The sequence below is a fragment of the Nannobrachium achirus genome (genome assembly GCF_963921795.1).
Source record: "Nannobrachium achirus genome assembly, chromosome: 17".
In the NCBI taxonomy this organism is placed as follows: domain Eukaryota; kingdom Metazoa; phylum Chordata; class Actinopteri; order Myctophiformes; family Myctophidae; genus Nannobrachium; species Nannobrachium achirus.
In genome coordinates, this window is record NC_137824.1 from 56,792,727 (window position 1) to 56,864,815 (window position 72,089).

At 42.5% G+C, this 72,089-nt stretch overlaps 2 protein-coding genes across 4 annotated transcripts in view; both read left to right on the plus strand.

Moving 5' to 3' along the window:
* Positions 1–8,624: 8,624 nt before the first annotated feature.
* On the plus strand, positions 8,625–55,233 carry LOC308302050 (neuroblast differentiation-associated protein AHNAK-like). Of its 2 annotated transcripts, XM_080746220.1 has the most exons (7): positions 8,625–8,736; positions 20,063–20,127; positions 31,065–31,128; positions 33,230–33,386; positions 33,531–33,781; positions 34,344–49,539; positions 49,918–55,233. In XM_080746220.1, the coding sequence occupies exons 4-7, from the start codon at positions 33,230–33,232 to the stop codon at positions 54,240–54,242; spliced, it is 19,929 nt and encodes a 6,642-aa protein (XP_080602346.1). In that variant the 5' UTR covers positions 8,625–8,736; positions 20,063–20,127; positions 31,065–31,128; the 3' UTR covers positions 54,243–55,233. The 2 variants fall into 2 exon arrangements, with proteins under 2 accessions (XP_080602346.1, XP_080602345.1); XM_080746219.1 differs by having other exon boundaries at positions 34,344–55,233.
* Positions 55,234–70,100: 14,867 nt separating this feature from the next.
* klhl4 (kelch-like family member 4) overlaps positions 70,101–72,089 on the plus strand; it is a gene marked incomplete at its 5' end in the record, with an annotated part of 67,488 nt that continues 65,499 nt past the window's right edge. For both annotated transcript variants that reach the window (XM_080746482.1, XM_080746483.1), the window contains one exon: positions 70,101–70,603. In XM_080746482.1, the coding sequence (XP_080602608.1) occupies positions 70,101–70,603 (503 nt within the window). The remainder of the gene's footprint in view (positions 70,604–72,089) is intronic.

The window sequence follows — 72,089 nt, forward strand, 5'->3', positions numbered from 1 at the left end:
ATACATACATACTGTTTGTACATACAGCACGTAACCTTGTGAATATGATATCTCAGGGACCCCTAGAGGTCATTTCATGACATTTGGCACACATGTCCACTTGAACTCCATGAGCTGATTAGAAATCAAAAGTCATAATGTCACTTGGCCCGATTCATCAAGCACTTTACAGCCAAATTACACCCATATTTTGATCTTACCAGCATTTAGGACAATTCCCAAGTTAGGGGTCAGATTCAGCAATGTTTTTTTGTAAGGGATTTTGAAGGTAAGACAGAAATATAAGCCAGATTTAGTCACTTTATTTACACTATATTTACGACCAGATTGATGACATTGTGATGTCATGTCTGTCCCATTCTTGCGAACCACAGTATCTCAAGCAGGTCTTGAGGGAATTTCAAGACGCTTGGTACAAACGTCCATTTGGACTCGAGGATGATCTGGTTAGACATAGGAGGTCAAGAAGGTCAAGGCCAATGTGACCTCATGTCTCTCTCAACATTGTGAACGCAATATGTCAAGAATGACTTCGAGGAATGTCATGATATTTGGCACAAACATGCCCACTTGGACACAACGATGAACTGTTTGGAAGTAGCTGGTCAAAGGCCAAGGTCACTGTGACTTCACAAATCATTAAATTCCCTCAGTCTTCCTTCACTACATACTGTAGGCAAGGGTTCCCCAATAGGCGGCCCTACTGTCTGGCCCACACCAACACCCCAGTAATAATGGTGGTATAAGAGCAGCAACAACACTAGTATATCGTCGTTGTCGGGGGGAAACCTTGTATCTCCAAATTTGTACGTTCTTTCCCAAAGTAAAGCCCTGCTTCATCATACAAGGCCGTCGCACAAAAGTAGTAGTGAAAACAGCAAGTAGTAGTGAAAACAGCTGATCTACAAGCACACAAGTGTGCTTGTAGATCGGCTGTTTTCACTAGTTTAAATCATTTTTAAAATGATAAAATGCAAAACAAACGGTTTTGGACATACAAGATTTTCACCCGACAACGACGATATCTGAACTGTCGCTGGAGTAGCGGGAACGCCACCGTCGTCCCAAGCAATGTTGTGGCCCTTGGCTTGGTACCCTAGACATTATTCGGCCCTTGGGAAAACTAATTGGGGAACCCTGCTGTAGGCTATACTATATGGGTCTGGACAGACACGGACGTAAACGGCAACTATCTGTGGCGGAGGCATACTGTACAACGCGGCGTGGTATTTCTTTTACTTTTATCCTCGGCCATGAATGATGTGCCCACACATGCGTGTTTATTGTGCACGCACACGTGCGCATACACACATGTCCGTTTGGATATATACATCCACAGAGAGCGCCAGATAGATGTAGTCAGAGAGAGAGCAAGTGAGAGAAAGATAAACACTACAGTCTTTTGGGCTGCGTCCTGTTTTTTGGGAGGAAGCAAAAAATCGGAATGCTCTTGACTCATGGTAGCATAGCGTGTATGTGTGCGCACACATGCGTGTATTTGTGTGTGTGTGTGTGTGTGTCTGTGTGTGTGTGTGTGTGTGTGTGTTTGTGCGCGTGTGTGTGTGTGTGTGTGTGTGTGTCTGTGTTTGTGCGTGTGTGTGTGTGTGTGTGTGTGTGTGTGTGTGTGTGTGTGTGTGTGTGCGTGTACCACTCCCTGTTCCCTTCTGCCTACAAAGCTACCAGTGGCGTCAGTTCAGAAAAAGCTAAGGTATGGCAACATGACAGTCATGTTGCCATACCTTGGCAACAGGCACAATACATTTATTTTAAGAAGTACATTTTCGTTTTCCTTCCCGTTTCTACGGTTTCTTGGGCTGGATATGGCAGCCTGGAAGTGCAGCTAAACATGTTAGTAAACGTGCCACAATTAACAATAATGCATTGCACCTGTGCAGCTGACCTGCAGAACCTGGGAATATACCATTTTGTCAAGATGGGGAGAATACAAGTGTGGAGAATATAATTATAATACCTTGTTAAAGTGGCCATGTTGTTACATTTTGCATTTGTAGTTATTTTACTGTAATTTAACAACATAATAACCAGCACAGATAGACAAAGAGACATTCATGGATTTATATTTACAAGTAACTTTTATTTTCCCCCCTTGGACCCCAGGGTATGGCAGCTGCATACCCCTGCCATACCCAATTGACGCCCCTGGAAGCTACGCAGCAACTTCCTCTGTGTTTGCTCTCCCCTGTCTTCTGTTGTTTTACCTCGCCAAGTATGGGTGTGACATGTGGACAGGAAGAAAGGGGTGTTTCAAGGACAGGCCTTAAATCGAGCTTTGGTGTACCAGGCATGCAAGCACCAACTTATAAGTATACAACACGCATGAACACAAAGAAAAACCTAAAAAACAACATCCCGCATACAGATCCCCGCTCATACACAAACACACTCTGACGCACATACTGTATAGTATACAGTGGGTCTATACCAGTGGTACAGAGTGGGGTCCCGGGACTCCCAAGGGGTTCCAGGTGGTCCCCAGCTAAATCAGTTTAACCACTATAAACCCTGTATTATATTTGAGCTATGCAATAATCGCAGATCTACAAGATCACAACGTCATATCGTGACAAAATTGGGAAAGATCTTGAAAAGAAAGTGAAAGATTTGGAGTTCAAGTGGCCCACTGCTCTCTGTGTACACTGTATAGCATGTTTTGTTTTCTGGGGTAGTCTATTGGGCAACTTATAAAGGGAGGTGGGGGGGTATTAAGAATTCAATGTCTAAGACTTGAGTTGTCAATGTATGCACAATATTAAAAAACATTATTCTCAGATGGTGGTCTGTGGTCAAATACATATCCATTTTGGGGGTCCTTGACATGAAAAGGTTGTGTATACAATCTATTGCATGAACTTTCAAGCACAGTGTGAAACGTGCACAGTGCACACATACAAACACACTGTACTTGGGGCGCACGGGTGGTGCAATAAAGTCCCTGCCCATCACCACAGAGTTTGTGGGTTAGAATCTACCGTGCTGCAACAGGCTTTGTCACAATTGGCCCGTGTTCGGGGGAGGGAAGCCGGGTGGGAAGGGTGACATTGGTCATTGCATGTACTCCTACAGGCTGGGGGCGACACCTGTCTACGTACGGGGAGTGTTGTGCGTGAGGAGTGGAACGAAGGCTCAGCGTCCTCCCGGTGGGGGCTCCTCACTGTCAGGTGAGTCAGTAGGATACAACAGCAGAGACAAGGTTCAAGGTTCAAGGTTGTGTTTTTTTGTTACGTCATTTTTACAGGTACATAAGAGTAAAATTTGTTTTTGTTTGGCATCCTTCAGACAATGCAGTCGTATATCAAAAAACAATATAATAACAGCAAACCACATCTAAACACAGACAACACAGAAACATGTGCGTAAAACATAATTGGCTACTCTACATTTGTTTTTTGTTTTTTAAAGAAGAAAAGGGGAAAAAGTAAGATGGGAGTTATACTGGAAGATGAACACAGATTCTGTGTTCAAGAAAGCTCAGTCTCGACTTTTCCACTTGAGAAAGCTCAGATCTTTTGAGATCAGTAGGCCACTCCTTCATGTATTCTACCAAGGTATCCTTGCTAGTGTCCTCTTTTATGCTGTGCTCTGCTGGGGGGGCAGCATCACGGCCGATGATAAAAACCGAATCAATAAATTGATTAAAAAGGCTGGCTCAGTGATTGGCCTCCCTCAGGATACTTTGGATATCACTATAGCCAAGCGAATGAGGACCAAATTGAACACTATTCTTTCCTTCGAAGGCCATCCTCTCTATAAGGTATTTAATGACCTGCGTAGCAAGTTTAGCAACAGGTTTTTGATGCCTACAATATCTACTGAGCGAATGAAGAAATCCTTTGTTCCTGCTGCTGTTAGATTCCTTAACGTTAACGTACATCGCTAGCTTGGTTTTGGGAGGGTGTCATGTAATTTGTAAAGTCTGTTATTATTATTTGTTGTGTATTTGTATGTTTGTTATATGTTGTCTTTGATTTTGTGTATTTGTATTCGCTCTGGTGGCAAAACATGTTTCCCCTTGGGGACTAAGCAATAAACCCATACCCATACCCATACCATACTGTATTGACTGTGAGTGGTACATTATTGGCCTATATATTTAAATGCCAGACAATCAAATCAGCTCTATTTGGAATGCTCTGACTGGAACCCTTTACTTTTAAATGTATTGATGATATAGTAGCCTATCGTTGTATTGTTTATACAGAGTTTGGGTGAGTTTACCAGGGTGGACCTTCTTCCACCCTTGACATCACATGCAGCCGATCCCAGAGTATGGGAAATGTGGGGGCGATTTTCAAAATGTATATTGTTTATGAGAATGCCAAATTACAACAAAGCACAGCAGTTTATTCCACATTATTTGAATTTCCAGTTTCAAATGATCTGTTGTCCTTAAGTTAATTTAAGTAGTTAAATTTAAACTAAAGTTAAATTAAAAGTATAAAGACATTTGTTTACACTTTCTGAGTGTTCATTCACCTCTAAAAGTGTACTGGTCCATTTCAGAGTTGTACAAATATGTCTGTAAAGGGGCCATTTTTACACTTTCAACATTAAATGGACTCTCCGGATGTTACTGTGTAGAAATCATATTTAGTCAACTACTTTCTGTTCCCTCTCTACTAAAACTGTATGGTTTGGTTTCCTGATCCTCAGATTAAAGGTAATCTCAGGCTGAACCTGTCTGAGACACCGCCCTGCATGACTCAGTCTCTGTCGTTCGTCGCTTCTGTTTTTCCAACACAGCACATGGGCTACAATTGAAGTAGTAGCACATTGAGTTAAAATCCTGAAAATAAAAGAATCCATCTAGTGAACCTGTGAGTTTGTGTATTCTTTTTAAAAATGGGTTTACAAAGAGGGAATACAATGCCCTCTTATTAATACCAGGAAATGTGTTAGACAACGCCCCACGTGTCATGATTGCAGGTAAGCTTGACTCACCCTTGTCTCAGGTCTTGTGCAGACAATGATAACGTCTGGATGCAGACGTTATAGAATGAGCAGCAACAATATTGTTCACTTCCCAGTGGAACTGAAACACAGTAGGTATTTATGGGAGGATGAAATACATTATGTTGTAAGGATAACAGTACTTTACAGTACAGTGGCTTTTCTCTGTAACTGTATGAGTTCTGTCACTTTAACAATCATAGGCAGACACCTTATATGCCATATATATATATATATATATATATATATATATATATATATATATATATATATATATATGCCCCTATGCCTAGTACAGATGATGCAATACCACACATCACCGGCCTGGCATAGATACACTCGGCAGTGCACCACTTTCTTGTTATTCATGCACTTTGAAGATAATCTCTTGCAAAATGTCACCCTGACACAGGTTTTAGCCTGTGTGTGTGTGTGTGTGTGTGTGTGTGTGTGTGTGTGTGTGTGTGTGCATGCGTGCGCGCACGTGTGTGTGTGTGTGTGTGTGTGTGTGTGTGTGTGTGTGTGTGTGTGTGTGTCTTACCAAATCACTGGCCTGGTCAGAGTGAAACATTGTGTGCAGGCAGCCAGTTATGTAGGCCAAGGAATCTACACCAACCCAAATGGTATTTATCTAAAACAGACAGACAGAATACAATCAATCACATTGTGGTATCAACAACAGTATGCAGTGATGCCAATACAGTGTCTGTCAACAATCTTATCAGTACAGTAACCGCACAAAACAGTGTCATCGAGGAATAGAATACACTGAGGATTCATGTATTACTATGATAACTATAATACACTATAACAGATTATATTAGTGCTTATAACACAATAGAATCTATTATCATGTATTACAACTATATCCTGGTGGTCTAAATGAAAGGTCAGTGAGTGATCAGTCATTATGAAGAGTTTGGCCCTGTTTGGCCTAACTCAGACCTACTCTAGATCGGATACTTTTTATTACCATGTTTAGTACCGCTTTCACACCACGCTACCCAGGTCCTTGTAGTCGAAAACCTGGCACAAGTGGGCGGTGTGGAGTGGTGTGGTGTTGGGCCATGTCAATGGAAAAGTAGCCTTGGAAACCCAGGCTTCTTTTGGCGATCGGAAAGAAAAAGAAGCCTGGGCGATCGCGTTATGATCACTGTTGGAGGAAGTGTAGAATTTCCCTAACCAATCAGAGTGCAGAGAGCGTCGCACCAAATGTGTTGACGTCATGACGCAGCAGCGTTCTCTGCGCTGAGCAGAGGAGCAGAGGGGGGTGGGGGGAGGAGAACACATGCTATTGGCCAGAGACTTGCGGAGAGATTCGCCGCGCCCGCCCATCTGCCTACACAAACTGGTCCGCGTTAGGTTAGAGTGATGGAAAAGGGGCTTTAGTCTATTGCCCGAGCAGAGCGACTGTGTGCATAACCTCATGGCTAACGGCACATATGACAGACCATGTCTATCGCACCTCTCGCTCTGATATACAGATTTTTTGATTGCAAAAATGACACAATCTGATTTGGGGTCCGATTGACCCCAAATTTGAATCACATATTGAGGGGCCTGCCCTCTACACAAACCTAAAGCAACTTCAGCTAGAGAGCCACCAATGTGACAAAAGTCACAGTTTGTTTCAAAAACATTTGAACCAATCTTCAATAAATCAGGTAGGGCTACACATGATCATGGGAGTCATGTGACAATGTGTGTCAGACAGCTTTTTGATATTACAAACCAGGGCAGGAATTTCATGGAGGCCATGGCCATCGTTGCCCCTCAGTTTGGCCTTGTGCCCCTCAAACCAATGGCATGACCTGAGGCCACAGTGGCCTTAATGCCCCAGCTGACTGTACCACTTTCTCCTCTGTGTCTTTCTTGTCAATATGTAGATAGTAGACACCGGTGTCTCTTTCTTATCATGTAGACACCAGTGTCTTTTGTTGACATTCTGAAATCTTATCTCCCCCGAGTCCTCGTCTTTAAAACAATCCAGCGACTTTGGTTGGTGCAGGGCTGAGCATGGATCAGATTGTAAATACCATCATTTATCTATTTCACTTCAGATTAGGTTATCATCAACAGATTATTTCAATGGACTAAAAGCCTTCCTGCCCTGGCATTTGGCCTTTGTGCCCTCAAAGAAATGGACAACACTTGTCCCTAAAATGACAAAATTCCAGGCCTGTTCCAAACTTTTTGCCTATTTATTATTATTATTTTACATTACGCACCATGAGGTGAATTGTGTCTGTACTTGGAACTTATTTTTCCCTTTTGAAAAGAAACCCTTTGAAACATTCCAATTCCGTAAGCTTTGAGAGAGCCTTTGAGATCTTTGTGGTAGAATAATGCACCATGTAAATACAGACTTTGCCTTGCCTTTTTGATGAGTTCTCAGCTAAAACCGTCTGTAGTCAAGCAGCTACTGCTGAGTCGTCGTGTTAATCACAAGTGTGAGTTGGTTTGTGTGCTGTGATGCATGCACTGTAATAACATGTTTAACATGTCCATCACTTGGATGCTTATTTGTGGGTGGGCTGCTGATGTCAGCACGTCCTTGTGTTTATCATTTTACTATAGAGGCTATGCGAATGCATAAAGTGAATGGCAAATCGAGTGGCAAAGTGAGTGGCAAAGTGAGTTTTTTTAAGGTAGTTTAAATGTTGTTTAATGCTATCAGATAGGACCTTTCTGTTGGATGTATGGGCTGTCAAGGCCAGAAAGTAGTTTTCTGCCACTCAGTAGGCGTTCCTGCATACCTTTTGGGTATAATGATGATGATGGCACGCGCATACCCTATATGAACTGCTTTAAATAATCCACAATAAAGATGAGAGAATGACTTATGTTTAGGATTAAAGGAGTAGTTCACCCCCAAAATGACCTTTTTTCTATTGATTACTCATGCCATGGAGAGTAGAGTTCAATAATATCTTTTGGTTTTTGTCACATTCCTAAGACAAAAATTTGATTCGAGTAAATTTACCCCCATTGATTCCGGATGGGGACCCGTTTCGAAACGGGTCCCGGTCCCCATCCGGAACGAATGTGGGTACATTTATTGTTATCACATTTTTGTCTTATAGGAATGCGACAAAAAACTAAAAATATTATTGAACTCTAGTCTCCATGGCGTGACTAATCAATAGAAAAAATGTCATTTTGGGGGTGAACTACTCCTTTAACATAAAGATTTTTCTTTTTTAAATCATCAAAGCAAATTGTTCAAACAATGCACAGGATTTGTACCGTTTCATTATACAGGGCCTCCTAAGATGCATGTGTTCATCAGTGTATGCTATCTAGACAATAAAGGACTGCCCACTTGGTAAACTAAAAGTACAAAATGACTTCTGTTTTGTGTGCCATGCCATTGGAGCCCTTTATGACAAACAGTGGGTGGGCCTACCCAAGAGAAGTGAAGGACCACTCCCTTTAACACCGTTCCCCTCCCCTCTCCCTCTGCAACCAGGAGCCCTACCCAGTGCTCTGCCCAACCATTCTGCTCAGCCCAGAGCTAGCAGCCACGCACAAAAAAAGTGAAAAGCTCTCAGAGAAGAGGAGAGACTGAGAGAAGAAAAAAGTGGGAGGGAGGGAGGAAAAACGCCCTGGAAACTCTGTTGATAGAGAAATACTAAAGGAGTGAGAGAGTCTTTCGGGCTGCAAGTTGAGGCTGGGAAGAAGTGCTTTTTTCTTGGGCTGGGACAGGGGGACAACTGCTAAGGATGCTCAAGCTGGTGGTGTGAGACTTAGCGCTCTGACTGCGCGAAGGTAAATATAGGCTACTTTTTACAACTACTTTACTTTTACAACTTTTTCTTTTTGAATGTATGCTTTATATTGTGGCTTCTGCTGTTATGTTCCTGAGTTAAATGCTACTGTGCTGTGTCTAACAGTAGACCGCTTTGTTTGAAGCATGGTGATGGTATTTCAATAACTTTGCCAAAGTTTGCGCAGTAATAGGCCTACATTGAAGAAGTTGAGCAGTTTAAACGTTATAGTTATATAAATAGCACATCACTGTGGCAACAATTTGACTTCACAGTGATTCTTACATGGTTTATGAGTATCATTGATTCAAGTTATTGTTTCTTTTGACTTTGCGGTGAAAGTGGGTGTGTACCCACTCACATGAATGGACACACATGGCATTTATTTTAATGCGCACATACATAACGGCTTTCCCGAGGTGCAAGTGAGCAGTATCAAACTCTTTATTATGTTTCTATTATTCAGAACATTATCAATGGGATGTAATTACGTCGTTCTACACTCGGTGCTGTAATTTGACTTCACTGCAACGTGGATCAACTAGTCAGTGTGCTACACGTAGCTAGAGAAACCCAAAACTATGGGGGAAAAAACGCCACAAGATGAAATGGAGCGGTGGAAAAAAACTTTTTTTTTTGCGTGTTAATTACGATGCTATGTTCATTATTCATCACATCATATCATATGTGTTTTTAAACTTAAGACTTTAAAAAGTAAAGGTGCTTCCCTTAAATGTAAGCAAACCACAGGGCTTGGGTTGGGTGTGGATTCCACCCCTCCTCTCTTCTCCTCCTCCTCCTCTTCTCCTCTCCCTTTCCCCTCCCTTCTTTGCTTCTTCTGCGTATTCTCCCAGCGTCGCGATCAAGCGCACCCACGGGAGAAGAAAGTCCAGAAACAAACTGTGCTCACATTTTTATCAAGGCTTATGTCGTTCTTTTTAATGTGTTAAAGTACAGCTCAGGCGATAAATTGTCTTGTCTGTGGTTGTGTCAAAACATGGATAGACTTTGGGAGAGTTCTTCTCTTTTCCTCCCAAAAAAAAAAAGTTTACCTTGGTTTTTCTTAACCTGGGCTTCTGGCCAGGTTGTGTGTGGAGAGAGGAGGGGAAAATGAGCAAGAGAAGAGGGAGGGTATGAGAGCAGAGAAGGGAGAGAGAGAGAGAGAGGGGAGGGGGATGGGCTGGGGCAGAGGAGGGGGAGTAATGGAATGTAGTGGTTTGGAAAGACAAGCTAATTGAAACCAGGTTTGAGGCATAGAAGGGGGAAAGCACAACTTCTCAGCAGTGCACATTCAGAGAAAAGGAATAATTTTGATCTGCCTATAAAAAGTAGAAGGAGATTATTTTGGCATATCCGGCTACGTTATATATCTAAATTAGTAGTGTTACCAGGTGCAGCTATATAGGTATCATTGTGTAAGAAGCCACAGTCAGTTCAGTGTGTGTTTGTTAAAGTTACAGGAAAAGACGACACGAGGAAGAAGAGAGGGCAGAACAGACATAGGCTACAAATAGCTGGTCTGAAATAAAAAGTTCACTGTGCTTTGTTGCCTCCGTGCCCTCCACAACTCTGTCCTGCCACACCCTGAAGTAATTTCTGCCGAGTGGCGAGGAAGGAGGGAGGCTGCTTCTCTCAGAGTGCTCTCCTCCACAGGCTGTCAGAAAACACACAACAAGCGTACGTTGAGTGCCTCAAAGCTGTAAAGGTTTGGCATTTCTCAAATTGCGCTTGTCAAGGCGATTGATTGTGACACAAGCTGCTTGCTTGCAGAGCCATATGTGGGTCACTCTGTGGATGGGTTGCTGATGTTCATTGTCTGCAGAACGATGTTTGGTGCTGTAAAACTTTCACGTAACACCTACTGGTAATGTGTCGGGAAGACAGTTAACGTGTTGTAGTTATTTTGCCACAGGCATGGGCAGGAGCCGATATAACTGGCAAATGCATAAGTAGGACAGTAAACCTTCAGAACCGGTTCTATATACTATACCTAAAGCTGAAAGCTTGACTTGTCAGCTGATAGTTCATTGATTGGCTTCAGGCAAACAGCGATATATTAGGGCAGGACACTTATCAGTGATGTTAATGCAAAGTAAATATACATTATCTGTTCATAATAGAATTGCCTACTGACAATATCTATGAAGCTGGTAAAATTACCGTACATTGGATGAGAGTTTAGTGAACCAGTTTCCTGACAGTACATAAAATGGGTGCCATTGGCATTGGTCCAACATCTCATTGTTCCTACATCCCATTAGTCAGAATCTGGTGATGTTAACCTGGTGAAAAATACTATGCCTAAACCTAAACCTAACCCTAACCTCAGTAAAACTATGCCTAAACCTAACCCAAACCTCAGTAAAACTATGCCTAAACCTAACCCTAAAACCTAACCCTAACCAAATTAGGACTAATGAGATGTAGGACTAATGAGTTGTAGGACTTATGGGCAGTCCCCCCAAAAATGTCAGGCACAATGGGTTTGGCCCCACATGGCCTGTCCATATGGTAAACAACATCTCAACTGCTTCAAAGACTTGCACATGCCTCATGAGTGTTATAGCGTGTTAGCTGGTCCATGCTAAAGATATTTATCACATCACGCCCCTTGGAGCTGTCATATACGGTACGCTTTCCCTGCTGACTGGCAACAGAGAGGAGGAGGGCAGTGGTGTTACTCAGGCGCGCCAGTGTGAAACGGAAAGAACCCGGACTCGAGCACACTTCCTCTGCCATTTCCTCATGGGCTTGTTGAGGGGGTGGATGGAGGGAGGAAGGGAGTGAAGCGAAGGAGGGAGGGACATAGGGGAAGAAGAGAAGAGGGAGTTGGTTTTGAAGAGAATGAGCTGAAAGTGGGAACCAGCTGATTGCGATCAAATTAGCGTTTGTTTTCTTTTCTCACTTTATGTTTCATTTAGGGGCCATATTGGTCACCTCGGACATCCTGTAGATCAAGCAGACCCATTGAGGTTCCTCCCTGGAGATCTCTGTGCTCAGACAATACCTTGCAATATATATCGTCACTGTCGTGCAGAAACCTTGTATCTCCGATGCGAGGCGTTGTGTGCTTGTAGATAGTCTATTTTCACTAGTTTAGATCATTTTTAAAATGATAAATACAAAACGAACTGTTTTGGACATACAAGGTTTTCACTCGACAACGACGATATATGTTTTGATTGTAGTCTACTCCAGAATAAAATCCCCCATCTTGTTCTTCTCCATCGTGGAATAAAAAGGTTCTCAACGTAGTTTGTGATTATAAGTCTCTCTCTCGGGAATACACCCAAACAGCCACTCCCTACGCATACATCCACTTTGGAATGTGTCAGGCTGTCTTGACTATTCCCCATATGGGCCTATCATTAGCATCACTAGCTTAGTCAGTCAGAAATACAGATTTGAGACATGTGCTTCAGACAGGCAAGTGCAATTCATGGCCAACATCCCTGTTGGGTCTTAGCTGCTGCACATGTGCACGCAATCCAGTCTGTTTAAATTTTCCACCCCTCTCCAAGAGCCTTATGTCTTTCATATGTCCATGGTGCAACAGTCAGCAAGTCACGTATTAACATGGAAATGTGTGAAGCGCTGCACCCTGCGTGTGTGCATGTGTTATTGGGATTCAGTGATCGTATTTCTCTTATCAGACAAGACAACCACACCCAGACAACCACGTAACTCGTGATTATTTCTGTTTTGCCTGAAGGACTTTCTCCCACTAGGTGAATGGCATACTATACCATATTCATAAGTGTTACATAACTTAACTGTAGGTGTACTTCTTGGGCCACCCATCCCCCACTCAACCGTCAAACCAACACTCCCAGTTCCCCATTTTTGTGTTTCTCTGGGTAACGAATGACATGTGGCATCCATAAAAAACAGAACGAAAAATGTAAAGAATCTTGTTTGGAATGGGGTGCTGGGGCAAAAGGACTTGGAATGTAAATTTGGAAAGACATTTTGCGTTGTTTAGGTTCTCTTTATCTGACGGATAGTCAAGGAAGGCTCTTCTCACAAATGTCTGCTCTGCTCTCTTTCATTTGACTCTGCTGTACTATACGCTCGAGTCTAGACTATCATGTCATTCATCACAATACATGGCTGAACTTTTCTTCAAGGCGCACAGCTAACACGCTAGCGTTTTGTGCTATGCTATGGTTGCAAATCAATGCGACTGTCTTGACTTGTTTAAGATTGTGTGCTTCAAATGTGGCCATTGGTAGGGTTTAGCAAAAGCTCACAGACGTTTTAAAGTTTCTCTGTCTGATGATTTAAGGTCTGTCTGTGTGTGTGTGTGTGTGTGTGTGTGTGTGTGTGTGTGTGTGTGTGTGTGTGTGTGTGTGTGTGTGTGTGTGTGTGTGTGTGTGGAAAATCTGCATCCTCATCTCTGTTGTGTCCACCCCTTTGCAGCCAAAAAGCAGTCTCACCTCCCTCCCTCTATCCCGATTTACCCCATACTTAGTTACTCAATGTTCCTGGCTCTGAAATTGTCCCAAGGCACAGGCCTGCGTCATTTCATAATCCCAGCCATACCTAAAGTTCTTGTTCTCTTATGAAAATGTCTTATTTTTTTATGCATCCAATTACAATGACAGGATTTCGCGAGGCGTTGTGTGCTTATAGATCGGCTGTTTTCACTACTTTTGTGCGACAGCCTTGTATGATGAAGCAAGGCTTTACTTACAAACTTGAAACTTGGGAGATACAAGGTTTCTGCCCGACAGTGACGATATGCACTAGTGAACCTTGACGATGCTCAATGTTCCGCATGTTGAAAAGTGAGACATTGTACATTATACATTGTCGATAGCCATGCTCTTGTTTGTGATCTTGTCAAAACTGAGAGAAGAGGCCTTTAAATTACTTTTCTTCTTTTTTTCTCCCATTTTGTCCACACTGGCTCCTGCCAAAGTCACGATGGTTTAATCAGCAGCAGGCTGAGTTGGCGTCAGTGGGCAGGCTTTGGTCTTGAGCAGGACTTGTGGTTTGGTTAGCTAGGGCTCCGCGGACTACAGAGAGCATAGAACGGAACCATTTATTTTGACGCTCATTCCTTTCATATGTGTAACGCATGCGTGTCCTATCTACGTTTCCCAGGCAGGCGTGAGCCCTATGCCAGAGGCCCACTGATGTTGCCTCTTGGTATCCTGACTCTTGTGTGTATTGTATACACACACACACACACACACACACACACACACACACACACACACACACACACACACACACACACACACACACACACACACACACACACACGCGCACGCACACACACACACACACACACACACACACACACACACACACACACACACACACACACACACACACACACAACAACAATGGGGTAGAGGAACAGAGAGGCTATTCTGTTTTGATAACAAGTCTGATTTGGTCCAAACTCATTGCTTACTTTTGCCCTCTCTCACTTCCCCTCTCCTCGTCTCCCTGCACTGAACAAGCCTCTTTATTTGCTCATAATCAAATCTTATCGCTCACCACCAGTACCACTACAGCGCCCTTGTGTCACTAACGGGTTTGATTTAATCTCTCCATCACATTGCTCCGGTTTTTTCTTCACTCAGTTCAATAAAATTTGGACCAATCAACCAGATGAATTGATTGAGGTTTATTTAATCACAATTTCTGATTGACCTACACTCTCAAATCCATTTGGGGTTCAACTTTTATATTATTTATTTTAGTTTACTTTCATTTGACTTTAAGATCAAATATCTGATTTATGAACATGACCTGACCAAAAATGAAGATATTACTATGTACCAAACCTGTGATGATAATACACTGCACTGAATGCACTGCATGTGATTGATATGAGAGGTGGGATATGGACTGGAGAGGGAGTGAAATACGGACTTGCGTAGCAGACTTGGGTGGGGTGTACTCTATGCTGTACATGTATCACCCGATTCAAAGATGGAGCTATCCCCATGACTATGATGATGATGATGATTGCTAAAGCCTTGGGCATGAAAGGGGATCCTGTTTGGCTAGACCCTGTGTCGACATGCTCGGTGTGCGTGTCAGTGTGTATGTTATTATGAGTGTCTACCCGTCGCTGAATTCGTGCGTGCGTGTTTGTTTGAGCAGCAGAGTTCTGGGGTTGGGAGTGCAGAGTGGTCTGGTGACGGGCGGTGGGCAGAGGGGCAGAGCGTGGGGTGGTCGGTCGGTCGGGAACGGGCCGGAGCAGAAGTCCGCCTCAGAGAGCCAGAGAGAGAGAGGACATTTTTTTACAGTTAGTCACCGTGGGGAGAGGCCGGGCGCCCTTCCAGCTGGCCTGACGGCTCTATCAAGGAATGTGTGTGACTAGAGGCCTGGGTGGGGCTCGACGGAGAGCTGCTCCCTCAGCAAGCAGAGAGCGATTCGGTTTACCTTGTGGACTGTGGCGCAGTCGTTCCACCATTCAACATCGCATGTTATGTGCTTTGTGTGCGTCCCCCCCAAAACCTGCTGAGCACATTTTACTGTGAAAATGTGTGTCACTCTGTCTGCATGTGTTTTAGGTCCAATTATCACATATAGAACTGACAATCATGGGGAGGCATGTTGTTTACCTTTTGATCTTGCCCTTAATCTTCTATTCCCAGATATGGGCATTACATCGGCAACAGTCAAGTATTATGGGACAATTATTTGCCGTTGCAATGCTAATCCTCACGGTTTCAACAGATCCATGTTTGATTCTCGGTTACAAATATGATATGATATGAGTCATTATGTATACAAGACAGCAGTGTTAGTCAATAGGGAGGGGAGTGGCACTCCACAAATCATGCAGCGTATCCCTTCAGTCTGTCATGCCTCAACAACACATCTTGCAAAAACATGTCAGGAGCATCGCCCCGTGACATGCAAATGCACATCAGCCAATGATGCAACCCCACTTCTCACAAATTCTTCCAAAAGTCTGCATATCAATAACGCTATGCCTCCCCCCGCCTCTCCCCGTGACATACATAAACCAACCAAGAGTGTGTTGTCTAAAAAGTGTGCACAGCTGCCATCGTACGAGTCGGACGAGTACCCGTGCGCAAACACAGAGGCGGCCACACATTGGCTGGCATTTATCATCGCTGTGTCCCGTCTATTTCAGTAAGGGCCCTGTTCCAATGTGAAATTAGCCACACAATACAACGGTAAGATAGGGCCAGGGGGGAGGTTTGCAATGACAGGCTTGATGATATGGTGGTTTGAAATAACTGATCGCAGTGTGAAATGAGAGGATCCCGTCTCTGATACCCAGTTAATAAACCACCGGCTCAACACTTACAACATGTATGAGTGAAATGCTTGGTTTGTGCGCCACAGCCTCAGCAGGTAAGCACAAACTAATTAACGCAACAATGCATGGTTGGGCAAGCAGCTCACTTTCGCTTCAGCCATTTACATACTTTCACTCTAAACCTGTTTATGAGTTTACGGTTTAGAGAATTGGAAAGTTATTGCAGAGTGCCACAAACATAGTTATTTGGCTCAGTTTACTTTCAAGTAATGAGAAGCTTAAGTTATTAGACAACTGGGGCAGGGGGTAATGACTAGGTTTGAAAACCTGTCAGAGAGGAATTTATACAGTAGACATGTTCCCACTGGTGGATGCCTGTCGATACATACCTAAAGTCTGGTTTTGTTGCTCTTGGGACTTTGGGAGAGGAGTTTTTGTTTCATAATGTGCCCCTACAGGTATAGTGATAATCCCCCTAAGGTTTTTGGGTGCATAAGAAGTGAGACTATAGATTAACTTGGCATACAACCTAGATTCACAGTGGTTCCCAAACTTTTTAGGCTGTGACCCAAAAGAGAAATTTGACGTTTGCCCGGGGACCCAAACTAGCAAAAATAGCAGATCACATGCAGCGCGTTGCTTTGTGCTGCCGGCGCTGAGAGCTTGCATGTAGATTGGCTATTTTCACAACAAGTAAGTAGGTCGGGAGTGGCTTATTGTCGGTATCAGCCGGTAACACGCGGGAGTCTGTCCCCGTTACAATGCGCTAGACCCCTGGGAGATGGACTGCTGAGGTGGAGCACCACACCTACCATCAGCTCCCAGTACTTGCCGCACGACTTGCCAAGCCGTGCTACTCATACGCTGAGTTGGCGGTGCCCGGAATCGAACCCATGCAAACATCGGACCCTCCAAACATCTCGAGACTGTGCCACTGTGAATGTATTTAAATTAGAAATACCCCAAATCAGTTGTGATGTGTAGAGTATGACGTGTGGCTGATGCTATAACCATGCCTTAACACATTGGCCGCCATTTTAACATTGACTGTTTGGCTCCCCTGCCATTTTGTTTAATGAAAAAAATTATATATTTTTTTTATATTGACATTTTTCCTAAATTCTGTATTCTGTATTTTGTGTCATACAGTACCTGAAATGAAACAAGACCACCTCTAGTCTCACCAAAAAATAAAAAAATAAAATAAAAAGCTTTTTTTTCTATAGTTGCAGCCATCTCAAAATAGCCATTTTTGACCAAAATCCAGCTATAATTGAAAAAACTGGAGTTATTGACCTTTTTGTGAAAAATCTATTTTCAAGCGAATAACTCACTTGATATTTGTCTTTATGGCTTCAGGCATTATCAGATAAGTGTACTAATGTAATTATGTAATAGGATTTTTTTTTAGAATTTTCTGTTTAGAAAAATGCAGAGAAAAATATTTTTATTGGCTATGTCTGACCATAAAACTCAGCAATTTCACATACTGTTTTGCAGTATTTGTGTGAGTATTTGTGTGAGCCCCCACTTGGGGGCGCGTTCTCTCTGTCTCTGTATGTCTGCTTTGGTCTCAGCTGTTTTTGGGTCTGTACAGGTGCACACACACAAATAGACATCAAAGGGGGCATGAGTCTTTTTTCTAACATGTGCTAGAATGTGAAAATAGCAGATCTACAAGCTCTACAAGCTCAACACATCGCTCTGTGACACATTGAGAGCTTGTAGAGCTTGTAGATCTGCTATTTTCACATTCTGGGACATGTTAGAAAAATGTCTCCCCCTGCCCCAAAAAAATCCTCTGCACTGCCCTGCAAGAGCAGGGCAGACGCATTTTGCTAACGAGGCGAGGCTGTTGACGTTGATCGATCGCTTGTTGGCTGTAGTTGATCGCTTGTTTTGGTGGAGCGTGGGCCAGGGACCCCCAGTCCCCCACCTGGTTCCCTAAGTGTTGGCTGGAGACCAGGGACCCCTTTGTGAGACCCCATCGACAGGGACCACTTGTCCCTGCAACTGGATCATATGAACTTTATGTAACAAATGATCGGCTTATTGATTGATTTTACAATGTTATGTAACTCTGCACTGCTCTGCGGAGGTCGGCGAAGCGTTGGACCCGCGGACCCCTTATTGGTTGTTAGAAAGGCGACCAGGGACCCCCACCTTTGCAAAGGCGATCATGGCTTGTTTGTGGACAAAGTTTGTGGACTAAATACCATTATAAAACTAATATTATAGCCTGGATATATGGGTGTGGATTCAAATCAACCATCATCATTATCAGGTACGTTTTAGAAGCATTTATATGGCAAATTGGCGATAATTGTGTGTTTTGTGTCTTGAGAGAGAGAGAGAGAGAGGCAGAGGCAGATCTCACTATAGCACTGTTTTTTATGGGACTGAACACCATCAGGGGGTCCAACAGGGACCACTGAAACAGAGATACAGTGGAGGGAAGCACACACACACACACACACACACACACACACACACACACACACACACACACACACACACACACACACACACACACACACACACACACACACACACAGCTGTTCTCACACTTTTTTTTCTTCTCTTTTTTTTTCCGGCAGCCAGCCTTTTGAGCTCAAATGCGTCTTTTGCCAATTAACTGTGGTTGGGGAGATTTATACATTTGTATTGCAATTTATACATTATTACAGTCTTTTTTTCAAACACACTTACTTTGATGTGTGATATGTGTGAGACAGAAGGCTCAAATTGTGTCACGGGCTGGAGAAAAGTGTAATTAAACATTACATTATATAAAAGCAAATTCTCGGGACTATCGGGCCTGGCGGGGAACGACATTTAAAATTTCTCGGGACTATCGGGGGAGGCGGGGAATGAGTTAAATGGTTACATAATTTTGGACACGTTGGTTTCCAAGCATTTATCTCAATTCATTTGGTCTCCACTTGACATGTTGCACTTGCTGAGGTTAGCCTCACGATTAGCGGACCCATAAATCTGCATCACTCAGAGGGACGCTACTCTGTGTAATCACAGATATATTGTTCTGTAAAGCAAGGTGGAACCTTTGTTTCGGGCTCTAGCAGATCTTTGTGTATAGAAAAAGAACAATTATTTTAGCAACATTGCCCTGTGTTGTTGTTCTCTCCTGGAAGTCCCTAACCCATAATTTCAAATGAACAAGATCTGATATTTTCGAGTTTGCGGCCGCCTTGGTTTTGGCCACAGCAGAGGCAAGGAGGTGACCTGTGCCCTGCATCTTTGTTGTGTGGAATGGTCTGCGTGTGAGCAGTTCCAGTGGTATGATTGTAATGGCATGGTGGCTCCATATTCATCTAGCCTGTCGATCATCACTCACCCCGTAAATGAAACGAGGGCTGCATTTCTGTCTGCTGCCCTGTTTAGATGTCGCATTCCTGTCTAAACCACCAGAAAATGAAAATGGGTTGTATTTCTTTCAAAGAACCCATTCGGAGTTTCAACTGAGAATCTTGAGTTCCCTTGGACTACACTGCCTCCCCATCAAGTTTGTGTCAGCTAAGACATGTCTTATTCAGTGAGCTGAAAGCCACTCTGTTGGGGCATAAACTTCCACCACTAGCTTAATGTATTTACTTTTAGGGAGAGTTTTTGCATAATTATACCAGCCTGCACCATGCATACCTCATACTCATAGGGTAATCATTAAACCCTCTGGAGGAATTTGACTGATCAATGTATTCCCTTGAAGGTGAGGTTCCACCAACAGGCGTGTACACATAAAACTAAAGTGAAATTTGTATGGGTGTGATTTGCGGTGGTTCATCACAGTGCAAGCTTGGCTCTTATCAAAGGAATGTGTCTCGTTTATCTCTTTGACAAGTGACTGAGAGACAGTGGATGTGCCTTGCGTAAGCAGGAGCTGGATAAGAATGAAAGGAATTCGATTTAGTTTTTTATTAACAACAAGATAATAAGAACCAGATTTGAATTCTAGAAAAATATGATTTCAAGTCTCATGTTTATTTTCATTCAAATGAATTGTCAATCTCCGTAACTCATCCCAGTTTCTTTTTTTCCCCCCTCTCTTCATCAACAGAAATAAAGAAGACAAGAACCAAAGCCTTAGACTGAGAGCCCTTGGCCTCGCTTGAGCAATCTGCAGTAAGTATCCAATTGCAAACACATTCCCTCAGTGATAATGGCATCGCGACAAAAGGCGCTTCTCTTAAGGGAAGCAAAACATACAATTTTTTCCAGGCTATCTAGACAGGCTCACCTCAGAACAATTATCTCTTGTATGGCTTTCAAACAGAACCCAAGCTAACTCCCGATGCCAGACTTCCAAAACGCTTTTGGAATGTTTGTCGCGAAGCCTCTTTTGAACCTGGAAGGTCATGCCACCATTCAGCTGTGAAAGGGTTGCCTTGTGGAAACCTGACACTCTGGCTGCTTCGGCTCACCTCCACCCCCCCATCCCACTACGGCTCAGCCACCTGTTCCACTCGAACACCCCTCACCCCCCGTGTCAGAAGCCCGCCAAAAATCACACTGTTTAACTGTTTGTTGCTGGCAGCTGCAGAAGATTTATCCTTTTTTTTTAGAGGAGGGAATAGGGATGGGACGATAAGCGATATTATCGTTTACGTGATAAAAACACTTACGATAATCGCATCATGGAGATTTAATTTATCGTGACATCGTCCTCCGTCATGCACTGGGATCAATTCAGCTTTTATTTGCCGAGCTGCATATCCGGTACCACTTAAACCCTCTATAATTGGTAAAAGGTACTTAAAATATACGTACTTGATACAATCTTTTTTTCACTCTCTATAAAATGTATTTGCCAAAAATACAAGCTCACAGCGCGTCACATTGACGTGCTGTGAGCTTGTAGATCTGAGCTTGTAGATCTGCCTTGTAGTTCCCGCCCAAGGATAATGAATTTTGTGATAATATCGTAAAATCGCGATTTCTTTTGTCACAATAATCGTGATAATGAAATATTCATATCCCCATCCCTGGAGGGAATATCTACTACAGTAGTACAACAAACAGACGACCCAAACCAAACCGTATGCAGCCCTTGTAGGCCACTGACAGACCAAACGTTGGGAGGCGTAGCCAGAAATGATCTGTGGTTGCAGGCTAGTTAAGAGAATCTTTTGTCTGGGCTGGCCTGTCCTCATGCCCCCCACCCCACCACCACCACCACCACCAACACCACTACCCCTCTGCCCCCGGCAGTTTTTCTCTCTCTCTCTCACCACATACCAGCCCACAATATAAGATGACAGATAGAGGAGATCATCTCTCATTCCTTCCATCGTGCTCCCTTTCCTTCCTCGGGCTTCTGTGCCCAAATCTAGTTTTGCACGGCTCTACAACTCAGATTTTTGATGTGCACTGATCTGATTATGGGCCGTGTGTCCTGAGGAATGACTGACTCTCTCTCTCTCTCTACTATGGCCAAAATGAATGAAAAAGAGAAGAAGAGGGGATTGTTTTCGTGGATATGGCCTCTGTTTTGAGTCACAGGCTGCCTGTATGTCTTATGATCCTATGAACAAACTGCCTTATTTAGCAGCTGTTTATACACTGCTATCCATATCTGATCATATGACGATTTTGCTCCGGGGTGATACCGTTTTTTCAGCTCTTTCTTCCCTGATAGATACGTCGTGGTACAATGCATGTATGGCAAGCTTGGTAATTGCACTGTTGACAGGTTTCCCTTCAGGGCCCATTTGTCATTCTTCTCACGTCTTGCTCTTTCCGCCATTGATAGTTATACTGTAGCCGATACAGTTAATTAATACACCTTGGGGTGGGATTTAAACCACTTGTGAAGTTAAATTAAGTAAATCTTATGCTACTGTACACCCGGCAGGGTTCACTTTCTCATTGTTTTATAAGTTGTTGTAAGCCTCGAGAGGTTCTCTGGGCAGGGTGCTATATTTTGATTTCTCCTCTGATGTTTTCTTTCTCCGGTACCACTCGCAGTTCTACATTCTACGGGAACCATGTCCCGCTCCGTCTTCACTTTCCCACTTTATTTTTTTTCCTTCTTTTTTTTTTAAGCAGTGAAAGCCGCTTCCAAGGAGTGGCTTTGTCTGTCCCGTACAGTCTGTCCCATAGGCTTCCAAGGAGTCCCGTGTCCGTGTCATGTCCCGTGCATGCAGTATTGAGGATTGGTCAAGCTTTACATATTTTTATGAATTCATTAAGAATTCATAAAAATATAGAACTAAAGGCTAAAGCACATAGAAAGTATAGATCTAGAACACAGAATGTATAGATCTAGAACACAGATTTCATAGCTCTAGAACACTTGGAATGAAAATTCACCGCTTCACTTCGAACCGAGGTTTGATTTTTTAAATACCATTTCCATGTCCCCACCTCTCCTTCATCTCATACGCCCCCCACCTCTGCCTCTTTCCATCCCTTTGATTTCCTTCCTTCCCTCTCTCTCTCACCCGATGCTCTCCTGCCTCTGCCCCAACTCGCTGCCAGGAACAAGTCAAACATTATGAGAACAAGGACGGCCCAACAGTTCACTCTAGAATGTAAAGTGAACTGTTATGGGGCTGATTTCGGCTGAGTTATGATCTAGAGTAGACTAAGAGATCTAAATCGTGTGTGTGTGTGTGTGTGTGTGTGTGTGTGTGTGTGTGTGTGTGTGTGTGTGTGTGTGTGTCAGTGGTGGAAAAAGTACTCAATTTGTTTTTACTTGAGTAAAAGTATCAATAAAGTATTGGCATCAAAATGTACTTAAAGGAGTAGTTCATCCCCAAAATGACTTGTTTTCTATTGATTAGTCGGGCACGTACCTTTTAGGCGAAGCCCGAACTGGCGAAGTGGGGAAATGTCCGATACCGTAGCGATCTGGCGAACGTCTTCTGGACAGGGCGTTTATCGTGCGCTTGTAAGGCCTGGGCATAAATATAAGATTGCATTCACCACGGCTTCGTAACTCGCGCGGCCGGCCCTGCCCGCTCTTCGCGGCCACTCGCGCCTGCGGCGCTCGGGGGCGAAGAGCAGGACCAAGGTCCGCTGGCCTTCGCGCCGCTTGCAGTGTCGTGGACAATCGATTCGCCAGATCGCTACGGTAGGAGACAAATCCCCACTTCGCCAGTTCGGGCTTCGCCAGAACAGGACTTTCCCGATTAGTCACGCCATGGAGACTAGAGTTCAATAATATTTTTAGTTTTTTGTCGCCAAGAATGTGATAACAATAAATTTCGTTCCGGATGGGGACCCGTTTCGAAACGGGTCCCCATCCGGAATCAATGGGGGTAAATTTACTCGAATCAATTTTTTGTCTTAGGGATGTACTTAAGTAAGTGTACTTAGTTACTTTACACCACTGGTGTGTGTGTGTGTGTGTGTGTGTGTGTGTGTGTGTGTGTGTGTGTGTGTGTGTGTGTGTGTGTGTGTGTGTGTATAAATCATAATCTATAGAAAGTTGGTTGGTTTGAGAGACTTGGGACAAAGAGAAAGATGGATGGAAAGACTGATAGAGAGAGCGCTGGGCGTGGCCTAGCTCGGGTCATCCTCTTGGTGTTCAGGATGGAGAGTAGAATAACAAAGTGGTTTTTCCTCCCCTTGCTCGCAGGGAGTTGATGAGAACACACAACTGCTGGATTTGTCCTCCCTCTGTGAGCCTGGGCCTTTTGTAAATACCTGTTGGTGCCAACAATAACAACGCTCCTTGTTTGAGAGTTAACGGTTCGTTTTCACCATGGCCCTCATCATAGTGGTAGAGTTCTAGGGAGCAAGCGATACGCTACCGAAGCAGAGGGAATGGTGGAACGTCCCAAGCCACTCTACAGCTCAATTTGTCATAGACAACATGTTGACAATGTGACGTGCATGACACATCGTCACCTAAGCGTAGCCACATAAGCCATATTTTATACTTTGTATGACAGTGTGGCACAACAAGGCGAATATGTCAGAAATAGCCTTTCTACAAGCTCCAAAGTTTTGCATCGCGACACATTTGAGCTTGTAGATTGGCTATGTTAAAGGGATACTTCACTTTCAAAAAAGCTTTTGGTTATTTTATCATCTAATCAGGCTTTTATGAACACCCTGAATAGTTTTTAAGTTGCTTGATTCAATATTTGTATATTTGATTTAGATGTTATCAGGCCCTCCTCCTCCAGGGCCGCTCCCCATACACACCCATTGTAATTTCAAACTCCATTTGAACTATGATAGATTCATTAAAGGTATAATACTGTGTAAGTTGCTAAACTAGTGGTCAGTAGCGGTATTGCTTTTTTCGGCTGTTTTTCGCCCGTTTTTCGCTTGTAGATCTGCTATTTTTGAAAATTCATGAAAATGTGTGCAAATCTTTGAATATATGTATTTTTTAAGCGAACATTTGTAACTCAAATTTTGCTTCTGGGGGGTCCCTGGAGCTAAATACTTTGAGATGGGGGTCCGTGGCCAAATACATATCATCTTGGGGGTCCTTCACATGAAAAAGTTTGAGCACCACTGACATAGAAACAGGTTTCTTGCACACATTTTAACACATTTAAAAAAATAGCAGATCTACAAGCTCACAGCGCGGCTCACAGCGCGGCACTCGGTGCCGCGCTGTGAGCTTGTATATCTGCTATATTTCAATAGTTAACATTCATGGGGGGCACGCAGTGAATCCTTGTACCCAGGGCCCAGAATTTGGTGTGACGCCCCTGTCTTCACCGCTGCTGATTGGTTTGCTAATGCTAATTATCCTACAAGGAGTTATTTTGCACAATTCACGTTATATTAGAGAGAGTGACCGACAGACTCTCTGACAGAAAGAGAGATGTCTGTGTGTAGCTTCCACAAACAGCCATTTGACGGTGTCATCTTTGGCATGTGAACACCATCCATATCTTGTTGTTGTCTGCTGTCTCTGTGTGCGCCTATGCAATTTGTAGCCAATGGTCCCAGACCATTGGCTACCCATAGGCTATTTTTGAGACCAGCTTCATATTACCTCATGGCATTACATGCATTTTGCAATATTTCCAATCACGCATGACCATGGTCTATTTATTGACTTGTGTTAATTGGCTCTTGCCTTGTAATGTGCCCTTGGATATGGCTCAAACAGCTAGGGATACCAGATTGCTATTTACATGACATTCCAAAGTAGCTGCTTATTGATGTGTCTTTAGCAGCCATTTTACCCGTATAATGGATCCCATAAAAGTTTGTCAGTCATTATTGTCACCATGACCGTGATCTGCACATGTTATTGACACAGGGATTTGCTGCACTGAAATGAAATCTGTAATTTGTATTTTGTTTTCTCATTTAGACATCTACAGGGTCTTTCCTCTTTTTATGTTCTTCTTATATTATATTACAGTCTCTATCAGTGTGTCCTGGGTGTAAAAATCGAACAAAGAATGTACAACTCCTGAGCATCTCTATTATGAAAGCTTATAGTAAATCCGACAATTGCTACCGTAGAGGTCCCACTAAGGAAATGTTTGATAAACAACGTGAGAACGGATGTAAGGCGTGTTGACATAGCTTTTCGAAGATGGAAAACTCTCACAAGATTAAAAAACCACACTGCCTGTAGGCCAGGAGATAGGTTGTGAGATTGGTAAACATTCCAACGCCTGTTTCGGGTCTGAAATGTGTGCACACGTACAGTACAGTACACAAAGCCATCTCTCCTCTGGAATCAAAGATTTACGGTGTGTGGTTTCGTGTTTCCAGGGCTCCATTGATACATCACATGAGCTCGTGTCATCTTTTCTCCTCTTCCCTTGTTTGATTAAAATGATACAACGTGCAACGGGAGTGTGGCGCGAGTGTCGGGTGGCCTGGCGGGCGGCTGGTGGCTGGTGGCTCATAGCACAGATCCCTTCTAAGCAGCTGTTTCTTTATCGTTTTCCTCTGGTTCCCCCTTGCTCTCGGCGTGCCGTTATCTGGCCGTGGCAGCATGGCAGAGCGTGTTACCACAATAGCCAACACATGTCTTCTTGACTATCTGAATGGGGGCGGGGCTCACCTTCACCCCTCTCCTTGGTGGATTACTGGGGCAATTATGTTATTTATAGGAGTGCAAAAATGGGACATTCCAATGACGGAAAAAGGCGGCACGCTATTATTCAGACATTATCTCTGCCCTGAGCTGCATTCCACGCGAAGGATACGTCTGCAACACAGAGCAAATAGGGAAAAAAAAAAAAAAAGAAGGGGGGGGGGGGGGGATATGCCAGAAAGTGACATCTGACCACACTTCCTTCTTATGAACTGAGGGACCTTTTTCTTTTTTTTCCCCCTTTTTCTTTTTTTAAATAACTGCCAGTCAGATTGTACAGGCTGCATGGCATGCTCAGAGATAAGATCTTTGGTTGATGCCAGAGGCAAAGAGACAATATGTTACACCACCACAAAGCTCTTTTTTTAAATTGCTCTTCCGAAGTCATTATACACACATTAAATTAGTGTCTCTAATCAAATGGCTGCTCATCCTAACCACAAGATTCCAGTCTCAACTGGAAGGACAGACAGACAGGTCAGAGTCTGGTCAAAGCAGTTTGTCATGAGCTCATTCAAATTCATGTGACATAATCCTTAAGTGTAACATGTTAATAACATGTTAACCACTTGAATAACATGTTAACCACTGGAACCCCAACATTCATATTCTGGCTGGAAATTTGCCCCCCCAAAGAGATTTGGTGTAGTCCCAGGAGAGAGCCAACTCAGTTCCAGTTAAAGTCTTCTAGAAGAGTGGTTCTCAACCTTTTCAGGCCACGACCCCCAAAATAATCATAATTATTTTAACGGGGGACCCCCTACCTTGAAGAGCACTAAGAGTTGTGGCAACACGGTTCTATTGTGAAAATAGCAGATCAACGCGAGGCGTTGTGAGCATGTAGATCAGCTATTTACACAATGTCTGCCTTCAATATTTGACAATTTGGCCAATGTTTAATTTGTCAGAGGTATTAACAAGTCCTTAAATTGTCACTTTAGAAATGTGATATCCTCTAAACACTTAAACGTTATGTTGGTTTGTTTACTGTAGAGTGAGAAAACAATGTTGCACATTAAGTTAATCATGGGGACCCCCCAAAATAATTTGGGGACCCCCCTAGGGGTCCCGACCCACAGGTTGAGAACCACTGTTCTAGAAGAGGGTTTAACCCCATATTACAATGTAAATGTGTCTCCTCCACTCAAGTAGACCTTAGGTTACCTTATACCTTGCTTCACGTTGTGACTGGCCACTCAGAAATGTTCTCTTGCTACATTCTATTGATGCACAGAGCGATCAAACTCACAGAATTCCTGTAATGGAATGGAGCTCAGGGTTGAACCTTGGTTGCCATGGTAAGCACATGAAAACAGACAATCAGTCATTGCCGTGACTCACATCCTGTTTCTTTTGTTCTATCCTGTTGATAAACTCTTCCAATCTACTGTATATTGGTTTGATTAGAGTCGACTGAGACAATGCAGCGAAATCTGCTGAATGGTTGTACAGCGATGATCGGATAGACTCGCCCAGAATCCAAATGGTTCTGCTGTTGATCGCTAATCAGTTTAGGCGAAATGTTTAAATGCATACTGCACCCAGTACACACACACACACGCACACGCACACGCGCACACACACACACACACACACACACACACACACACACACACACACACACACACACACACACACACACACACGGGGGGGGCATGCGTACAAGTGGCTAAATAAGTATTTTTAGACACAATAAGCCAGCAGTTTCTTTATTGCTATTTACAGTAACACTTCTAGCCCCCAAAAGTCACATCCAACCATGAAAGGTTGCGTTGTATCTTGGGAATGGGCTCATTCTGTCTAAAATTACATATTTAGCCACTTGTACGCATGCCCCGAACCACTGAAATAAGAATCTCTAAAACAATAGAAAGAAGTAAATTAAATCATTTTAACACTCATCTTTTATATTCTTTAATTACAATCTAAAATATGAACCATTGTTGTAAAAAACTAAAGTTGTCCTTTAAACGTAAATGACAGTGTTACCTACAGTCCTACACATATCTGACATGTTATTTGAACTCCTTGGGAATCCAAAGGGACCAGAAGGTTGTTTTTTATTAAGCCTCTATCAGAGTCTAGGGTGAAGAGCTATATTCACTTCACCGCGGTGTAGTTTTCTAGCTATCACCTAAAATACATAACAAAGCCTAGGTGATGATAGCTAGGAAACGACAACGCGGTGAAGGTGAATAGCTCTTCACCCTGGACTCTGTTAGAGCCTTTAGAGTTCAGTTAACACGACAGACGTTGACAGTGTGTGGAGACTGAAACACCAGTTGCACCAAAGCATGAAATCATGCAAACTATCTGGCTAGGTACGGAGCAGTGGCTCAGACAGGCCCGTGTAATTGCAGGGGTGGGTTGTGTGTGGAGAGGTTGGTATTAATGAAACAATGGCTTGTCTGTTCCAAAGAGGAGAGTGGGTAGGACTACAGTAGTCAGCATGTTTGAAGAGGCAGGAGTCACTCGGGCACAGGGGAAAGATGTAAACAAACTGTGCCGTTGCTGTGTTGCTAGTAAATGTTTCCATCCATGTTTTGTGGATACAGTGCACATGGATACAGCAATTCTGAAAGTTCACGCAAGTCTGTGTTGTCTTGATGTAAGCTAACATATTGAAGTATTCCTTCTTGCTCATTTCGTTTTGTTAGTCAAACTAGAAGGATGAAGTTCTCGGAAACTGCAAGTGTGGTTGCCGTTTTTGCATTTGGGCGTGGATTGATCGTCGTTGTCGGGTGGAAACCTTGTATGTTCAAAAGCGTTCATTTTGTATTTATCGTTTAAAAAATGAACTAAACCGGTGAAAACAGCCGTTCTACAAGCACGAGCTTGTAGATCTGCTGTTTTCACTACTTTTGTGCGACGGCCTTGTATGATGAAGCAGGGCTTTACTTTGCGAAAAAATGTACAAATTTAAAACTTGGAGATACGAGGTTTCCACCCGACAACGATGATATATATATATATATATATATATGAATTCAAGTCTCCATGCGGCGATTTTGTGGGTGAACTATCCCTTTAAGGAATACCATTAATGTGTCCTAAATAAATGGTTCTTTAGCATAATATTATCTGTCATGAGCTCACACAAAGTTAGTTACCCTACTTCAAGTTAGCCTCGTAAACCAGCCTCCTCCTGAGTTTCTGTTTTGATTTCTAGAGAGCAAATGGAATGTAATGTTTCCGGATGAGGCTGGTTTACGAGGCTAACTTCATGTAGCCATGGTGGTTAAAATTGCAACCAGGAACATATCTCACCAATAGTAGTCATTATGCCTGCAGGCCTGATGTCTACACCACTATAGGCTTTCTGGTTGGTGCCTGCACATGTGTGGTTGCACGTTTGTGTCTGTGTATGACAGCGCTGATCTCTGACCATATTGTGTGTGTGTGTGTGTGCGTGTGCGTGTGCGTGTGCGTGTGCGTGTGTGTGTGTGTGTGTGTGCGTGCGTGCGTGTGCGTGTGCGTGCGCGTGTGCATGCGTGCATGTGTGCGTGCTCATGTGCGTGTATGTATGCTCATACACGTGTACGTGTACAGTATGTTATGTGTGTTTGTGTTTGTCTAGTACGCATGTCTGTGTGCGTGCGTGCACGTGTAAGGGTTTTTGCATTGATGCGTGTGTGTGGTGTTGCAGGCCATATGTGCACGTGTGCCTCCAGAAAGAAAGGCAGTTTCAACCATCATTGTTCTCTGTATTGACATTGGAGCAGAGGTGTAGGCAGCAGGATCAGCATGCCTTCCTCAGGGCAGGGTGTGGTCTCACTCTAAACCAAATTTCCACAACATGGAGTGCAGAGAGGAGGGAGGGAGGTAGCAATTTGGCAACTGGGAGCTAGAGAACATAGACCGACTCCTTCTGGGTTTTGCCTCCATCTAGTGTTCATTATTGAATCCTACAAGCAATAATTACCAGGTGCTTGCTTTTTACATCATACATGGGCAACTGGCGGCCGGCCCCACCTTCACTTAATGTGGCCTGCTGGTTAACATTGGAATGCTGATATAGTATTGATTTCCACTGTTACAATTCCATTTCCAACCAAGCAAACATGACTCGCTTTAATTACTTCAGTCTATATTAGACATAGCAGCACTCGTTTTTTTTTTAATGTCCAATATATAAGTTCACAAAGTTAACATAAGAACGTATAAGTACATTTGAAATTAAATACAATTTTTACTTTTCAGGATTCCAATTCAAAAAGATCTAAAATGTATTTCGTATTCCAATTCAAAAATAGCAAAAATAGAAGATCAAAATAGCAGATCAAAAAAGCTCAAAACGCGTCGCAGTGCGACGCGTTTGGAGCTTGTAGATCTACTATTTTTGCTATTTTTGACTGTATATGCATTGTGGCCCTCTGGAGTGAATGTGAAAATATAGTGGCCCTCTCCATCATCAAAGTTGCCCACCCCTGCATTACATAGATTATTAGGCTATTTCGCATGACCTCCCATGCAAATATGTCACATGTAGGGCTTTCACAATTATGACATTTTACTTGACGATCAATTATAAATAATTGCGGTTAACAATTTAATCGTGTGGCTAAAAGGCTTTGTAAACTAAAGTTTCTCAGGGCAGATTTGCCAAAAAACGTATAATACACAAAATAATGATTGACAATGACTGACACCAATAATAAAAATATAAAACGCATTATTTAGACTACAAAAAATTGTGGAAATGGCAGATCTACAGGCTCACAAAGTGTCGCATTGGGGATGCATTGTGAGCTTGTAGATCTGCTATTTCCACTATTTAAAACAAATGTTTCAAAATGTTGAAACCTTTCTCAACTTGGAAACGATTATGGCGATTATGCAAAGAAATTGTGTTCATCTCAAACAATTGCGACTAGGTGATTATGTATTAATTGTGACAGGCCTAGTCACATGTCTTAATGATTTAAAGGAAGCACATAATTGTACAATTTCAAGTAATTGTATGTTAAGTGTAATCATGTTGTTTTGTTGTCACACTTAATAATAGTCATGATCTTGTTCTTGTTCTCTATTTCTGCAGGAAAACCGAGGCAGTTTCTAACAATCACACCAGGACTCAAGGATAGCAAAGCAGAAAACACAAGGTAGGAAATCATTTCACATACAGTACAGTATGAATTTATTGACCAGGTGTTAATTACTTGCACCAGCCAGCTAAGCGAGGCACAAGTACTGTTTTCAGTTTTCATGTCACATCCACCAGGATATAGTTGTAATACATGATAATAGATTCTATTGTGTTATAATCACTGTTATAATCTATTATAGTGTATTATAATTGTCATAGCAATATATCAATACTTTATATTGTATCACAGTTCTAATCCATTATAGTGCATTATAATTAGGATAGTTGTAATACAAATTTATATTGTATTATAATCACAGTTAAAAGGGTCAATTATTTGTTTCTCACCGATAAAGGTACTTTTGTGTAATGGAAAATGTAGATATTCTTATGTGGTGCGGTGTAGTGTCGTGTAGTGTGGTGCTAAAGCTGCAGTTGAAATGGGGCTTATGTGTGTAAATAAATGATATGTTAAATATAAAAATCACACCCGTGTGAAGTGGAGCTGTGTGTGTGTGTGTGTGTGTGTGTGTGTACCGATTTGTGTGACATTTGAAGAAAATATGTAGGAAAAGGAGCAAAAAGTGTGTTTTGGAGAAAATTCAAGATGGCGGAAAATCTATCATGGCGCAAATGGGCGTGGCCTATATGGGGAGATGCGTCATGACCCAAGGAATCCAGGGAAAAAATATTTTTAATTTTCCGACCTACGGTTCAAGAGTTACAGGCCAAAACGTAAAGTGGGGTGTTATGGCGCCACCATGCGGCCAAATGACACAATTATTTTTTATTTAATCCTTGAAACCATTATGAACCTCCTCTCCAAGTCTTGAAACTCTAGCCCCTATGGTTTGCGAGAGACAAATAATTGAATGTGAGTTTTTGCGATTGCCATTATAAGTCAATGGGGAAAATTAATTCACTAATACATTAATATCAATTAAACTATTGAACCTTTCTCTTAGCAAGTTACTAGCCCACTATTCGATTTGACATATGGCGCGAGTGTGTGGTGGCAAAACTGTGGGACTAGTAGCGTGCCGAAGTCAGGCTACATACAGACACACACACAGACAGACACACAGACAGACAGACCCACAAAGCTACGTATAGGGAGCCTGTGTTTCACACAGCTCCAAAAACTTCTACCAATCGCGATGACAATACTTGCACGTTTTGCTGTCATACAAGTAGGCCATTAATGGCCACGAGTGCACAAGGTGCTGATTGGCACATCGATTGAGTACCAACTTGCCCACACACAGTGTTGCCAACCTAGAGGATTTGTCGCTAGATTTAGCTACTTTCCAGACCCCACTAGAGACTTAATTTGTGAAAAGCTTCTAGAGACAAATCTGGCTACTTTTTCTGCTGATTTGGAGACAGATATTGTTTACAGGAGCCATAGATAAAACCCTATTTTTCCTTCCTTTTCCCTCTCTCAGCCTGCTTGCCTTCTCCTCAGTGACACACAAACGTGCACGCCGCATCTCTTTCTCTCTCTACTGGTACTGCCGGCGTGCAAAAAAATACAAAAACTCGAATTATTACCCTAGAAACGTGCACGCGCATCTGTTCACGTGCACGCGCTTTTGTGCGCGCACGTGCACCCCACCCCTAGCGACTTCTAGCTACTTCTGGGAGAGCCACTAGCTATTTCCGTTACTGGGGAGTTGGCAACACTGCCCACACACATACATGCAAACGATACCCAACATGACTGATGGCAGAACTTGTGCTACATGCTGATGCACGCTTTCGAATTAGATGTGAGCGCGCTCACATCTAGTTAAAAAAAAAAAAAAAATTTGACCGGCGGACTATTTTATACAGAGGCAAAATATGAGGGTAATAACGAATACAACTGTATACAGAGGTTTGGAAACGACATCTTGCAAAGGTGACATGGGTGTTTGAAATTTTAAGCTATATTTAGTACATATGTAGTACATCTTGGCCAAGTGGTTTGGTATTTAAGTTAGCGATACATGACCCGGAAGTAGATCACTTACTCTTTTGTAATATAAAGATAGCAGTCCTTACATTTCTTTCCCTTTCTCCTTTTCCCACCATCGACTCCCTCCTTCCTTCTTTCTCTCTCTTCCTTAATTGTCCAGATGGCGGAAGAGGAAGAAACCAGGGAAGTGCTCTTCCCAGACTGGGAGGGTACAGAACAAACTGGCCTAACCATTGAGCGGTCAGGCGAGGGAGAAATGTTCGTCAAAGAGGTTAAAGGGGAGTCACCTGCAGCACGGTCTGGAAAAGTATATGAAGGTATCTCATCTTTGATCTTTATCACGTATTAATGCTGTCGCATGACTGCTTGATCAAGTCTCACTTACCTAGAATATACTTACCCATGGAACGTCAGCCTTCTCAACTTGCTGTGTTGCTTTCTGTCTCATCTGCCATTCACAGGTGACCAAATCGTGGGCGCCACCATCTACTTCGACAACATGAGCTCAGAAGAAACAGCTGACCTCCTGAAAACACTGAACCGCCACAAGGTCGGGCTGAAACTACAGAACAGAGGAGAAAAGTCCCCTGGCCGCTCACCCATGGGCACGCCATGTCGCTCGCCCCTGAGCACGCCGTGCCGCTCGCCTATGGGCACATTGACATGGGAAGGGAAGAGCCGGTTGGGAAGCAGCAGTCCAGACATCGTCCTTGTGAGTTTATTTTTCACCGTATCTTTTGAGGGAAATCTGCATGCATAAGCTACAGCAGCTTTTAGGGCACAATCACACCGCACCTTTGCCAATGCATTTCAATGGGAAAGGAGCGTTGTTGTTTTTTTAAGCGGTGAAAGCCGCAACCAAATTGTGGCTTTGTGTGTCCCGTACCTGTCCCGTGCATCTCTGCGCTGTGATTGGTTAGTTTTGTCTGTCCCGTACATGTGGGCCATCTGATTGGTCAATTTTGTCTGTCCCGTACATGTCCCGTGCATGCTTGAGGATTGGTCAAGCTTCACGGCCAAATTGGCATTCAGAATTCATAAAAATATAGAACTAAAGCACATAGAAAGTATAGATCTAGAACACAGAATGTATAGATCTAGAACACAGATTTCATAGCTCTAGAACACATAGAATAAAAATTCACCGCTTCACTTTGAACCAAGGTTTGTTTTTTTGCAGAAATCCGCAAATGTCAGCAAACCGCTCCATTCGCTTCTTCTGCATAACAAGAACATTTGCTCCAGATATGACCTTTTATCTTTTTCATCAACAGAGTGGTGACGATGAGGACTACATGAGAATTTACACAAAGAAGATTAAACCGCGACTTAAGTCTGAAGACCTCGCAGAGGGAGTCGACGTGCGTACAGAGCGGCATAGCAGCACGAGCACTGATGGCAGCACCGTCACCACCATCACCCGCCGCATCACTACCTACACTGTGGATATGCCAGGTGGCATAAGTGAGCAGCTTGAACTGTCAGGGGATGGCTCCCCCCATATCAGAATCTCACATGAAAGCTCCTCAGGTAAAGGGGGAGAGGAAGAGGTGTTTGACTTGGGTAATGTCTCTGGGCCACAACATAGCTCCAAGGAGACACACTGGAGCACTGGAGGGGTAAAGACCACCACACATAGCAGGGAGATAGAGAGTGAAGGTGGGGCAGGGCTCAGATTTAAGGGGCCAAACATCGGAATGTCAGGGCTTAAAGGCCAGGGAGGTTTTGGGGTCTCAAGGGGAAGCGGAGAGCATGGAGATGGAAGCATTCAGGTGTCAGGCACAAATGTGACAATAAAAGATAGCTTGACAACAGGTAGCAAACATGTTACAATAGGAGGGTTGGGATTGGGAAGTGTGGAAATGCCCACAAGTGATGCCAAAGGTGGAGCGATTAGTGTGTCTTTGCCAGGAAGAAGCACACATATATCATCTACATCAGTGGGTAAAGTAGAAGGGGGAAATATTGAAATGCCTTTGGGTGAGAGGGGAAAGATGGAAAGATCTGTAATAAGCATCAGTCACCAGCAGACAAAGGGGTCAGGAGTTATTGATATTCCTGGTGTCAAACTTGGAGGTGGTTCCACTGATATTGCATTTAAAGCTCCAGCAGTAGACATTGATACCTCAAATCTTTCCTCACAGAAAACAACAGAACTTCCAAATGTGAAAGGGAATGGTGTAAAGGTTGAGCTTCATAAAGCTGACATTGACATTAAGACATCTAAAGTTGACATGAAAGGACCTCACATCTCAATGCCAGATATAGACATTAGAAGCCCTGACATTGAAGGCAAAGAGGGCATAATTAAGATGCCGTCATTTGGCATCAAAGGCCCAAAAATGAAGGGACATGGAATTGGAGTCACCGCCCCCAAAGGGGAGATGGATATTAAGGTTCCAAAAGCTGACATTGATATAAAGGCATCCGACGTTGACATCAAGCACCCAGACATTGACATTAGAAGCCCTGACATTGAAGGCAAAGAGGGCATGATTAAGATGCCATCATTTGGCATCAAAGGGCCAAAAATGAAGGGACATGGAATTGAAGTCAGCATCCCCAAAGGGAAGATGGATATTAAGGTTCCAAAAGCTGACATTGCTATAAAGGCATCCGACGTTGACATCAAACACCCAGACATTGACATTAGAAGCCCTGACATTGAAGGCAAAGAGGGCATGATTAAGATGCCATCATTTGGCATCAAAGGGCCAAAAATGAAGGGACATGGAATTGAAGTCAACCTTCCCAAAGGGGAGATGGATATTAAGGTTCCAAAAGCTGAAATTGCTGTAAAGGCATCCGACATTGACATCAAACACCCAGACATTGACATTAGAAGCCCTGACATTGAAGGCAAAGAGGGCATAATTAAGATGCCAAAAGTCAAAATTACCTCCAAATCAGGAACCCAGATGTCCATGCCTGACATGGGCGTCGAACTGAAAGGTCCCAAACTCAAGGGAGATGTGAACATGTCGGTACCAAAGATAGAAGGAGAAATAAAGGCACCAAAAATGGATGTTGAAGTTCCAAATGTTGAAATTGAGGGACCTGAAGGAGGTTATAAAATGCCAAAGATGAAAATGCCAACATTTGGAATTAAGGGCCCAAAAGTGGAGGGCCCCGATGTTGACATAAACATTCACAAAGCTGATATTGATATCAAAGCTCCAGAAGTTAACATTAAAGGTCCTGGTGGTAAAATCAAAGAAGGACCCAAGATCTCAATGCCAGACATCGATTTGAATCTGAAAGGACCAAAGGTCAAAGGGGGTGTGGATGTGTCACCCAAAGTGAACATCGAAGGTCCAGAAGTTGACATAGAAGGTCCTGAGGGAGGATTCAAAATGCCAAAAATTAAGATGCCATCATTTGGCTTAAAAGGTCAGAAAATAGAGGGCCCTGGTGTTGATGTAAAGCTCCCCAAGGCTGACATTGATGTCAAGGCACCCAAAGTTGACATCAAGGGACCAGAAATTGATCTCGAAGGCCCAGATAGTACGATCAAAGGACCTAAATTCAAGATGCCATCAATATCAGGACCCAAGATCTCAATGCCAGAAATGGATTTGAACCTGAAAGGTCAAAAGGTCAAAGGGGGTGTGGATGTGTCAGTACCAAGTATTGAGGGAGACTTGAAAGCACCCAAATTGGACATTGAAGGTCCAGAAGTTGACATTGAAGGTTTTGAAGGAGGATTCAAAATACCAAAAATAAAGATGCCATCATTTGGCTTCAAAGGGCCGAAGATGGAGGGCCCTGATGTAGATGTAAATCTCCCCAAAGCAAACATTGACATTAAGGCACCTGATGTAGACCTCAAAGGACCTGAAATTGACATTGAAGGCCCTGATGGTAAAATCAAAGGACCTAAATTCAATATGCCATCCCTATCAGGACCCAAAATCTCTATGCCAGACATTGACTTTAACCTGAAAGGTCCAAAGCTCAAAGGGGATGTGGATGTTTCAGTTCCAAAGGTTGAGGGTGAAATAAAAGCACCTAAAGTGAACATTGAGGGTCCAGAAGTTGACATTGAAGGTCCTGAGGGAGGATTTAAAATGCCAAAAATCAAGATGCCGTCTTTTGGCTTGAAAGGTCCAAAGATAGAAGGCCCTAATGTTGATGTAAACCTCCCTAAAGCAGACATTGACATAAAGGCTACCAAAGTTGACATCAAAGGACCAGAAATTGATGTTGAAGGACCTGATGGTAAAATCAAAGGACCTAAATTCAAGATGCCATCCATATCTGGACCCAACATCTCTATGCCAGATCTTGATTTCAACTTGAAAGGTCCCAAGCTTGAGGGAGACATCAAAGCACCCAAAGTGGACATTGAAGGTCCAAAAGTTGACATTGAAGGTCCAGAAGTAGACATTGAAGGCCCTGAGGGAGGATTCAAGATGCCAAAAATGAAGATGCCATCATTTGGCTTCAAAGGTCCGAAGATGGAGGGCTCTGATGTAGATGTAAATCTCTCCAAAGCAAACATTGACATTAAGGCACCTGATGTAGACCTCAAAGGACCAAAGATTGACATTGAAGGCCCTGATGGTAAAATTAAAGGAGGTAAATTCAAGATGCCATCCTTATCAGGACCCAACATCTCTATGCCAGACATTGACTTCAACCTGAAAGGTCCAAAGCTCAAAGGGGATGTGGATGTTTCAGTTCCAAAGGTTGAGGGACAAATAAAAGCACCTAAAGTGGACATTGAGGGTCCAGAAGTTGACATTGAAGGTCCTGAGGGAGGATTCAAAATGCCAAAAATCAAGATGCCGTCATTTGGCTTGAAAGGTCCAAAGGTAGAAGGCCCTGACGTTGATGTAAACCTCCCTAAAGCAGACATTGACATAAAAGCACCTAAAGTTGACATCAAAGGACCAGAAATTGATGTTGAAGGACCTGATGGTAAAATCAAAGGACCTAAATTCAAGATGCCATCCATATCTGGACCCAACATCTCTATGCCAGATCTTGATTTCAACTTGAAAGGTCCCAAACTTGAGGGAGACATCAAAGCACCCAAAGTGGACATTGAAGGTCCAAAAGTTGACATTGAAGGTCCAGAAGTAGACATTGAAGGCCCTGAGGGAGGTTTCAAGATGCCAAAAATGAAGATGCCATCATTTGGCTTCAAAGGTCCGAAGATGGAGGGCCCTGATGTAGATGTAAATCTCTCCAAAGCAAACATTGACATTAAGGCACCTGATGTAGACCTCAAAGGACCAAAAATTGACATTGAAGGCCCTGATGGTAAAATTAAAGGAGGTAAATTCAAGATGCCATCCTTATCAGGACCCAACATCTCTATGCCAGACATTGACTTCAACCTGAAAGGTCCAAAGCTCAAAGGGGATGTGGATGTTTCAGTTCCAAAGCTTGAGGGAGAAATAAAAGCTCCTAAAGTGGACATTGAGGGTCCAGAAGTTGACATTGAAGGTCCTGAGGGAGGATTCAAAATGCCCAAAATCAAGATGCCGTCATTTGGCTTGAAAGGTCCAAAGATAGAAGGCCCTGACGTTGATGTAAACCTCCCTAAAGCAGACATTGGCATAAAGGCACACAAAGTTGACATCAAAGGACCAGAAATTGATGTTGAAGGACCTGGTGGTAAAATCAAAGGACCTAAATTCAAGATGCCATCCATATCTGGCCCCAACATCTCTATGCCAGATATTGATTTCAACTTGAAAGGTCCAAAGCTTGAGGGAGACATCAAAGCACCCAAAGTGGACATTGAAGGTCCAAAAGTTGACATTGAAGGTCCAGATGTAGACATTGAAGGCCCTGAGGGAGGATTCAAAATGCCAAAAATAAAGATGCCATCATTTGGCTTCAAAGGTCCGAAGATGGAGGGCCCTGATGTGGATGTAAATCTCCCCAAAGCAAACATTGACATTAAGGCACCTGACGTAAACCTCAAAGGACCAGAAGTTGACATTGAAGGCCCTGATGGTAAAATCAAAGGACCTAAATTCAAGATGCCATCCCTATCTGGACCAAACATCTCTATGCCAGACATTGACTTCAACCTGAAAGGTCCAAAGCTCAAAGGGGATGTGGATGTTTCAGTACCAAGTATTGAAGGAGACTTAAAAGCGCCAAAAGTGGACATTGAAGGTCCAGATGTTGACATTGAAGGACCTGAGGGAGGATTCAAAATGCCAAAAATGAAGATGCCGTCATTTGGCTTCAAAGGTCCAAAGCTAGAAGGCCCTGATGTGGACATAAACCTCCCCAAAGCAGATATTGACATAAAGGCCCCAAAAGTTGACATCAGAGGACCAGAAATTGATGTTGAAGGACCTGATGGTAAAATCAAAGGACCTAAATTCAAGATGCCATCTATATCTGGACCCAAGATCTCAATGCCAGATGTTGATTTCAACCTGAAAGGTCCGAAACTCAAAGGGGATGTGGATGTTTCAGTACCAAGTATTGAAGGAGACTTAAAAGCACCAAGACTGGACATTGAAGGTCCAGATGTTGACATTGAAGGACCTGAGGGCGGATTCAAAATGCCAAAAATGAAGATGCCGTCATTTGGCTTCAAAGGTCCAAAGCTAGAAGGCCCTGATGTGGACGTAAACCTCCCCAAAGCAGATATTGACATCAAGGCCCCGAAAGTTGACATCAAAGGACCAGAAATTGATGTTGAAGGACCTGATGGTAAAATCAAAGGACCTAAATTCAAGATGCCATCCATATCTGGACCCAAGTTCTCAATGCCTGATTTTGATTTAAACCTGAAAGGTCCAAAGCTCGAGGGAGACATAAAAGCACCTAAGTTGGACATTGAAGGTCCAGAAGTTGACATTGAAGGACCTGAGGGAGGATTCAAAATGCCAAAAATGAAGATGCCGTCATTTGGCTTCAAAGGTCCAAAGCTAGAAGGCCCTGATGTGGACTTAAACCTCCCCAAAGCAGATATTGACATCAAGGCCCCAAAAGTCAACATACAGGGACCAGAAATTGATGTTGAAGGACCTGAAGGTAAAATCAAAGGACCTAAATTCAAGATGCCATCCATATCGGGACCAAAGATGTCAATGCCAGACGTTGATTTGAACATGAAAGGTCCAAAGCTCAAAGGGGATGTGGATGTTTCACTTCCAAATATTAAGGGGGACATAAAAGCACCAAAAGTAGACATTGAAGGTCCAGATCTTGACATTGAAGGACCTGAAGGAGGATTCAAAATGCCAAAAATGAAGATGCCGTCATTTGGCTTTAAAGGTCCAAAGATAGAAAGCCCTGACATTGATGTAAACCTCCCCAAAGCAAACATTGATATCAAGGCCCCTAAAGTTGATGTCAAGGGACCAGAATTTGATGTAGAAGGACCTGATGGTAAAATCAAAGGACCTAAATTTAAGATGCCATCCGTATCTGGACCCAAGGTCTCAATGCCAGATTTTGATTTAAATCTGAAAGGCCCCAAGATTAAGGGAGACATAAAAGCACCTAAGATGGACATTGAAGGTCCAGAAGTTGACATTGAAGGACCTGAGGGAGGATTCAAAATGCCCAAAATAAAGATGCCATCATTTGGCTTCAAAGGTCCAAAGCTAGAAGGCCCTGATGTGGACGTAAACCTCCCCAAAGCAGATATTGACATCAAGGCCCCAAAAGTTGACATCAAAGGACCAGAAATTGATGTTGAAGGACCTGATGGTAAAATCAAAGGACCTAAATTCAAGATGCCATCCATATCTGGACCCAAGATCTCAATGCCAGATGTTGATTTCAACCTGAAAGGTCCGAAACTCAAAGGGGATGTGGATGTTTCAGTACCAAGTATTGAAGGAGACTTAAAAGCACCAAAACTGGACATTGAAGGTCCAGATGTTGACATTGAAGGAACTGAGGGAGGATTCAAAATGCCAAAAATGAAGATGCCGTCATTTGGCTTCAAAGGTCCAAAGCTAGAAGGCCCTGATGTGGACGTAAACCTCGCCAAAGCCGATATTGACATCAAGGCCCCGAAAGTTGTCCTCAAAGGACCAGAAATTGATGTTGAAGGACCTGATGGTAAAATTAAAGGACCTAAATTCAAGATGCCATCCATATCTGGACCCAAGGTATCAATGCCTGATTTTGATTTAAACCTGAAAGGTCCAAAGCTTGAGGGAGACATAAAAGCACCTAAGGTGGACATTGAAGGTCCAGAAGTTGACATTGAAGGTCCTGAGGGAGGATTCAAAATGCCCAAAATCAAGATGCCGTCATTTGGCTTCAAAGGTCCAAAGCTAGAAGGCCCTGATGTTGACATAGACCTCCCCAAAGCAGATATAGACATTAAGGCCCCAAAAGTTGACATAAAGGGACCAGAAATTGATGTTGAAGGACCTGATGGTAAAATCAAAGGACCAAAATTCAAGATGCCATCTATATCTGGACCCAAGATCTCAATGCCAGATGTTGATTTCAACCTGAAAGGCCCGAAGCTCAAAGGCGATGTGGATGTGTCAGTACCAAGTATTGAGGGAGACTTAAAAGCACCAAAAGTGGACATTGAAGGTCCAGATGTTAACATTGAAGGGCTTGAGGGAGGATTCAAAATGCCAAAAATGAAGATGCCTTCATTCGGCTTCAAAGGTTCTAAGATAGAAGGCCCTGATGTCGATGTAAATCTTCCCAAAGCAGACATTGATATCAAGGGACCAGAATTTGACGTTGAAGGACCAGGTGGTAAAATCAAAGGACCTAAATTCAAGATGCCATCTATATCTGGACCCAAGATCTCAATGCCAGATGTTGATTTCAACCTGAAAGGCCCGAAGCTCAAAGGCGATGTGGATGTGTCAGTACCAAGTATTGAGGGAGACTTAAAAGCACCAAAAGTGGACATTGAAGGTCCAGATGTTAACATTGAAGGGCCTGAGGGAGGATTCAAAATGCCAAAAATGAAGATGCCTTCATTCGGCTTCAAAGGTCCTAAGTTAGAAGGCCCTGACGTTGACATAGACCTCCCCAAAGCAGATATTGACATCAAGGCCCCAAAAGTCAACATACAGGGACCAGAAATTGATGTTGAAGGACCTGATGGTAAAATCAAAGGACCTAAATTCAAGATGCCATCTATATCTGGACCCAAGATCTCAATGCCAGATGTTGATTTCAACCTGAAAGGTCCGAAGCTCAAAGGCGATGTGGATATGTCAGTACCAAGTATTGAGGGAGACCTAAAAGCACCAAAAGTGGACATTGAAGTTCCAGATGTTAACATTGAAGGGCCTGAGGGAGGATTCAAAATGCCAAAAATGAAGATGCCATCGTTTGGCTTCAAAGGTCCAAAATTGGAAGGCCCTGACATTGACATGGACCTCCCCAAAGCAGATATTGACATCAAGGCCCCAAAACTTGACATAAAGGGACCAGCAATTGATGTTGAAGGACCTGATGGTAAAATCAAAGGACCTAAATTCAAGATGCCATCTATATCTGGACCCAAGATCTCAATGCCAGATGTTGATTTCAACCTGAAAGGTCCGAAGCTCAAAGGCGATGTTGATGTGTCAGTACCAAGTATTGAGGGAGACTTAAAAGCACCAAAAGTGGAAATTGAAGGTCCAGATGTTAACATTGAAGGGCCTGAGGGAGGATTCAAAATGCCAAAAATGAAGATGCCTTCATTCGGCTTCAAAGGTCCTAAGTTAGAAGGCCCTGATGTTGATGTAAATCTCCCCAAAGCCGACATTGATATCAAGGGACCAGAAATTGACATTGAAGGACCAGATGGTAAAATCAAAGGACCTAAATTTAAGATGCCGTCCTTATCTGGGCCCAAGATTTCAATGCCAGATGTTGATTTTAATCTGAAAGGTCCAAAGCTTGAGGGAGACCTAAAATCACCAAAAGTGGACATTGAAGGTCCAGATGTTGACATTGAAGGACCTGAGGGAGGATTCAAAATGCCAAAAATGAAGATGCCATCGTTTGGCTTCAAAGGTCCAAAATTGGGAGGCCCTGACATTGACATAGACCTCCCCAAAGCAGATATTGACATCAAGGCCCCAAAAGTTGACATAAAGGGACCAGAAATCGATGTTGAAGGACCTGATGGTAAAATCAAAGGACCTAAATTCAAGATGCCATCTATATCTGGACCCAAGATCTCAATGCCAGATGTTGATTTCAACCTGAAAGGCCCGAAGCTCAAAGGCGATGTGAATGTGTCAGTACCAAGTATTGAGGGAGACTTAAAAGCACCAAAAGTTGACATTGAAGGTCCAGATCTTAACATTGAAGGGCCTGAGGGAGGATTCAAAATGCCAAAAATGAAGATGCCTTCATTCGGCTTCAAAGGTCCTAAGTTTGAAGGCCCTGATGTTGATGTAAATCTCCCCAAAGCTGACATTGATATCAAGGGACCAGAAATTGACATTGAAGGACCAGATGGTAAAATCAAAGGACCTAAATTTAAGATGCCATCCTTATCTGGGCCCAAGATTTCAATGCCAGATGTTGATTTTAATCTGAAAGGTCCAAAGCTTGAGGGAGACCTAAAATCACCAAAAGTGGACATTGAAGTTCCAGATGTTGACATTGAAGGACCTGAGGGAGGATTCAAAATGCCAAAAATGAAGATGCCATCGTTTGGCTTCAAAGGTCCAAAATTGGAAGGCCCTGACATTGACATGGACCTCCCCAAAGCAGATATTGACATCAAGGCCCCAAAACTTGACATAAAGGGACCAGCAATTGATGTTGAAGGACCTGATGGTAAAATCAAAGGACCTAAATTCAAGATGCCATCTATATCTGGACCCAAGATCTCAATGCCAGATGTTGATTTCAACCTGAAAGGTCCGAAGCTCAAAGGCGAAGTTGATGTGTCAGTACCAAGTATTGAGGGAGACTTAAAAGCACCAAAAGTGGACATTGAAGGTCCAGATGTTAACATTGAAGGGCCTGAGGGAGGATTCAAAATGCCAAAAATGAAGATGCCTTCATTCGGCTTCAAAGGTCCTAAGTTAGAAGGCCCTGATATTGATGTAAATCTCCCCAAAGCCGATATTGATATCAAGGGACCGGAAATTGACATTGAAGGACCAGATGGTAAAATCAAAGGACCTAAATTTAAGATGCCGTCCTTATCTGGGCCCAAGATTTCAATGCCAGATGTTGATTTTAATCTGAAAGGTCCAAAGCTTGAGGGAGACCTAAAATCACCAAAAGTGGACATTGAAGGTCCAGAAGTTGACATTGAAGGACCTGAGGGAGGATTCAAAATGCCAAAAATGAAGATGCCATCGTTTGGCTTCAAAGGTCCAAAATTGGAAGGCCCTGACATTGACATAGACCTCCCCAAAGCAGATTTTGACATCAAGGCCCCAAAAGTTGACATAAAAGGACCAGAAATTGATGTTGAAGGACCTGATGGTAAAATCAAAGGACCTAAATTCAAGATGCCATCTATATCTGGACCCAAGATCTCAATGCCAGATGTTGATTTCAACCTGAAAGGCCCGAAGCTCAAAGGCGATGTGAATGTGTCAGTACCAAGTATTGAGGGAGACTTAAAAGCACCAAAAGTTGACATTGAAGGTCCAGATCTTAACATTGAAGGGCCTGAGGGAGGATTCAAAATGCCAAAAATGAAGATGCCTTCATTCGGCTTCAAAGGTCCTAAGTTAGAAGGCCCTGATGTTGATGTAAATCTCCCCAAAGCCGACATTGATATCAAGGGACCAGAAATTGACATTGAAGGACCAGATGGTAAAATCAAAGGACCTAAATTTAAGATGCCGTCCTTATCTGGGCCCAAGATTTCAATGCCAGATGTTGATTTTAATCTGAAAGGTCCAAAGCTTGAGGGAGACCTAAAATCACCAAAAGTGGACATTGAAGGTCCAGAAGTTGACATTGAAGGACCTGAGGGAGGATTCAAAATGCCAAAAATGAAGATGCCATCGTTTGGCTTCAAAGGTCCAAAATTGGAAGGCCCTGACATTGACATAGACCTCCCCAAAGCAGATTTTGACATCAAGGCCCCAAAAGTTGACATAAAGGGACCAGAAATTGATGTTGAAGGACCTGATGGTAAAATCAAAGGACCTAAATTCAAGATGCCATCTATATCTGGACCCAAGATCTCAATGCCAGATCTTGATTTCAACCTGAAAGGCCCGAAGCTCAAAGGCGATGTGGATGTGTCAGTACCAAGTATTGAGGGAGACTTAAAAGCACCAAAAGTGGACATTGAAGGTCCAGATTTTAACATTCAAGGGCCTGAGGGAGGATTCAAAATGCCAAAAATGAAGATGCCTTCATTCGGCTTCAAAGGTCCTAAGTTTGAAGGCCCTGATGTTGATGTAAATCTCCCCAAAGCAGACATTGATATCAAGGCGCCCAAAGTTGACATTGAAGGACCAGAAATTGACATTGAAGGCCCTGATGGAAAAATCAAAGGACCCAAATTCAAGATGCCATCCATCTCAGGCCCTAAGATTTCTATGCCAGATATTGACCTCAATCTTAAGAGTCCTAATCTCAAGGGAGATGTTGATATTTCAATGCCAAGGGTTAAAGGAGACATAAAGACACCAACATTGGACATTGAAGGCCCAAATATCGATATTCAATCTCCAGACGCACATCTTAAGGGACCAAAGTTCAAGATGCCTACAATATCCGGGCCTAAGATATCATTGCCAGATGTGGAGTTCAGCCCTAAAAGCCCAAAGCTGAAAGGAGATTTGGAGGGGGACATTAATTTCCCAAAAGTTGAAATTGAAGGACCAGATGTAACCATTGATAGCCCTGAACTTGGATCAAAGAAGTCAAAATTCAAAATGCCCAAATTTGGATTCAAGGGTCCAAAGGTAAAATCGCCTGAAGTGGATATTAGTGTTAAAGGGCCAAAAGCAAAGGGTGATCTGGACGTTAGCCTTTCTACACCTGATATTGACGTGAAATCGCCCAAGATTGAAGCAGGTTCTTTGGATGTTGATGTGAAGAGATCAGACACAGGTTTCCGAATGCCAAAATTCAAAATGCCCAAATTTGGGTTCAAAGGCTCCAAGGTGGAGGTGCCAGAAGTTGATGTTAACCTCCCCAAAGCAGACATTGACATCACAGCGCCTGAATTCGATATCAAAGGTCCAGAAATTGATGTTGAAGGACCTGATGGAAAAATCAAAGGACCCAAATTCAAGATGCCATCCATGTCAGGACCCAAGATCTCAATGCCAGATGTTGATTTCAATCTGAAAGGTCCGAAGCTCAAAGGGGACATGGATGTTTCTGTTCCAAAGATTGAGGGAGGTATAAAAGCCCCAAAAGTGGACATTGAAGGTCCACATGTTGACATCGAAGGTCCTGAGGGAGGATTCAAGATGCCAAAAATGAAGATGCCATCGTTTGGCTTCAAAGGTCCGAAATTGGAAGGCCCTGATGTAGATATAAACCTCCCAAAAGCAGACATTGACATCAACGCACCTGAAGTTGACATCAAAGGCCCCGGAATTGACATTGAAGGACCTGATGGTAAAATCAAAGAACCTAAATTCAAGATGCCATCCATATCAGGACCAAACATCTCTATGCCAGACCTTGATTTCAATCTGAAAGGTCCAAAGCTAAAAGGCGATCTGGATGTTTCAGTTCCAAAGATTGAGGGAGATATAAAAGCACCTAAAGTGGACATTGAAGGTCCAGATATTGACATTGAAGGTCCTGAGGGAGGCTTCAAAATGCCAAAAATTAAGATGCCATCGTTTGGATTCAAAGGTCCGAAAATGGAGGGTCCCGATGTAGATGTAAATCTTCCCAAAGCAGACATTGATATCAAGGCACCTAGCGTTGACCTCAAAGGACCTGAAATTGACATTGAAGGACCTGATGGTAAAATCAAAGGACCTAAATTCAAGATGCCATCCATATCAGGACCAAACATCTCTATGCCAGACCTTGATTTCAATCTGAAAGGTCCAAAGCTAAAAGGCGATCTGGATGTTTCAATTCCAAAGATTGAGGGAGATATAAAAGCACCTAAAGTGGACATTGAAGGTCCGGAAGTTGACATTGAAGGACCTGATGGAGGATTTAAAATGCCAAAAATCAAGATGCCGTCATTTGGCTTCAAAGGCCCAAAGATAGAAGGACCTGATGTTGATGTAAACCTGCCCAAAGCAGACATTGACATCCATTCACCTAAAATTGACATGAAAGGACCAGAAATCGACATTGAAGGCCCTGATGGAAAAATCAAAGGACCCAAATTCAAGATGCCATCCATATCGGGACCCAACATCTCAATGCCAGATCTTGATTTCAACTTGAAAGGTCCAAAGCTTGAGGGAGACTTAAAAGGACCTAAGGTAGAAATTGAAGGTCCAGAAGTTGACATTGAAGGACCTGAGGGAGGATTTAAAATGCCAAAAATGAAGATGCCATCATTTGGCTTCAAAGGTCCAAAGATTGATGGCCCTGATGTTGACTTAAACCTACCCAAAGCAGACCTTGACATTAAGGCCCCTAATATAGACCTCAAAGGACCAGAGATAGACATCGAAGGCCCTGATGGTAAAATCAAAGGACCCAAATTCAAGATGCCATCAATATCAGGACCCAAAATCTCAATGCCAGACGTTGATTTCAACATGAAAGGTCCGAACTTCAAAGGGGACTTTGACGTCTCCGTTCCAAAGATTGAAGGAGACATAAAAGCACCTAAAGTAGACATTGAAGGCCCTGAGGGAGGATTCAAAATGCCAAAAATGAAGATGCCATCATTTGGCTTCAAAGGTCCAAAGCTAGAAGGCCCTGATGTGGACTTAAAACTCCCCAAAGCAGATATTGACATCAAGTCACCCAAAGTTGATATTGAAGGACCAGAAATTGACATTGAAGGCCCTGATGGTAAAATCAAAGGACCTAAATTCAAGATGCCGTCCATATCGGGACCCAAGATCTCAATGCCAGATGTTGATTTCAACCTGAAAGGTCCGAAACTCAAAGGGGATGTGGATGTGTCAGTTCCGAAGATTGAGGGAGACATAAAAGCACCAAAAGTGGACATTGAAGGTCCTGAAGTTGACATTGGGGGTCCAGAGGGAGGTTTCAAAATGCCGAAAATGAAGATGCCATCGTTTGGCTTCAAAGGTCCCAAATTGGAGGGCCCTGATATCGATGTAAACCTCCCCAAAGCAGACCTTGACATTAAGGCCCCTAATATAGACCTCAAAGGACCAGAGATAGACATCGAAGGCCCTGATGGTAAAATCAAAGGACCTAAATTCAAGATGCCATCCATATCTGGACCCAACATCTCTATGCCAGATCTTGATTTCAACTTGAAAGGACCAAAGCTAAAAGGGGATTTGGACGTTTCAGTTCCAAAGATTGAGGGAGACTTAAAAGCACCTAAAGTGGACATTGAAGGACCCGACGTCAACATTGAAGGTCCTGAAGGAGGATTCAAAATGCCAAAATTCAAGATGCCATCATTTGGCTTCAAAGGTCCAAAAGTAGAAGGACCTGACTTTGATGTAAATCTCCCCAAAGCAGACATTGACATCAAGTCACCCAAAGTTGACATCAAAGGACCAGAAATTGATATTGAAGGCCCTGACGGTAAAATCAAAGGACCCAAATTCAAGATGCCATCCATATCGGGACCCAACATCTCAATGCCAGATGTTGATTTCAACCTGAAAGGTCCGAAACTCAAAGGGGATGTGGATGTGTCAGTTCCGAAGATTGAGGGAGACATAAAAGCACCTAAAGTTGACTTTGAAGGTCCTGACGTTGACATTGGAGGTCCAGAGGGAGGATTCAAAATGCCAAAAATGAAGATGCCATCGTTTGGCTTCAAAGGTCCCAAATTGGAGGGCCCTGATATCGATGTAAACCTCCCCAAAGCAGACCTTGACATTAAGGCCCCTAATATAGACCTCAAAGGACCAGAGATAGACATCGAAGGCCCTGATGGTAAAATCAAAGGACCTAAATTCAAGATGCCATCCATATCTGGACCCAACATCTCTATGCCAGATCTTGATTTCAACTTGAAAGGACCAAAGCTAAAAGGGGATTTGGACGTTTCAGTTCCAAAGATTGAGGGAGACTTAAAAGCACCTAAAGTGGACATTGAAGGACCCGACGTCAACATTGAAGGTCCTGAAGGAGGATTCAAAATGCCAAAATTCAAGATGCCATCATTTGGCTTCAAAGGTCCAAAAGTAGAAGGACCTGACTTTGATGTAAATCTCCCCAAAGCAGACATTGACATCAAGTCACCCAAAGTTGACATCAAAGGACCAGAAATTGATATTGAAGGCCCTGACGGTAAAATCAAAGGACCCAAATTCAAGATGCCATCCATATCGGGACCCAACATCTCAATGCCAGATGTTGATTTCAACCTGAAAGGTCCGAAACTCAAAGGGGATGTGGATGTGTCAGTTCCGAAGATTGAGGGAGACATAAAAGCACCTAAAGTTGACATTGAAGGTCCTGACGTTGACATTGGAGGTCCAGAGGGAGGATTCAAAATGCCAAAAATGAAGATGCCATCGTTTGGCTTCAAAGGTCCCAAATTGGAGGGCCCTGATATCGATGTAAACCTCCCCAAAGCAGACCTTGACATTAAGGCCCCTAACATAGACCTCAAAGGACCAGAGATAGACATCAAAGGCCCTGATGGCAAAATCAAAGGACCTAAATTCAAGATGCCATCCATATCTGGACCCAACATCTCTATGCCAGATCTTGATTTCAACCTGAAAGGTCCAAAACTCAAAGGGGATTTGGATGTATCAGTACCAAGTATTGAGGGAGACTTAAAAGCACCAAAAGTGGACATTGAAGGCCCCGAAATCGACATTGAAGGTCCTGAGGGAGGATTAAAAATGCCAAAATTCAAGATGCCGTCATTTGGCTTCAAAGGGCCAAAAGTAGAAGGACCGGATGTTGACATAAATCTCCCCAAAGCAGACATTGACATCAAGTCACCCAAAGTTGACTTCAAGGGACCAGAAATTGACATTGAAGGCCCTGATGGAAAAATCAAAGGACCCAAATTCAAGATGCCATCTATATCCGGACCCAACATCTCAATGCCAGACGTCGATTTCAATCTGAAAGGTCCAAAGCTCAAAGGGGATTTGGACGTTTCAGTTCCAAAGATTGAGGGGGACATAAAAGCACCTACAGTCGACATTGAAGGTCCAGAGGGAGGATTCAAAATGCCAAAAATGAAGATGCCATCATTTGGCTTCAAAAGTCCTAAATTGGAGGCCCCTGATATCGATGTAAACCTCCCCAAGGCAGACCTTGACATTAAGGCCCCTAACATAGACCTCAAAGGACCAGAGATAGACATTGATGGCCCTGATGGTAAAATCAAAGGACATAAATTCAAGATGCCATCATTTGGCTTCAGAGGTCCCAAATTGGAGGGCCCTGATATCGATGTAAACCTCCCCAAGGCAGACCTTGACATTAATGCCCCTAACATAGACCTCAAAGGGCCAGAGATAGACATTGAAGGCCCTGACGGTAAAATCAAAGGACCCAAATTCAAGATGCCATCCATATCTGGACCCAACATCTCTATGCCAGATGTTGATTTCAAGGTGAAAGGTCCAAAGCTCAAAGGAGATTTGGATGTTTCCGTTCCAAAGATTGAGGGAGACTTAAAAGCACCTAAAGTGAATATTGAAGGTCCCGACGTTGACATTGAAGGTCCTGAGGGAGGATTCAAAATGCCAAAATTCAAGATGCCATCATTTGGCTTCAAAGGTCCAAAAGTAGAAGCACCTGAAGTTGACATAAATCTCCCCAAAGCAGACATTGACATCAAGTCACCCAAAGTTGACATCAAAGGACCAGAAATTGATGTTGAAGGCCCTGACGGTAAAATCAAAGGACCCAAATTCAAGATGCCATCCATATCGGGACCCAACATCTCAATGCCAGATGTTGATTTTAACCTGAAAGGTCCAAAGCTCAAAGGTGATTTGGATGTTTCAGTTCCAAAGATTGAGGGAGACATAAAAGCTCCTAAAGTGGACTTTGAAGGTCCCGACATCGACATTGAAGGTCCTGAGGGAGGATTAAAAATGCCAAAATTCAAGATGCCGTCATTTGGCTTTAAAGGTCCGAAATTGGAGGGCCCTGATTTAGATGTAAATCTCCCCAAAGCAGATATTGACATCAATGCACCTGACGTAAACCTCAAAGGACCAGGAATAGACTTTGAAGGTCCTGATGGTAAAATCAAAGGACCTAAATTCAAGATGCCATCCATATCAGGACCAAACATTTCAATGCCAGACATTGATTTCAATCTGAAAGGTCCAAAGCTCAAGGGGGATTTAGATGTTTCTGTTCCAAAGATTGAGGGAGACATAAAAGCACCTAAAGTGGACATTGAAGGCCCTGAAGTTGACATTGAAGGTCCTGAGGGAGGATTCAAAATGCCAAAAATGAAGATGCCCTCATTTGGCTTCAAAGGTCCAAAGATAGAAGGCCCTGATGTTGACGTAAAACTCCCCAAAGCAGACGTTGATATCAAGTCACCCAAAATTGACATCAAAGGCCCAGAAATTGATGTTGATGGACCTGATGGTAAAATCAAAGGGCCCAAATTCAAGATGCCATCCATATCGGGACCCAACATTTCAATGCCAGACATTGATTTCAATCTGAAAGGTCCAAAGCTCAAAGGGGATTTGGACGTTTCTGTTCCAAAGATTGAGGGAGACATAAAAGCACCTAAAGTGAACATTGAAGGTCCTGAAGTTGACATTGAAGGTCCTGAGGGAGGTTTCAAAATGCCCAAAATGAAGATGCCATCGTTTGGTTTTAAAGGTCCCAAATTGGAGGGTCCTGATTTAGATGTAAACCTCCCCAAAGCAGACCTTGACATTAATGCGCCTGACATAAACCTCGAAGGACCGGGAATAGACTTTGAAGGTCCCGATGGTAAAATCAAAGGACCTAAATTCAAGATGCCATCCTTATCAGGACCAAACATTTCAATGCCAGACATTGATTTCAATCTGAAAGGTCCAAAACTTAAAGGTGATTTGGATGTTTCAGTTCCAAAGATTGAGGGAGACTTAAAAGCACCTAAAGTGGACTTTGAAGGCCCTGAAGTTGATATTGAAGGTCCTGAGGGGGGATTCAAAATGCCAAAAATGAAGATGCCCTCGTTTGGCTTCAAAGGTCCAAAGATAGAAGGCCCTGATGTGGACGTAAATGTCCCTAAAGCAGACTTGAATATCAAGACCCCCAAAGTTGACATCAAGGGACCAGAAATTGACATAGAAGGGCCTGAGGGTAAAATCAAAGGACCTAAGTTCAAGATGCCATCCATATCTGGACCTAACATCTCTATGCCAGATGTTGATTTCAATCTGAAAGGTCCAAAGCTCAAAGGGGATGTGGACGTTTCTGTTCCAAAGATTGAGGGAGACATAAAAGCACCTAAAGTAAACATTGAAGGTCCCGAAGTTGATATTGAAGGTCCTGAGGGAGGATTCAAAATGCCAAAAATAAAGATGCCAACCTTTGGATTCAAAGGGCCAAACATACACGGTCCTGATGTTGACGTCAACCTCCCCAAACCCAACATCGATATAAATGCACCTGAGTTAAACATCAAAGTTCCAGAAATTAATGTTGCAAGTCCTGACCTTGAAGGTGGTTCTATTGACATTGAAAAAACGGGTGTTACATTTCCCAAATTCAAAGGGCCTAAATTTGGAATTAAGTCCCCAGAAATTGAAGGGCCTGAGGTGAATGTTAAAACACCCAAGTTCACTATGGGAGGCAAAAGTCCCAAAGCAGAAGTTAGCCTTCCAGATGTTGATGCAAGTCTTGATGCCCCTGATATTGACATACATGTAAAGGGAAAGAAAGGGAAATTTAAGCTTCCCAAAATGAAAGGCAAAGTAAAGAAACCTGAGGGTCACATTGATACACCTGCAGTAGAACTGGATGTTGACTCACCAGATATCCATGTTAAAGGAACAAAGGGGAAGAAGCATTTGTTTGGCAATTTTCATTTTCCTAACGTGGAACTTGATATGAAATCACCAAAGGTTAAAGGGGATGCCTCTTTGTCTGCTGGATTGAAAACACCTGATATAGAAGCACCGTCTGCTAACCTGGGTGCTGGTATTGAGGGTTCAGGCATTCACCTTCCAAAAGTCAGTCTGGAGGGGCCAGATGTGAAACTAAAGGCACCTAAAGTAAATGTAACATCGACTGACATTGATTTTAATCTAAATGGACAGGGAAGGACAGACATGTCAGCTGGTGTAAAAGGTCCAAGAATAGGTGTGAAAGGCAGTGCAGACATTGATACAAGTGTTTCAGGGGGCAGTGCATCTGGTGGACTTCAGTACCCAGAAAGCACAGTCACTTTCCCTAAAGTAAAGGTACCAAAGTTTGGCATTGCATTGCATGGCATGCAAGGCCGGCAGGTTGAAGGAGAAGTTGAGTCAGGAGGAGCGATTGGTGGAAATGTAAGCATGGCGTCTCCAACTGTAACGGGTCACATCAGTTCACCTAATATTGAGGTTCCTAGTCCAGAACTGAAGCACAGTGGAGGAAAAGTAAAGGTCAAGATGCCAAAATTCTTTGGCAAATCAAAAACAAAGGGTGGAAGTGGAGCTGATTTGAGCCTTGAGGGTCCAGAGATAGATCTTAGTGGCAGTGCAAAGGGTGGGAAGGTCTCCAAAGATGTAAGTTTAGGTTCTGGTGGATTGGGTGGTGGGAAGTTAGAAGGAGAGGGTGATGCTGGCTTGAGCATGTCAGCAAAAGGCAAATCTGCCTCACTTGATCTGTTCAAAAAGTCAAGGCACCGGTCTTCCTCTCTGAGTGATGAGGGAGGACTTGCTGTCAGCTCACCGTCAGGTCACTTAGAGGCAGAGGGCGGTGATATTTCTTTAGATCTAGGCGGAGCTAAGGCTAAAGGAAAGAAAGGCAAGTTGAAGTTTGGCACCTTTGGAGGATTTGGTGCAAAGTCAAAGGGCTCATATGAAGTGACACTAGGGGAAGATAGTGAAGCAAGAGTAGAGGGAGGTGCAGGGGTTTCTCTCCCATCCAAAAAATCAAGAATGTCTTCATCCTCCAGTAGTGACAGTGGTGCGAGAGGAGGTTTCCGGTTTCCAAGAGTTGAGCTATCCGTGTCACCAAAAAAATGATGAATTATGTGGCAAATTAAACTCTCTCATGTATGCCCAATACTTTCCCCTGTATATGGTAAACCCCCAGCAATTCACCCGCTCAGAATCGGAGGAGTTCACAGTTCACACACATCTCATGTGAGTTAAAGCAGAGTAGGATTTCAGAACACAGGGGTACATGAAAAAGTTTAAAATCCCATCTGTAAATAAGATGAATTTGTATTGTAATATTAAATGATGTTTCTTTTGTACATAGTCAAAATTTATTTAGCATATACCATCTCACCAAATTCTCACCAACAGTGCCTCACATGGGTTTTCCAATTGTTTTATTGCATTCTATTAAATGAATGTCGTTAAGAATAGGTTTGGTGTATTTGTATGGGTTTATTGCACAAAAAGAGATAGATACAATAGTTATTTCTAAGAAAATTATGTTTATACACCCAGACACAAAACAAAATAAATAAATACATGTAATTGTTTTCTGTTAATGAAATGATTTAATTCATTTTGTTTTGAAGCTTTGATATTATATAATCAGTGCATAAGCATATTTACTCAACATAAAGCTGGCCCTTTATAACATTTTCCCAAAGAGTGGCAATGTTGTAAAGACCATAATTGCAAAGACAATCAACGTTTCTAGAAACTATCAACTATAACTGCTGTCAGTATGTTGTCATTAATTTGTGTTGAAACATCAATGCACCGATATATGTTACTACATTACCAAAAAAATACCTATTTCTATTTCCTTTGATTTTGATATTTTACCTTTTGTCTTGTTTAATTTCTGTTATTTGTTTATAGTCTTATGTTTTTTTGTTTTGTTTTGTTTTTCTCTCCCTCTCCTCTCTCCTTGTACACAAGCCCTTGGGGTTGTCTGGCAGGACAAAAAAATAAATAAAGTCTGGATATGTGTATTATCGGTAAAGAATCATTGCTAACAAAATCAGTGTTGATGCTAGAGGTGAACAGTTGCATTGTCCTAAGCATTGATTTGATGGAGATGAGTACGTTACTTTGGGTCTGTCCTGTTTCCATGTGTGCATTCTGCAAAATAAATCAAACTGTTGAAAACTTCTCATCTAACTCTTCTTTTAGTTCATTTGTTTGCAAAGGATTGTTGTTATTAGTGATTGTCAGCATTACTAATCTAGTGGGTTAAAACACCTTTATGGCATGATATCAGTTAGCATGTCTTCACTGCAATTGATAGTTTCTCTCATGATTCAATTCAATTCAAACTTTATTTATAAAGCACGTTTACAACAACCGAAATTGACCAAAGTGCTAAAAGCATGAAAATAATGAAAATACATTTTCAAGCATGTTGTAATGGGACCAAGCAAAGCCATCGAATAATGCATTATAGCGCTGTTGTCGGGTGGAAACCTTGTATGTCCAAAAGCGTTTTTATTTATCATTCAAAAAAAGATTTAAAATAGTGAAAATAGCCGATCTACAAGCACAATGTGTCGCACCACGAGGCGTTGTGTGCTTGTAGATCTACTATTTTCACTAGTTTTGTGCAACAGTCTTATATGACGTGGCAGCTAAAGCTTTAATTTACGAAAGCATATGCAAATTTGAAACTTGGACATACAAGTTTTCTACCGGACAGTGACATATTGTTGCTGTCAGGTGGAAAACTTGTATGTCTTAGTTTTCAAAATGCTTCAAAAGTAAAAATCTCATCTGTGTGTGTGTGTGTGTGTGTGTGTGTGTGTGTGTGTGTGTGTGTGTGTGTGTGTGTGTGTGTGTGTGTGTACACTAACCACCTTAGCATCCATATTATGGGGGGGGGGGGGGGTCGATTTGGTTTAGGGAAGAGCCATGGTACTGAGGTAGAATGTTAAGAAAATACACATTAACATGAATCTAGCATATTAATAGAAAAGATATGTAAGCAAAAAAATAGAAAGACATTACACAACACTGTGCTGTCAAACTGTATCTGCAACACAATTCTATACAATATACAGTAGGGGTCCCCCTTCATCTTTGTCTCAGTCAAAGGATGACCTTTTTCAACTCATATAATTGGTCCTCGCTAACGTTCATTTTAACACTTTCCCAGCCTGGCCAGAATGGCTTGTCGTGGACTAGCCAGACATTTCTATTATTGTATAATGATCTGAGACATAATATTATGATTATAAGCATCAGCGCGCCCCCTTGTACCATTTTTGTCATTTATGTACCAATTATGGTTGAAAATGGGTGAAGGTTGAAAAGGGTTGAAGTCATCCTTTAAGGAGTCCTTGGCCTGAAACTTTTTGAAGACCCACTCTATTACTCTTTTTATTTTTATGTTTTTTTATTTACCAATCCCAAATAAAAAGTTACACTCAAGCCCCATTTCATACTTTCACAAATAGGTCTAGTCAAAACAAATATAGGTCTAATGGTAGAAATATCTGAACTACAAGCTCACAGTCACATTCTTTTTTCTTCTTTTTTTTCAATTCTCTTCGATGTGTTCAGTATACAAAGTGTTGTCCATAACCATAGCCTGTCTGGTTGCAGCGTGATTGTGATTTGTGCAATAAAGAGAGAGGGAAGAAAGTATAGAAATGACATACAACTGGTAGTCACATGCTGTGTGACCTTTATGGCTGTAGTAGGTACAAATTTACCGTTTAGAATTTACAATATCTGTATTATTATTTGGGCGTGCTTCAGGTCAAAGGCCAAGGTCACAAACAAGTTCAAAATGAAAGTGAAACCATCCTCCATCTTACAGGGGTATTGTTTTCAATTGCCACCTATGTGTAGCAATATTGTCCTACATCACCTAGCCTGATTGTATTCACGTTATTCCTGGCCCCGCCCCCGGCTTCCTGTTCATATCCTGAAAGAGGCGGAGGCTGAAAAAGCTGGCCTGAAAAACATCATTTGGTTTCCTGTTGTACTTGCATTAAAGTGTCAGTTGTTGGCGTTCTGGGCTCTGTATGTACCTGGGTTGCCATGTCTGCTTATAATAAGAAATTTGTGTCTTTCAAAAAAAATAGTATAGTTGCTTATTGGGCTTACTCTCTAATACTTTTTTAAACCAGAGGTTCCCAAATCTTTTCATATCAACCCTAACCCCAGATTAACATATTTGTCCACAGTCGCAGACCCCCATCTGAAAATATGTGGTGCAAGGGACCTCCACACAGATTTATGTTGTTAAAATGTTTCAAAAATATTCAAAATATATTTTTTCCCTCAATATTCTTTAAATAGCAAATATACAAGCTCACAATATGTCGCAATGTGACACATTGTGAGCTTGCTGATCTGCTATTTTCAAATGTAAATGTAAAGTAGTATAGCCTAGTTGCTTCTGTTGGGCTTATTTCTTTGGCAACATCTGGCAACAGACAATTCCCTGTCACTTCCTTACTTGGGAGGAAGTGAAAAGATGTTTTGCCCTCTGTAAAAGAAAATGGCAGCCTCCATAGAGAGGGCCAGGAATAACGTGATATTCAGATACCAGGGAGGCTGGCATTACATTACATATAGCACACCAGTATGGCGTAGTGGTATATATGCATGGGACATGTAGAGATAGTATACTCTACATAATGGGAGAAGTAGAGATGTTTGACAATGTGTGACAATTACACCTGCAAAAAGTTAGGATATACCGTTGGTAACATTATAGGAGAGTTAGATGAGACACATTTTACTCAATGGTAAAACTTTGCACACACACTCCTCCTTGGATGGCAAATCACAACCTCACAGCCCCTGATTTCTCACATGGCCCTCTTCTAGTGCCACCATCAGGCCGATCTTTGCAAAACACGTTTTTGGACACTGCTCCTATACAGATTTTGGCCTAAAATCACGCAAAGTGGTACACAGTATCTCTAAAGTCATGTCATCAACAAGTTTGTGTATGCGATGTGACGGTTGCTTATCTCCCGATTAGTGGTTTCAATTACTTCTTTCATTTATTTCACTTTATGTATTTCTTTTTTTCATTTCCATCCAAAATGATTAAAAACTAATTAAGTTATGGTTAATGGTTTTATATAGGAAGGGGGCATGTCTGATAAAATGAATATCAAAAATGCACACACAAGCCAGAGTAGAAATTAAAATGACACCAAACATGTTTGAAAGTGAAATGTCGCTTTAAGTTGTCCTTGAGGCAAGGCAAAATGAGGAGACAGAACAAAGTAAAATACAAAAGTCAACCCTTATTTCAAGATAGGATGTCAATCTAAATCACCAGAATGCATCTATTGCAAAGGGCCATAAAACAATGCCAACTTGAGAAATTAGACCAGTCAACCTTTTAATTTAAATGTTTTTTAACCTAACCAGCTGTACAAACCTTTGTTTAGATGATGAGTTTAGATTAGCTACAACTTATATCTGTAATAAAAACATTTTTCTCAACTTTTTTAAATAGATGTGTATGTGAAGTTCACATCTAATATGAAGTATTTACAACCCAGCAGCATTTACACAAATTGATAACAATCAACTAGATTATACATAGTGTGTAACCATAGAACATTGATACATTGATGTTATTTGGAAGGGAGCAAAACCTGGTGAAAACCAGGGACGTGCTGGGCCCCTGATTCAGCCCAGGAAAAAGAGTTGGAGAGGCCCTCATTGCGCGCTATAGAGAGAGATCTCTCTCGATAGCGCTGCTGCTACTCAAAGATTTGCCATTTCAGATCATGACAAGTGACAAGCCAGTGGGCCAATTATTATACATGAGTTAGGCTATATTTCGTCGTTGACGGGTGGAAACCTTGTATGTCCAAAACCGTTTGTTTTGTATTTATCATTTTAAAAATGATTTAAACTAGTGAAAACAGCCGATCTACAAGCACACAACAACGCCTTGCGGTGCGAGGCGTTGTGTGCTTGTAGATCTGCTGTTTTTACTACTTTTGTGCAACGGCCTTGATGAAGCAGGGCTTTGCTTTGCGAAAAAATGTATACATTTGAAACTTGGAGATACAAGGTTTCTGTCTGACAGTGACGATTTACTTTGTTGGCCGCCCAGCCGAAGGCCGACATTTTATTTAGATTTTTTTCCTAATGGCCGGCCTGGACCGGCCGGGAATGAACCGTCCGTTCGGGAGTTGTCCCGCTTTTCCCATTGGCCAGCACGTCCCCGGTGAAAACAGTGTTTACATGGAACACCGGAAGTGATCCTGGGGTTCCTGGTTGCTTGAATGCAATTGTTGAGGTAGCGCAGAGGAAGAGAGTTATCAGGAGTTTCCTTTGAAAGAGGAAAATGCTCCTTTCCTCTCTGGCGTGGAAAATATTTTTGTGCTGCAACAGGGACACACTGTTGGGAGACAGAAAAGCGCGTGACCATTGCATGGGACTTGCAATGTATCAAGTTGTTCTGGATTTAATGTGTATCATCTCCATTATTGGATACTCTGTGTTAAGACAATCAGGTTAGGTTCTTTTGAAAGTCCACTTTGGGTCCATCTACAGGTAAGAACAAATTTACGGGTACACATTATTGTGTATCATTATTTTATGCTTGAACTATTGAAAAATAGCAGATATTCAAGCTCACAGCGCTGCACCGAGTGCCGTGCTGCGAGCTTGTAGATCTGCTTGTAGATCTGCTATAGATCTGAAATAATTTTTGGAAAATTAGAATTTTGACCCGATTCTATAAGTCTTTTGAATCCTTCTAAGATGTTTTGAAAAACCTATGTTTCTATGTCAGCAATCTGGCCAGCCATTGTCAAAGAAAAGGTCCTTTTCACTTAACTGGAGCTCAGTTAGTCTGTTCTTGAGAGACTATACTATGTCAGTGGTTCTCAAACCTTTTCATGTCAAGGACCCCCAAACTGATATTTATTTGGCCGCGGACCCCCATCTCAAAATATCTAGTTCCAGGGACCACCCAGAAGCAAAATTTGAGTTACAAACATTCACTTTGAAAATACATATATTCAAAGATTTGCACACATTTTCACGACTTTTTCAAAAATAGTAGATCTACAAGCTGCCGCGCTGCGAGCTTGTAGATCTGCTATTTTTCACTGGTTAAAGCATTCAATAATTCTAGGCCTAAATGGATCGCTCTTCTGTGAATCATCTCTTGCTAGATGTACCGGTAGCTACTATATTTACACTATGTTTACACACACATTATATTTGTAATGATGCATGAGGTAGAAGTCAAATACAGATATAATTGTACCATTTCGTACACAGCTTCTCTAGATTGACTGCAGCAAGTTATTTATTTTTAAGAAAAACAAATTTATGTTTATGTTTATTGCCTGAATTATCTTATTGGAATCATGCCTTATACTTCCGCAATGTTGTAAATCCTTTTTTATATATAATGTTTATGAATAATTGTTTAATTGTTAACTGACTTGTGATTTTATATGAAGTTGACACTTTCCTAGTTTGATATAAAAGACACATAATAGGCTTCAGAACACACTGTCCTTTCTTTCTAGCCTTCTCCTAGCTGCATGTCAAGTTTGAAACATATTATGTTCCTGTCTACTTTGTCCTTGTATGCCTACAGTGTAAAATATTATATTCATGCTATTAATTCAAGACAGAGATAGCAGCCCTATTCATGGCTTATGCTTTTATTGCCTACTCCCGAAAACAGCAATAGCAAGCTCACAATGCGACATGTTACGAGTTTGTAGATCTGCTATTTTCGGTCTATGACAGGGTTGTTCGACATATAGGCCTAAAGTATAAAGTATAAATCAGGCTTGGCCATTATAAGCCTGTACGGCACATTAAATGTAATATTCCCATAAATTTTAAACCATGGTCTGACCTCCTGTGAGTGAATTCTCTTCCCCGAGGCTGTATTGTATCTCTGCTACGTATGCCATGACCATGGACACACACCAGGTCAGGGCTTTTACCAAAAAAAAGGATAAGATAAATAGTTAGTAGTAGGCCTAGTACAGAGTATTCTAGTGTGCTCTCAGTTCACTGTGGACAACTCATCCCTGCATGTAATGTGTGGCGCGCTATTGCATTTTTACTATTTGCTGACCTGCTCTAATTTGTCAGTCTCATGAATATGGACAATGGTCAATTATATTTGAAATATCACCAGCCAACACAGCATAAAATTTGACACTTGAGACCTTTTCTTTCATCTTTCAAAGGGCCGTTCATTTTGAGATTTCATTTGAGGGTCCAATTTCTCAGCACTCATAGTATGAAAAATGTTTCCTGTTCCTTCCCACCTACAGTCAGGGGCGTCACAGGGGGGGGGCTGAGTTACTAGGGCCCAAGGTGGAGGGGCCTTCATTATTGTATACTTTAGCTATTGAAAAACAGCAGATCTACAAGCTCACAGCGTGGCACCGAGCTTGTATATCTGCTATTTTTGAAAAGTCATGAAAATGTGTGCAAATATATATTGTATATATTTGTATTTTTTTAAGCGAACATTTGTAATTTTGCTTCTGGGGGTCCCTGGAACTAAATTTTTTGAGATGGGGGTCCGTGGCCAAATACATATCATTTTGGGGGTCCTTCACATGAAAGGGTTTGAGCACCACTGACACAGTTTTTCTTGCACAAATGTATCTGCTATTTTCCAATAGTTAAAGCACAAAATAATGCATTCCCTGCAGTCTAAATGGGTTAAACCCCCTCCCCCTATGAAGAACATTCATGGGGGGGGGGGGGGGCGCTAGTGAATCCTTGTACCCAGGGCCCAGAATTTGCTGTGACACCCCTGCCTATACAGTCTAGATTTTGTTACGTGATCAAGACAGGGTATATTGAAAACTAAAATATAATACTGTACAATATTACTCTGCAACATTCATCGTAAAGACCATATGATTACTGCAGGTTAATAGCTTGATTGCCAATGCAAGCAGAAATGACATGTCATCATTTAACTGTGGTGAGCAATAAAGAGATGGCAGAAGAGGAAAGTAGGTGTGCTTCCTAGTGAGGCAGATGTTAGATGATAATGTGGTTTACCGTGCCAGTCTGGACTGACATCTCATGTGTCATGTGGCGAGTGGAGCCAGATGGCGTCCTTGACTCCTTTACAAATAAAAGAGGTTACCCAGCTTGGTGGGTCGTTACAATACATTGGATTATGTCTCATTGTAACATGGCGTTATTGCAACATTGTTGGACCTAAAGCATTAGTAAAGTACAGTCAGTTAAAGGGATCCCTGGCTAATACAACATATATGCCTTAATACATTATAATTGTCCTCTATAACTACAATGTCAAATTAAAAACACCTTAAATATTGTATTTCTTCTAGAAATAGCGAATCTTTCACTCAATAGGGTAAATGCCCGTCGCAAGTTGATGATGTCATAAAACCATATGTGGTGGTCTATCCCTATGGCATTTATGGTATGCATGTTCAAAAACGAAAACGCACACATTTTAAATATTGATCTGATGCTCATATTAACCATAGGAAGTATTACGTTTGTTTTTGCATGCCATAAATTCCATAGCCTAGGGATAAATCGCATGTGGTTTTATGACATCATCAACTTGCTACAGGCATTTCCCCCTATTGATTGAAAGATTAGCTATTGCTAGAAGAAATACAATATTTAAGGTGTTTTTAATTTTACATTGTAGTTATAGAGGACAATTATAATGTATTAAGGCATATTTGTCTTATTAGCCAGGGATCCCTATATAACTTAAGGGTGGTAAATGTGATTTTATTGTCAATTGTAATTGTGTGATTGTGTGTGACTTGCACTTCTTTGACACCATGAGATTATTACTACATTTAAAAAGGCAGCAAACAATGTTTCAAGATAATTCCGATCACATGTTTGTATGAATGTGTTTGTCGACTCATGGGATGAGCCAAAACAACAACAACAACAACAGCAGGGTTATGAAGGTGCCACCCAGGCCCCTCTCTCTCTCTCCATCAATTAATGTGCACAATTAAGGCCAAGGTGTTTCATGATTAATGACCGTGTCAACAGATCTGTACGTGGGGGATCCCTCCTGCGGAGAGCAGCATACTTGCAAACCTGGGGCAGGGGCGTCACAAGGGGTAGGAAAGTGGGACTGAGTTACTAGGGCCCAAGGTGGTGGAGGGGCCTTAATTATTTTATACTTTAGCTATTGAAAAATAGCAGATATACAAGCTTGTATATCTGCTATTTTTGAAAAGTCGTGAAAATGTGTGCAAATCTTTGAATATATGTATTTTTTTAAGCGAACATTTGTAACTCAAATTTTGCTTCTGGGGGGGGGGGGGGTCCCTGGAACTAAATATTTTGAGATGGGAGTCCGTGGCCAAATATAGGGCTGTCACGATATGACATTTTACATGACGATTAATTGTCACTCAAATAATTGGCGATTAACGATTTAATTGTGTTTTTGTCGTTGATAATTACATTTCTGTTTGGCTTTTAGGCTTTGAAGTTGTACATGGTAGATATGACACATAACCTAAATATACAAAGAAATTACTGACATATTTGACAACTTACTACTTAAAAAATAACTTTGATAGTGGAAATAGCCGATCTACAAGCTCACAACGCGTCGCGATGCGACACGTTGTGAGCTTGTAGATCTGCTATTTCCACTATTTCGGACATTTTTCAACATTCACGATTATGACGATTATGACAAAAATAATTGCGATAATGTCAAATAATCACGATTAGACGATTATGTAATAATTGTGACAGCCCTAGCCAAATACATACCATTTTGGGGGTCCTTCACATGAAAAGGTTTGAGCTCCACTGACATCGAAACATAGATTTTTCAAAAAACCTTAAAAGGATTTGAAATATTCAAAAATAGCAGATCTACAAGCTTGCAGCACGGCACTCGGTGCCGCGCTGTGAGCTTGTATATCTGCTATTTTTCAATAGTTAAAGCACAGGGGCCCCACAGTGAATCCTTGTACCCGGGGCCCAGAATTTGGTGCGACACCCCTGACCTGGAGCATACGTTTATTACAGCCACCAAAACCAAAATCTACATGTTCGGTTTTAACAGAAAAGATTGAATTATATTTTGAATGCTGATCCATTGTGGTACAGGAAATTAGGTTATTTTATCTGACTCTTTGTATAGAAAACATAATTACAGTGACAGCACGTACTATGAAGTGGCAATATTTGCCATATATTTTATGAAACAATAATATCCTGAGCGTTTCTCAAACGAATATGATCAATAACTGCCAAAATATTTCAGTATTAGTAACCACCCGACAACAATTACAGTGTTATTGCCATGCACACAGCACAGAAGAGCTATCTGACTTGACACGTATCATTTCTATCATGAAAAATGTATTTGATATTGGCTTAAGAAGTAATACATCTATTGAGAAATAATAGCCTCCAGAGAACAAAGGATAAGCGGCGAACCAAGATCGATTCCTTTTCACACAACTGGAAAACTCAAAGGCAGAGACAGCGAAACAGTACACAGTAAAATCCTCAGTATCAGTTTAGCTCAGTGTGCAAATTGACCCATAAGGGAGTCTATTTGGTTTAATTTGTACACCCAGTGAGTTAAATTGACACTTTATCTATTTCATACATTTTTTAATTGGAACTACAGATTAAGCACCTTGAGATGCAGCATCTTGTTTTCGAGGGGTTTCTTATTCTGTAACACTGTAGTATACTGTGTGTTACGGCATTCACGAATAGTGATTTTTAGTATTCGAATTATTCAACCTCAAAGTATTCGAATAGTCGAATATTCGACAGGACTGGCCAAACTGTCAAATATTAAGTAAGCTAGAGGCAAACATTGTGAAAATAGCAGATCTACATGCTCACAACGCGCGTTGTGAGCATGTAGATCGTGTAGATCTGTAGATCTGTAGAGCATGTAGATCTGTGGAACCGGGTCACATTAAATGTAACACCTACAATTCCAAGTGCTTGTCGGGTGGTGGACCCCAGTTCAAATATGTTTATTTTGGGTGTCACAGCCTAAAAGGTTTTGAGAACCCCTGGTATAGAGCATTAACAAATTCATCCACCAGGGGCATTGACAACTCATTCTTATGACTTCCTATCTAGCCAAGCTTTATAAACTTATTTTTTTAAAGAGAAATCAATAAAAAAAAGAAAAATAAGTGAATATTCAACTTCGGTAAACAACATCGAATAGTGACTTTTATATTCGAATATTTTAATATTTGGTGAATGCCCTATGTAGTATAGTGTGTGTACACTGTATGCTGTACAAACATCCAGAATCTCCACTAGAGATCGACTAAATGCACAACACAAAACAAACATAGTTTTCTTCACAGGCGGAGAAGGTCCTCTTTAATAATTCAGTCGTGGTGCCTCGATCTCAACCACATAAATAAGGGTATTAAGCTTAAAAACGCATTCCCATTGGCTCATAAGCAACCATGTGGATGAAATCAAAGGGTGATACATGCACTCTGCACACTTCTAGACACCCCACAGTCCCCAGCGAAGATCTGATTTAAATAATGCATTAGCCACAATGTGTGTTATATGGCGCATATCTCAGGACTTATTTTAATTCAGGGGGAACTCCTAGCCTCTTTAGTAACCCCTGTGTTTTGTCTCTGTCTGCACTCTGCAGTGCATTGGGGGCATCTTTGTCACACATTAAAAGGATTGTGATGGATGCGTGATGAACACGGCGAGCTCGGCTATCACATGTGAATAAATCTCAGGCAGCAGAAGATAGAAAGTCTAGCCAGCTGGAAAGGCATCAGTGAAGCTCAGGGAGGCTTGTTCCTAATGAAGCGCAAATCTGTGAACGACATGAATAAGAATGTTACTGTACTCTAGTCTACAGCATGGCCTCCCCATAAGCCTTTTACAGTCAGCACCAGGGATGCAGAGGGAAGACTGTGTACTATGGCATTCACCAAATATTCGAATATTCGAATATTCAAATATCAAAGTCACTATTCGACGTTGTTCACCGAAGTCGAATATTCTTTTTTTTTTTTTTTTTTTTTTTTTCTCTTTAAAAAATATATATTTTATAAAGCTTGGCTAGATAGGAAGTCATAAGAATGAGTTGTCAATGCCCATGGTAGATTTGTTAATGCTCTATACCAGGGGTTCTCAAACCTTTTTAGGCAGTGACCCCCAAAATAAACATATTTGAACTGGGGACTTGGAATTGTAGGTATTACATTTAATGTAACTCGGTTCCGTAGATAAATATTGTGAAAATAGCAGATCTACATGCTCACAACGCCTCGCGTTGCGAGGCGTTGTGAGCATGTAGATCGGCTATTTTCACAATGTTCGCCTCTTGCTTACTTAATATTTGACAGTTTGGCCAGTCCTGTCAAATATTCGACTATTCGAATACTTTGAGGTCGAATAATTAGAATACTAAAAATCACTATTCGTGAATGTCCTACTGTGAGCTGTAGACCTTTGACTACATGAACCCTATAGCGTCTCTCTTCTGGATATGTCATAGACATATACTGTAGGCGAACATTCAGCTAAGATAGGCAAACATTCGGTGAAAAAAGCAAATCTGCAAGCTTCGAGAGCTTGCAGATCGTCTTTTCCTTGACGATATTTGGTGTTGGGGGAAAATATGAGGGGACTGAAACAACATTCACTTTAGCTAAACTACCCTCAGCTGCCCCTGTCTCAATTTTTCACAATATTATAATTTCAAACTGTATTTATCTTCCTTCAGACACAACAATAATGTTAAAAATAAAACAATCCCTGCAATTTAGTGCAAATTACCATGTTGGATTGCTTTGCTTGCTGTATCTTAAGCAATTTTCAAGCCTCTGCGAGTTTATTTCCATACCATGCAAAATGTACTGAATCCAGTGGCTTTCTTGAACATCAAACAATGCACAATACTTGGCATTGGGTTAAACATGCAAGACCATTTTTCTTCATGAATCATAACATTATTTCATAACGTAAATTAGACTACATATAGAGGCTACAAGCAGATGGCAGTTGGCAGAGGCAATTTGCTTAATATTTTTAGTCCTTGAATATGACTTTCAACTGATAAGACATCATATGAATAAACCATTGAGTGTAAAACCTGTATCTATGCTTCCAAATCCCTCTTATACGCGAGGCAATGGAAGCGGATGAGATACCGTGCAGCATAAGGTCTACTCTTTTAATAGAATGTCTTCAACCTTCTCCTCCCACCAATGTCATGGAGGAAGCAAGGGTCTTTTAGAGTAGATTTGAAGATCAACAAGTGCAGGGCGATGTTTTCAATTATTTAAATAATATTTGGTGAAGTTGAATGTCAAATTAGGCAAGGCAAGGATTAGTTAACACATCTTTTTGTATAGCAACACATTTCCCCTGATACATTAATTTCAATGAATAGTGCTTTACACAAAATGTGAGCATGAAGACACATGCAAATGCAAACAAATTATAGTTGAATACAATTTAAAATAGTCATTAAGGTCGTTATGGAGATGTTCTGTCGAAGTGTAACAGTGACAGTGACCAAACATTCCTTCTTGGTTTACAATTACGAAGCACTTCAGCACTGACTAAAAAGCGTTCATGTTTAGGAATCCACAATCCACAAGATGATTCTAAAGTGGCAGGAGATTACAATAGATCTTGTTGCGTGGCGGTATGTTGTGCTGTACCGAGCCCTCTTGGTTCGCAATCCATTTTGAAATCCAATTTCCTCACTTACCCCGTGGGCATGTACAGTTTCCTTTGACAGCTGATTTGTAATAAAGCACTTAGAGCCCACAGATCCAGCGTTAGTGACAGAATACCCTGTAGTGTACAGTACAGCACACCCTAAGGCCTGATTTATAGTCATACGATGGTGTCCAGTGCCGGATATAGGAGATCTACAAGTGCCGCAAGGCCATACTTTGGTGAGCTTGTAGATCTGCTATGTTGGACGCCGCATATCATATCATCGGGTGGGTGGAAACCTTGTATGTCCAAAACCGTTTGTTTTGTATTTATCATTTTAAAAATGATTTAAACTAGTGAAAACAGACGATCTACAAGCACACAACGCCTCGCACCGCGAGGCGTTGTGTGCTTGCAGATCGGCTGTTTTCACTACTTTTGTGCGACGGCCTTGTATGATATGAAGCAGTGCTTTGCATTGCGAAAAAAATTACAAATTTGAAACTTGGAGATACTGTCTGCCCGACAGTGAGGATATGACAGGCCTGTGCTGTAGATACCCCATGTGTATCTACAGTGTCCAGACGCTAGTCATGCTGTTGGCATTGACTGAACGACCTCAGATTACCTTGCATGTTGCCTCAGTGTCCTTTTAGCCATCAAAGCCATTGTAAAGCTTTATGGTATTTCTATTAGGTATAATAATACAGCTGTGATGCACACACACACACTGGAGCATGCGGTTCGTTATTTACGCATTCCTGAGATGCGAGATGCTTTCTCTGAAAGCCCCTGACAGGGGAAGATCGAGGCAACGCGCTGACCTTGACTGGTTCATCAGTATGTAGTTTTCCACTTCTCATGTAGTCAACTAGGGTTTTTTTCCCCTTTTTTTCCCTCCCCCCACCAACCTACCCCCTGGTTTTTCTTTTTCTTTTTTGAAGACGCAGGGCTAGAGGGGGAATATTTTTTTCTGCATGGCTACCTGCAGTGAGACGTAGCCCTCTCGGGAGTCTGTTTGATGTGAGGATAGCAGAGGCCATGTACAATTGTGTAGGTGTGTGCGTGCAGTGTGTGTGCACTGTGCAGTGTGTATGTGTGTGTGTGTGTGTGTGTGTGTGTGTGTGTGTGTGTGTGTGTGTGTGTGTGTGTGTGTGTGTGTGTGTGTGCATGCTTCCATGCAACATTGTTTGTGTGAGCTGTGAGTCTATGCTGTTTTTGTTTCTGTGAAGGAGAGTCACTAACAAAATGTATGCACATGTCTACGCATGAGCGTGTGCGTGTGCGTGCGTGCGTGCGTGCGTGCGTGTGCGCGTGTGCGTGTGCGTGTGTGCGTGTGTGCGTGCGTGCGTGCGTGCGTGCGTGCGTCTTTGTGTGTGTGTGTGTGTGTGTGTGTGTGTGTGTGTGCACGTGTGCGTGCCGTGGGTGTGCACATGCACATGTTTGTGGACCCCCTCACATATGACTGCATTTGTCCAGATGAGCTTCTCCTAACAGAGTAAAGATAGTGTAGTGTTAGGTGTTGGGTGCAGTGCCAGTCCCTCTTTTCCCTCCTAGACCAAGCATGATTTACTTTCCCAAGGTGTGACCTCATAATGCTGGCTCCCTTTCCCCCCCCTCCTTTTTGGCGAGAGAAGCAGGCAGCCCCAACATCATCAGGCGGTACAGTCATATTCTGTAGCTGAGGAGGGGACTGGGCAGGGCTTGGGATATTTTCCCTCATCTCATTTCCAGTGCGTGTATGTGTTCTATCTGTCAGAGAGCAGGGGTGGGAGAGAGAGAGAGAGAGAGAGAGAGAGAGGGAGAGAGAGAGAGCAGAGGGAGAGAGAGAGAGAAGGGGAGGGAGTGAGGATCATGTATGTGTATTAACTCCAGCAGCACAGCAGCAGCAGCGGCAAACAGAAACAGCAGCAGTAGAGGAGAGAGAGAGAAAGACAGAGAGAGAAAGACAGAGAGAGAAAGACATAGAGAGAGAGACAGAGGCACAGAGGGAGAGTTGGAGGCAGGATTGTAATCACAGGCACAGGAACAAAAGCTGCAGAGGATTGTTTTCCTTATCCTCTAACAGAGCAGCGGAGGAGACAGTGCAGGCGGAGCGAGGAGGTGCTGCTGCTGCCTGGTAGTACTACTGAGACAATAGAGGAGAGAGAGAGGATAGAGGAGGCACTTTGTATTCAAGCAAAGGACTGAAACCCAGGGTCTTCTCTCCTCTGCTCCTCCTCCATGTTTTTGGGTACCCCACGTTCATCTCCCAGCTGAAAGGAGGAGGACATGTCCGTGTCGGGGAAGAAGGACTTTGACGTGAAGCAGATCCTCCGGCTGCGCTGGCGCTGGTTCAGCCACTCGTCGTCCCAGGGTTCGGCCGGCAGCGGCGGCGGCGGGGGAGGCGGCGGCGGAGTGGGGGGCTACATCCAGCAGGATGGCCTGGACCACAGAGGGACCCCCGTGCAGGGCCGCCTGAAGAGTCACTCCCGGGACAGGGGCGGAGTGGGAGGAGGTGGAGGAGGAGGGGGATTCCGGAAGAACAGCCCCGTCCACCACAGCATCCTGGCGCCCACGCCGGGGGGGCCCACCACGCCAGTCTATGTCAGAGCGGGTCATCAATCTTGGCACCACCAGCAGCAGCACAACACCATTCACACTCTCCAGGTCAGCGAGGAGCCCCCGAAGACCGCCTCGTCGCCCAGCGTCACCAGGAAGGAGGACCCCAAGAGCGGCGAAGACAATGTGAAGGGCAGCGGCGAGGACCCTGCGGAGGTGGAAGCCAGAGAAAGGTATGATGATGACTCTCATGTGATGGACAGACTATAGTGTTCCGGGAAGACATCGAATTCGCAGGAAATCTGATTTAGACAGTGGTGAATGGAAAACGTGTAGCTTTCGTGGAATGCACCAAATGAGAATAGACAGACTGTTGAATGTAGAGTGTGGTGTTGCTCACAAAGAGAAAGTCTGGTGTCCGAGGCGGCGTTATCTAGAATTAGCAGAATCAATCATTTGTTGTTGTGTGTGACATTTTGCTTCAAAGCCTAGGCACGCACAAGACTAGTAAATTGTAAAGTTTGTAGTTTCCGGGAATCCATTCCTTACACAGTACGTCTGCGGCGTTTCAACTTCATTCCGTATTTGCGGTGCCATCCTGGCATGCAGGCCCTTTAATTAAAGCAGAGATCAAATTAGCTGTGCTGCTATCATTTCCCAATTAAGCCTGGCTCAGCAGCTGCGACCAACCATGGCTCACCTGGGGGACAGTTCAGTCGCAGTTTCCACAGCGTGCTACAGCGTAGGCACGGCAACGCAATAAAACATGCTCTTAATTATTCATGGGATTTTATTCTGTGCTCCCTCCCTCCCATGCCTGTGTTGTTGTGAGGCCACTGGCGGATATCATGTGGAGGAAACCTCTGCTTGATTCCTCGGAGCATTATTCACATTTTACACGGCAGCCATGCTAATGCATTCAATCACAGAGTAACTGTAAAAGTGGGTTGTGAGAGAGAGAGAGCCATAAGAGTCATGTTCTTATGGGTCCCTCTTGAAAATGAGATGCTGCATCTCAATGGGGCTTTCCCTTCAATAAAATCTTACAAATCTTACCTGTACCGGTATATCATGTAACACGTTGGGATGAGAGAGTATAGGAATGGCAATCACAGGAATGATCCAAATCTCTTCCTCCTCCACCACTATTACAATAAAATGCCACTTGCAGCTCCGGTCACATTTGTAGGCCATAACATTTTATTTCAATAATTCTAATCCCAAAAAATCTAAGGTTTAGCTCCTTGGACATTTTACTCTGGCTTCCCTCTGCTTTTCCAGTTTTGTTTTTCTTTTCTCTCTCTCTCTCTCTCTCTCTCTCTCTCTCTCTCTCTCTCTCTCTTTTGCACGACCCTGTGTCTTCATTGCAGGAAGTGAACAGGTGCTGCTATTGCAGGGTGCATGTTGTGTGATGTCTGGTGGAGCACTGAAAGCACCTGTCATCAAGGATGAAAGGACTCGCTCTTCTTTTATCTAGTCTAGTGTGGCATTTTGAGGTGATTGGTCCTTGTATTCGCCTGCTCTGTGCCTGGCGCTTTTGTTCTGTACCACCTGGTGATGAAATGAGAGAAATGAAAATGAACCTGTCCTTTTGATTTTTTATGACGACCCTGATACGATTAAATACAGTATACGCACCATTCTGGATGAAATGAATGCCACAGGCAGGCAGTGGATATGGCTGCATGCCCCAAATAGGACATGAATTATTCTGAACTA

Coding starts and splice junctions, on each gene's coding strand:
- LOC308302050 (XM_080746219.1), top strand. CDS start 33,230: ATGGCGGAAGAGGAAGAAACCAGGGAAGTGCTCTTCCCAGACTGGGAG. Junction 33,387..33,530: donor GTCTGGAAAAGTATATGAAG/GTATCTCATCTT, acceptor TGCCATTCACAG/GTGACCAAATCGTGGGCGCC. Junction 33,782..34,343: donor GCAGTCCAGACATCGTCCTT/GTGAGTTTATTT, acceptor TTTCATCAACAG/AGTGGTGACGATGAGGACTA.